The sequence below is a fragment of the Lissotriton vulgaris genome, chromosome 9 (assembly GCF_964263255.1).
Source record: "Lissotriton vulgaris chromosome 9, aLisVul1.2, whole genome shotgun sequence".
NCBI classification, from domain to species: Eukaryota; Metazoa; Chordata; class Amphibia; order Caudata; family Salamandridae; genus Lissotriton; species Lissotriton vulgaris.
This window is the reverse complement of record NC_141697.1, coordinates 1,029,135,961-1,029,208,049: the sequence shown is the minus strand read 5'-3', so window position 1 is coordinate 1,029,208,049 and position 72,089 is coordinate 1,029,135,961. Positions and strand designations below refer to the sequence as shown.

Sequence of the window (72,089 nt, the reverse complement as noted above, 5' to 3'; positions counted from 1 at the left end):
AAATGTGAATAACAAAGTAAAACGAATCTTTAATGTGTAAGAGACAAAGTCATTAAAAGTACTTGAAGAGGTGGAAAAATTTCAAAAGCGCGCTGTGCGCTCAGTAGGGTCGTGATATCTTTATCACGTACCACTTCTCTTTGATAAGTGTCTAAAGCAGACCAGACCCACTGAGGTGCAAGGGAATCTCTTCCCAATTCTTTAAATGCAGCCCAGGTCTATTGAGCCCAGCCCAGACTCATCCAGGAACAGCAGGACACACCTTGACTCCCCAGTAGCTGTCTGAAGAGAATGCACATCCCCAGCAACTGTCGTTCCAAAGCCAGACAGTCAATTCACTAACACAGCAGAGGCACTAAGCTAAGCAAGAAAATACCTACTTTTCTAAAAGTGGTATTTTCAAACACAGAACATAAAAATCTTTACTAAAAGATGTGTTTTTAGGGGCGTGGTCAAGATGGCAACCTAAGAGTATGCTGATTCCAGTGGCTCCCCGTTCCGTGCTCCCTTTGCCGGCCACATTCTACTTCAAACTCCCCCATCAGCACACAGGGTTAGCGGGGAGACAAGCACATACCTGGCACCTGGTCTGCTGGTGCTTTTAAAGGTCGGGAGCGGCGGTGGCGATCTTGAAAGGTTCAACTCCAGACATCACAAAATGGCACCCTGACCGGGAGAGCGCCGGTGCACTCGAGAGTGGGGTCAGAGAAGGAGCCTCTGAACTTGTGGAGTCTGGGGAGCCAGCCAGCGTAGGGTTGCCCCCACAGGAGAGCTGCTTGATCACAGCTGTAGAGACCTCGTGGAGCAGCGAGTACCCGATTGCTGCCCCTGCGACAGCGAGCGGGAGGAGGGCCGCGAAAATTGAGACATTGTCAGAGGGGCCTACACCTCAGGCGCTGCCCCTGCAGTTCACCCGCGGCACACCATCATCCCGTGTGCTGGAGGGGAGCGGCGCCTGTAGCCGGAGTGAGCAGAGAGGAAGCAATTTGGGCACCCGATCTTCAGGTGATCTGGGGGCTCAGGATCAACAGCGGCGGCCCTAAAGAGCCCGACCCCATGCAAGCAAACTCAAGGCACGGGTTCAGAGGTCTAAGATCACTACTATCCAGGACAACTAAGGGCGGGAGCTCCAAGAGGACGTTAAAATTGCGGAAGCCTTTCGGGCCTTCTATGCCGAGTTATACAGCGTACAGCGCAGATCTCTCTCTAGATAAAGGCGAGGCAGATTATTTGAACGAGGCAGCGGTAACAGCGCTCAATGAAGCCGGTGCTACTTCATTAGATGCACCTATCAGGACGGAGGAAGTGATAGCAGCGATTTTACGCCTACAGCCTCTGAAGGCGCCGGGGCCAGACGGCTTCACAGCCAGCTTCTATGAAGCATTTTGTCCCCTACCTCGTGCCCCTCTTGAATATGTTATTTAATACCTTCCAAGGGCTGGGCTCCTACCCCCCAGACATGCTTGCGGCCGATGTCCTAGTACTGCCGAAGCCGGGCAAAGCTGCTATTCAATGCACCAATCTCCAGGCCCATATATCTGCTCAATCTCAATCTCAAACTCTTTACGGGGATCTTAGTAGCTAGATTAGGACCATGCTTACCTGGCATCATAGAGCCAGACCAATCGGGATTTATCCCAAATAGGCAATGCAGCGACAACACCAAACAACTTCTACATGTCATAGACAAAGCCCACTACAATGACTCTGATGCGGTGCTCCTCTCTGTCGACGCTGAGAAAGCGTTTGACAGAGTGGACTGGGGCTTCCTGGACAAGACGCTCATACGATTCGGTATAGGTGATCGCATCAGAGCCTGGGTTGCCAGCTGCTATGATGCGCCCCGGGCATCTGTCTGATTCAACGGTTCACAACCGTTTGACATCAGACTGGGCACTAGGCAGGGGTGCCCCCTCTCGCCTTTACTGTTTGCGCTATACATAGAGCCGCTTGCACAAAGAATCAGGGACCACCCGGATATAACTGGCATCACATTCGGGGGCGTACTGCAAACCATAAGCCTTTACGCCGATGACATCTTGGTGCCCCTGGATAACCCTAAACAGTCCGTGTCAGCCTTCCTGAAAGAAATGGAGGTTTTTGGGAAGGTATCGGGGTTCAAAATGAATGTGGGTAAGTCCACAATCCTTTCTTTGGACCGCAATGCTCGCAGGTCCACTAGCGGAACATTGACGTACGGGGGATTGGCTTCTCGCACCTCAATCACTTACCTGGGAATCACCCTGACACCAAGTACAACGTAGACTGTTGACCGAAACTACTCAGATCTCTACTCCCAAATCCAGGGAGACCTAAGAAAATGGATACAAAACAGCTCTGACTGCTGGGTCGCGTAGGGGACAAACGAAATACACTGTAATCCACCACCAGGACATGTCACACACACCAGTACATGTCCGACCTTTAACATACACAGCACCCTGCTAACAGGGGTACCTTGAGCCTACCTTAGGGGGTGACATACATGTATGAAAAGGGAAGATTAGGGCCTGGCAAGTGGGTGCACTTGCCATGTCGACATGGCAGTTGAAAACAGCGCACAGACACTTGAGCAGCAGGTCTGAGACCCCCTTTCAGGGCTGCTTCGGTGGGTGGCACAATCAGTGCTGCAGACCCACTAGCAGCATTTGATATACAGGCCCTGGCACTCTTAGTACACTTTACTACGGACATACTAGTAAACAAAATGTGCCAATCATGGAAACACCAATATATAACACAATTTACAACAGGAGCACTTGCACTTTAACACTGAACAGAAGGGAGAAAGTGCACAGAGACATAAAACCAGAAAAAACAGAGTCACAACCGGGAGGTCAGAAAGCAAAAAGTCAGGGGAAACACGCCAAAAGATGCAAGGTCTAACAAAGTGACTTTTTGGATCTCTAGTTACCACAGCATCCAACCACAGTACGATATAAATATTAACCTACAGTGCACATTGCAAACTGAAGAATAGACTATCGACTGGTGTCTATGGACCTGATATCCTAGATTAGGCACCCTTGCATTCTACTCAGATCCTTATCAGACAACTCCCCAATAGCTCTGGTACAGGACTGTATGCAAGGTACCTGACATACTGGAACTTGGAGATCTAAACCAGAATTCTAATTAGATGTCTCTTCCAGGAATGAGCAGTGTAAAGCAATCACTGAACACTCAACCTCAACCTGGTCTCTGTGCTGCGGATAACTACATTTTGGCTGGCCTTTAAAGTGTATGTTGTAGGTAAGGGCATAACAAAGGAAGCAAAGCCATTGACATTGCTGTGATAATGATTAACATGACTTAAAAATTATCGTAGGTAGCTGGAAAAAACTAAACGCAAGATCATAATTATGCCACACTTTCCTGAATGACTGAACCATTAAGCAATTACATGGAGTTGCAGAGCACGAAAGGAGATTCTTGGCAAAGTAAGCTGAGGATTTGTGTATTAATAAATAATTGTGCTTTATTAACAATCTGCATAATCTTAATCTGCACTCAAATTGACACATTTATACTGACCTGATGCTATTTCATTTGAAACAATTTGATATGACCTATTAAAATGTGGTATCCTGGCTAACTAGGCCTCAATTGATTTTCAATACCATCTTGTAGAAAATGTATGTCACATTCACTATTTATTTCTGCTGAACATCGTCAAGCAAGTCATGTTTGTTTATTTCTGAATGACACTGTTCGTGAATAAGACTCTTTGGCATGGACTTAGAATGTAACATTTTTCCAAGGGTCTCACATGAGGTATTGCATTTATTCACAATGGTTTACTGTTGTTTCTGTAACTAGTTTGTTCTGACACCTCCGGATGACATTAGGCAGGGCTAGGGAGTATTCATTATTCACATAGTAGGTTAGTGCTTAGGTAGTAAGGCTGCACAATGTTTTTAAAGTCTGTATTCTGATTTGTTGAACTTGTATTGTCTTCCTCGCACCATGATTCAGCAGTTTATATACTGTTCCATGAGGTGATTTCATACATAAATGAACAATTTTGTGGGTGAGTTCTTACTGACTTTTTAGCATATTTGGAATTTGTTCTTTTATGGATTTTGCCTATTAATATGTATTGTGCTATTAAAGAAACGTTAGGCTTATAAATGAGATTAGCTGCATTTGAACAGCATTTCCAATCCACGCAACCAGTGGGAGTGTTTTTGTAGTGTAAGGTGTTAGGATACTGCACACTCCCAAAACTCAGGGCAATAGACTGGAGAAAGTTAGAACACCCAGTTGAGTGCTGTCCAGTACACTTTGAAATATTGCATGCGTTCACACCACAGTGGAATCGGTCTACAGTGCAGTAGAGACCATCTTATTGATATCACACATGGGCCATACTCCGATCCCCATCCTATTATATGTGGACAACGCAGTTCAAATAGACCAAACTACAAATAGTCTCCGGAACCTCTTAGACTTGTTTTGTAATGTAAATGGAGGACCTATACACCAAAGTAAATTTTTCAAAGTCCTACATCATAACCAATGGTAGCCCTAGCACCAAATTAAAGTCTTTTAAGATGGGCAAATCGGCCTTATCAACGGTTAAAAATGTTAGTTATCTAGGGATTTTGTTTAAGCAACTTTAAGCTGGTCATCACTCATAACATTGAGAGGCCAGATTTTTAGAGGACATATTGAATCCATTTTTAGATTTGCCAGCAAGCTTCAAAATAAACTAATTGAGGCAATGCTGAATATTTGCAAGAGTAAGTGTATGTCAGCGTGAGTTTAAGGTACTTGCCTCTGGGGGCATAATAGCATAGAAACATTATAACGCATAGAGAATCAGATTATGCGTAGACTTTTATGAGTCCTGGGAAGCACTCCCTCTCTAATTTGTCACAAAGAGCTTGGCATGCTGTCTCTGAAAGATGATATGGCTAGCAACCTATTACTCTGGACAAAAATGTGGCCACCACAAGAGGCTGGAATAGTAAGATCTTGTATCTGCGCTTGCCTTCTATTAGATAGGGCAGAACCAATACCACCACTTAAGTACGTGAGGTTTCTTTTGCATGCTTATGTCTGTCCAATTTTTACAGGTCCCCCTTTTTAATTGGCCCAAATTTTAAGCAACGTGTTAAGAAAGCATACTTTGAGCACTGCAAAAATACTTCTTAGATACACTCCAAAACATGCAAAGTATTTTAAGTTAAGCTCAAGTAACAACAACCTCTGGTCTGGAGCCTTATCTGGGATGAATTATATACCCTACTTATCGTTTTGGCTTACCCTTTTTAAATTAAGGACTTTGCACTTTAAATTTGACTCTTTCACAATGGGCCCCTGGCATCAAGACCTACTCACCTGCAGGTGCGACAATATTGCAACTCGAACTATCAGCCACTTATTTTTGTTTTTCCACTTGTACCAGGAGCCAATACTTTGATCCTTGGCATCCTTTTTACAGAAATCCAATGTGAAACAGTACTAGGAAGTGCTACTGATTATGCAGGCACTAGGCTCTTCAAAGTTTGGTGTGCGGGACTCAATTCTATCAAATCAGCATTACACATTAGGAGGGCTTATGAACCTTAAAAGATGCAGTTTCTGTATGAATCAGTTATAGTCAACGCTTTTTAATCTTATGAAATGTTATAAATTGTACTGAATATCCTTGATTTTATGTGACTCAGTGATATGTTTTTATTTACCATATTTTTATAACTATGTGATCTGCCTTTTGTGTGCTTTTATGGCCTCTCGCCGAATACCATTTATCTTGACTTGACTTGATATCGCAGTTTTATGATTGGAAAGGTTCACATGTGTGCCTTGAGGATTTACTAGAGGTAATAAAGTAGCTGCAGAGTGGTAAGGTATCTGGGCCTGATGGGATTTTAATTAGATTTTATGAAACTTATGCTGATTTAAAAAGCCCCCTCCTACTTAAGGAGTATGAAGAAGCCATTCTGGAAGGGTGACTTCCCACATTGACATTAGAGGACATATGGACAGCACTTCTAAAACCCGACAGATCAGAAGAACGCTGGGCATCATAAAGACTACTGTAATTGCTTTACATTAACAATATGTTATTTGCAAAAGTCCTAGTTAGTAGGTTAAAACCACTTATGTGTGGCCTGGTACTTCCAGACCAGACTGATTTTATACCCAGCCACCCAACATTGTTACATTAAATATTCTCCTAGCAGTGGTACATCATTTAGACCCTCAATTACTGGCATAGTCACTTCTTCTTGGCATTAAAAAAGTATTTGGCTCTCTGGAATAGCCATATATGGTTTAGGTATTAACTAAAATGGGCATGGTTAGGCATTTTATTAAAATTAATGTGTTCCGTAAGAACCCCTTGGCCAGAGTGTTTATCAATGGGCAGTGGCACCAGACAGTGTTGCCCTCTATCACCACTCTTATTTGCCATTTCTCTGGAACCCTTGACCTTTGTTTACAGACAGATGCATGCACATAGAGGAATTTATATAGGTGGCAGACCATTGGTTGTATACCTGTACATGGACAATGTCCTTCTCTATATACAGAACATAACCTGAAACATGATTCCAATTGTTCAAGAAACTGACTGATTCAGTGTTATCTCTGGACTAAAAATTAATTGTGCAAACCGAAGTTGCCAGAGGGTCATATTTTCTTCATTTGGCATGGACATGTCCATACAAAGCTACTTTTTGGGGGGGAAATTGATGACTGCACTGTATAAGATGAGATAAATCCTTGCACTGTTGTTCCTATTATTGCCATTGTTAGGCTTGAGGATTTGTAGCCATTGCTCTACTTTTGGCTAAGTGTGAAACTGCAGTGTGACGGATGAAAGGGCCAACACCTTTGCCTACACCTAAAAAACGGAAAGAAAACTTAAGTTATTGAAGTGATTTTGTGGTCCAATATCGTGGGACTTCAAGGACTCACTGAGAACATATACCTTTTTTTTGTTTTTACAAATTTCTTTATTGGTTTTAGCACAAGTAGAAAAATAAACAAAAAACCATAATAGTGACAATTCCGAAGTGCCACTCACAATCGATATCACATCAAACAAAATTAACAAATGTGAACGGTTGAGTCACAATAGCCTAAAGCAAACATAAGGAGATGATAGACTGAGCGCTGAACCTTTTTAGACACTCACCCCCATCAACAGATCTGGGTTGAATCTATCATCGTTCTTTAGCTAACTTCGCCTCCCCAGTTCATACCACAAAACCAGTCCCAGGATGCTTGTTTCTGGTCCAGGGAAGACCCGGCTTGGCAGTTCGGGGTGGACTGTTCCCAGGAGGAATGGGGTCATGACTGATTTGCACATGGCTGGGTCTGAACTGAGGTGGGAAATTGAGCTAAAGAACGATGATGGATTAAACCCAGATCTGTGACTGGGAGTGAGTGTCTGAAAAGTTTCTGTGCTCGGTCAGTCATCTCCTTGTTTTTGTCATAATAGTCTAGACATGTCACTCCTCCATTCTCAGGTGTGGTAGCATGTCATAATGAAGAAGGCCCCTGCATTGACATGGGTGGCAGTATGGTGTATCGTGCCAATAGTCCCTGGGGGTACAACATGATTTGGAAGGACACCCAGGATGGCGTACGCGCCAGTACAGGCTAATCCACACATGGAGATATAAGAAGATCCTGCAGGCCAGTGCCAGTGGTCACTCCAAGCCAGGACAACAATTCTGGGGTGCCTGAGATCCACACCCACAGTTGTAAGGGACAGTGTTGGTGTGGCTGTATTACCTATGTGGAGTCCTCATAGGGCCTCTATCTCATGTGCTGGCATGGCTCATCGCATGAGTTGTAGGATGGGACAGAAGGACCTAGAGTAGTGATCAGGGTGGACGTGCATACTTTTTTCCCTCTAAGTTTCTGATATAGGTATCCCAGCACCCGTCACTAGCATTCCCCCCTCCATATCTACGTGTCACTGCGAGGACATCCAGTTCAGCTTTTGCCCATCTGAGCAATGTGGAGAGCCAACAGGGTGTATCGGTGGCTGTATGAGCCTTCCAGTACATGATGGTTTGCTGTTTGAAGAATATTATGGCTAGGTCAAGGAATCCATGAAAGTACTTATCTCTCTCAGTCTTCGGTCTAAGACCAAGAAGGCATGATTCCAGGATCGGCAGGACCAAGCGCTCTAGCAAAGTGGAAGTTATTCTGCGACTTCTCCCCAGGGCTGCTCCATCACCCGGTGCTCCCAGACCATGTGGTTAAAAACCTTCCTCATCTGCTCTACATCTGGGGCATGCAGAGGATGCTGTAGAAAACAGGTGCTTGATGCGCTCCAGTGTGAGATGTCCCTGATGCAAGTAGTTAAATTGTGTGTAATATAAGTGTGGATTACGTGAAACCTCCTTTACATGTTGTAACACCTGGGTCCAGAGACTGTCTGTGAATTGCATCTCGAGGTCCGCCATTCATCGGTCTTTAGCCCTGTCATACGACTCACAATGGGACGAGTGCAATGTAACATTAAGGGCCACAATATTTTTCTTTGGGATTGCGTGCAGTGGTGGTGTAGTGTAGTGATTGCATACTGTCCGGCATGATATATCAGTAAATGGCCTGCCAAAATGCCATACGTGTCCATAATCTCAAAAAGGGGATTTGTGCAGCCACCATGAAAAAGTCGCCCATTTGGTCAATCTCTGCCTCTCTCCAAGGCAACATGTTATGGTGTGGTTTGGTCACCTCCTGGAGTGCCAGCAACGGTCAAACTGGGATCAATGGGGAGTATGGAGGATGGGACCCGTTGCCTTGCTCGTATACATGCCAGAACACATGTCCTATCATTATTTGATGCGTCTCATGTGCAGGACGAGCCCTGGGGTCCAACAGCTGCATATATATGTGCCCACCTAAGGAGCCTGTGAATGGTTGCTCTCTCCGGTCAAGGGGCTGTGCCCAACCAGTGCATCGGCCACTGCAGCTGAGCTGCTGCATAGTACAACTCATAATTTGAACCACCCTCATGAAGCAAGCACTAGAGTATGAAGAGGACCACCCAGCTCTTGCCTGAGCCCCATATCAGCTGTAGCAGGGGACCATGGAGGTCCGAAATGAAGCTCTTGATGAGGGAAAGTGGTAACGCTGCAAAGTATACAGGAGTCATGTCAAGATAAGCATTTTGAAGATTACCCGCCAGCCCAGCGAGGACAGCTGCAAGGACAACCATAAGGGAGGGATTTACAGATGTAGTTCGGGGCCCTGCCCATGTTAACGTTGCACTCCACAAGTCCTTGTCCGAGTGGTGGATCTGTACACCCAAGTACTTCAGCATGTCAAGGTGCTATTCCAGCCCAAACCGTGGCAGGGCCCTCCTATTATGCTCATGAACTGGAGACAGGGGGAACAGGCAAGACTTAAACCAATGCAATCTGAAGCCTGATACTATTCCAAATTCCTCCAGTGTCTCCATCAAGGCTGGAAGTGTGGCAGTGGCATCATACAGATAGATAGGGTAATTGTGTGCTTATAAAGAGATGATATGGCGCTTGTCATGTACTTGCAGACCCCAAAGCTGCACTTGCAAGCTCTGGCAGCAGGCCAGGGGCTCCATGGTCAGGATACAAATCAATCAACAGGGATAGGGTGCAACCCTCACTGGTGCATCTATGTATGTCAAAGGTGTCGGTTATCAACTGTACCATCCTGACTCTTGCTTTTGAGTTCTTATAGAGGGTGCATATCTAATTAAGGTACCCTGGCCTGAAGCCAATTTCCTCCAGAGTTGCCAGAAGGTAATCCCACCCCAGTATGTCATACTCCTTATCTAAGTCAAGCAACACCACCAACTATTCCCCAGTCTCACTCAAGGCAGGTTTCATCAGATGAAGTGGCCGTCGAATGTTGAGAAAAGAATTGCATTCTGGAATAAACCCACATTGATCTACTTGTGCTGGGGTGTTAGAAACAGCCAATTAGCCAGGGCCTTCCCTAATATCTTATTGTCTACATTTAATAGGGAGAATGGCCAATATGAGGGGACTTTGGGTGGATCCCAGCCTGGTTTTGACACCTCTATCAGCACCTCACGGAGCGAGTCTGGGATCTGTACCTTTTTTCTTGCTTACTTAAAAACTTCTAAGAGAATCTGGGAAGGGTGTGCGCTGAAGGTGACATAATATTCTAGCGTGACTCCATCCATACAAAGAGTTTTATTTCATGCAATTTGGGTGATAGCCACCCGTATCACATCAATTTGAAGGGGTTCATCCAGTTCAGCTCATTAGAGTGGAATCAATCAGGGTAACAGTAGCCCGTGAAGAAAGCCTTTGATTCAGTTAATGGGGGCTGTCTACAGCTGCATACCGGGAGTGATAGTACTTTGCAAAAGCGGCAATAATGGCCACTTGTGTATTAACCACCATGCCATCCCCCAACTCTCTTACTGATGGGTATGCCTGGCACTCTTTAACAAGCCATGCCAATAGCCTGTCCGAACGCTCCCCTCCGCATGGAGATGGGCAAGGCAGTGACTATTGTCATGTTTCCCCTACAACGCATCTAGATCCCTGTGACTCTTTCTCAGCTGCTTGTTTTTTTCTGTCCCATCGGCCCACTATGACACCTTGGTCTCAAGTAGTGTCAACTCCCGCTCTATGTCCAGCAGCTTCATGTTCAGGGCCTTACGTACCCCCTGACGTAGTGGCAATGCATTGCCTTCTGATGACCACCTTGTGGAAATCCCACTTCAGCACCCTGGAGGGGGTGGTGCCTGTGTTAAGTTCGAAATATTGAGTCATTTGTATTGAAAGGGCCTCCCTGAAGGGGGCTTCTGAAGTACCTTGGTCTGGAACCTCCAGGGCTGTAATGTCATCAGCAGTGGGCAGTGATCCGAGAGGGTGCGCACCAAGGACTCTGTCACAGTTACCCATGTGCCCAACGGTTCATTGCAGAGAAAAAGATCAAGTTTAGCTTGGAGGTCATGGACCAGGCAATAAAACAAGCCACTGGTGTCCAGATGGTGCAAGCGCCACATATCGAACACACTCTTGTTAACCATTGAGTCCTGAAAGTATTGTGATACCCTGACACACATAGCGTCGTTCAGCGGAGGGGTGGAGCAGCCCTGGGCAACATCTGAAACACAATTAAAGTTGCTGCCTGAGATGCTTGGATTGTGTGGGTCCCAGAAAATAGCTGGGGTGAAGAGCCCTAAAAAAGTAGAGTGAATAGTGTTGGGGGCATAAACAACCACCAGCATGAGGGGAGCACCATCCATTTGTCCTTCCACCACCTACTACCTATCCTCAGTGTCAACTCTGTGCATGTCTTTTACAATTGGTACCCCTGGGGCAATCTATCTCATGACCCCCTTTGCATATGGGATGCCATAGTGCTATACACCTGTCCCCTCCATTTTGCATGCACTTTTTGTAAGTCTGCCTGTGTCAAATGCATTTCCGGCAAAATGCTATGTGTGTGCAACGCCGCTTAAGATAAGTATGAACCCAGTACATCTCTGTGGTAGTGGCCATGCCCTTCACATTCCAGGTCAGCAAGTTATAGTGTGGGGTCATATGGACTGTTGGTGTGCCCATCGGTTTTGGTGGTAAGTAATGATGCATCACATTCCACAATTGCCATTCCCCAAATCTCCAGTGTGAAGGCAACCCCAAACGTCCAATCAATGATAAAGAGATTAGTGGAGTACAGAGCCATGTCACAGAATTATATGTAGAAAACTTCTACATATAATTATAGCCATACTAGTCATAACAATCCAACAAATGTACAACAACCAAAGAAAAATGTGTAATAAAATACATGTCCTGTTTGGAGAGGTCAGGGCTCATGGATACAGGGGTCGTCTTCGATGATCTGGGCGTCCAATCCTCTCTCATGAGGTTCCAAGGTGTCTCTAAAAGTTACTGGTGAGCAGTCCACACCACTTCTCACACAGCAAAGACCAAACCCCCACGCTTCATAGCAGATTATCCACCATTCATGGTGTCAACTCCTGCCCCTGGGAGTACTCCCAAGCAGGGCCATTGTTGTGTAGTTCCTACAAACCTATATAGGATCTGTGCATTTAGATAACATAAACTAAGGGACTGGTGTCCAGACTGATTCTGGGAACCCCCAAAGGAAATGTTAGTCAGTAGACCAGCTAGCTCACAGTGCCACTATGAGCCCCTCTTACCAAGGATTAAATAGTTTCTGTCAACTATTGAACATGACAACCTTGACCCCTCAGGGATCGTGGAAACAGTACAATACTTTTCACTCAGCCACTCGTGCTTACTTTGTTTCAGAGAGATACACAGAATAAACAGTGGGGACGGTTTCAATAGGTATTTATTGAACCAGCATATTATTCTTGTATAGAATACGTGTGCTGCAACAACCATGAGACAGAAACCTATATATACGATTATGAGCACCAGTAGAGTAAAGAAAATGTAGAATTCTACCATAATGCTAAAACATAGACTATATGCAGGCATATAGATACATAACAGTAAAAATGTGTTCTCCTACAATGTAGACCCTAACTAGATGTACCTAAGTTTATCTAGCATGTATGTAGGTGTATAGCCAAGAACCCCCTTAGGGTAGAGCCAACCTCATTACCTGATGTGGGAGAGTGAAGTACCCCATCTTGGTCTCGAGATGGACACCCCGCAAGGGATGTCAGACCAGTGCGTGCTGCAGTGTCTGCATGCAGGGACCTCAGCGTCTCATGTCAGTATGTCAGAATGGGAGTCTTTCTCCTCGGTTTGCCCAGTGAAGATGTAGTGATTATATACCTGAAAGGTACCCTCAGGGGTTCTACCTAGAAAAATACAATGGGCATGTCGGGCAATGATGACGATAGAGATGGGCCTTATATAGACTTATTATACAGAAGATGGTAATCCTGAGTTGATACTGAGAATCCTCATGCATAATACATGAGGCTAGTTTTCAGAGAAAACCACACAACAGACATGTAGCACCTAACTAGGTAAATGGTTAGCGCCAGACCCGTTATGTAGAACAGTGGTAGGAAAGATGTAGGTAAAAGGTCATGTAACTACTTAGGCCTATATCGGGGTACATTGGGGTTCATAACAACCTTGGAGCCATTAGTATCTGACTGTCAGAGGCATGGTTTGACAGCAACGCCTCAAAAGAGTTCTGGTCATATTTCAGCACCACTTGCCCTACCTCTGTTCGCTCCCTGGCCGTCTGTGCCATGAAGGGGCAGCTATGGGTCTCCCCCGCTCCTCCTACCCCTCAGTTGCAATGTCAGCCATTTACTAACATTCCAGTCATCTGATGTGGGCTTCGCAATTCTCTTGGCATGAAACCAGACTTATGCGTCTCCAGGAGTCAAGAAAGAATGGGTTCACTCACCATCCATCACCTCACGTTTAGCAGGATAGAGAAGAGCATACTTCAGGCCTAGCTAATGGCAGATTTGCTTGACCACAGTATGCAACTTGAGAAGATGCTGCATGTCCACAGTAAAATCTGCCCTCTAAGTGCCAAGGACCTTTCATCCGGAACAACTGCAGAATCAAGGCTTTGTCTCTATCATAAAGTTGTATCGCACTTACAGGACACGTATGGGCCCCTGATGGTGGTGACCTCCCTGGTAGACAATGTGCTTTTGTGTTTGTATAGAAAGGGGTACCCCTGACGCTAATTCCTAAATCAGGGTGTATCAACAATTTGTGTATAAAACAATTTAGGAACATGAAAATATCATATTGGGACTAAAAAGCATACTAAGAAGTAACATGCATGTACCTTTCAATTTCAAAAATATAAATTTAAATTTTATAAATTAGACATTTTCAAATACATATAAAATAGCAATAACTCAAGTGTCAATTATTGCAGAAATGATTTACAAGAATAGTTCTTTAGATAATTTCATTTCACAGGATACAACATTTTGTTTCTATTCTAGAGTTCATTAGACATTCATTAAATCAATTGTTAGATATAAAATGCTTATCAAAATCAGAACAACAAAATGGTTTAGGCATGGCTTTTCTATATAATAATTCCTATGCGCGTTTCGGCTGAAGCCTTCGTCAGGATTCCATGTACATATATAATTTGAAAACCTGAAAAAGGGTACATGCAGAAATAAACACAGATCAGTGATGCAATTGGGTCCTATTTACATCATTTCATTTACAGTTAAGCAGTTGAACAATATACTTTTTTATATATAAGCTCCCTAGAAAAAAACCACTAGTCACTTCAAAGTCATTATTACCAAAAACTGATATTGGATAATATCTAAGAAAAACCTATTTATCAACACTGTAGTGTAAATTCATTGGAAAGGAGGGATGGAGGTGGGGGTTTGGGTTTGGGAAAAAAGGGGGGAGGGGAGAAAGGGGAGGGGAAAAAAGGGAGAGAAAGGGGGAGAGAAGGGGAAAGAAAGGGGGAGAGGGTGGGGTGTTCTTGTTTGTCGAGGAAAAGGGGGCAAAGGAATGTTAAAAAAGGTTATATACTGGGAGGTCACCCTCAAATATCACCGTTTTGTAACCTGATACCTTACGCAATGCTCATTTAAAACAATAAGTACCTTGAAGCCTTGTATTGAGTTATTGGACTTCCTGATTGTTTCTAAAGGGAATGGTATTATTCTTTCAACTGTGAAAAGTGATAAAATAACATTATGGTAATTCTATTTTATACTGCAGAGTTGTTTTTGTATATATGAATAAACGCATCTGACAGTTACCTCTTGAATAAGCTCGAATGGATCAGACGTTGATATACAAAAATCACTATAAAACGATTCGAAGTTTCCTGCTTATATTGGTTGCCACCTCTTTGTCTATCTAAATGAAATATAACCTGCATTAAAATTTAAAAAGGCCAAATGGGAAAAATTGAGCTTCTCTAAACTGTTATTCATTACATAGCCATAGCGTACAGTAAAGTTCATGATATAGATGGACCGAGCTGATAGGGGAAAAAGGAGATAATAGCGTGGAACCGTGCTAACTATATGATACCGAACCGTGACTTTATAACAAAAATCTTTTCAGGCATCTCTGCTTAAAGAATAATGATTCCTATTTAATCTCTTTGTTTCCAAACGACCCACTTCATTTGAATTATCATGGAATTCCTTGTACCTGAAAGATCCAGATTAAGGCCTCACCGGACCGATAACTCGGAGGCAGATCTAGTGTGTTTTTTACGCTGAAAATATATTAAAGATGGAATACTCGTATAATTAGACAATGTCCTAAATAATCTTTCAAGATCAAAAAGTATATCGGCTAAAATATAATATATATATATATATCTGTTAAAGACACGGTGAACAGCGACACTATGTTTATAATGAAGATTGCTAATGTCTCAGAGTACGATCAACGGCTTCCGGTCGACATTCTATCCAGGTTTCAGCGTTCCTAAAAGGTTATCTAGAAATTCGAAACAGAGAGTGATAAAATAACCGTATGTTCTCTGCCATACTACTCTAATATACTAACTGAATAGAGGCTAGATGTCATTACCTGTTTGAATTCTCTAGTCCCTTAACCGTTAATGTTCGGTGGGTCGGTCCGGCGTTGTCTAGGATCCCGAACTGAGGATGTCTCACCAACAGGGCACCATGGTTTGTAAAACTCCGTATGTCGTGTACGGCTGCTCCCGTGATTCTTAAATAGTCCAATCATGCTGGAGATGCGCCTTTGGCTACCCGGAACTATTGGAAAAATACCCGGAAGTAGAACAGATGTCTTGGATTGAAATAAACAACTTCCGTGGCGGCCAGCTTATAATGTGTTCTGCCTAATTTTAGGGATACAACTATTAAGCGTTGGTGTACTTCTTAACTATATTTAGTGATTTTGTCCATAAATATTTAGCAATAAGGCCCGACTTTACACTTTATCGCTCGATAACTTCAAGTTGGTATGTGTTGTGCGTGATGACCTGGAATGCTTATTGAGCATATAAGCTTCCAAACCAAAAATCATAATCCAATTTTACAGGTAATGAAACTGAAAAATTAGAAAATTACCTCAAGGAATAGATGTAGAAGAATCCAAATTGGTTCTCCACAGCTATTCATGCATTTCTGCAGTGCCCTGCTGATAATGCATGATAATTTAATTACAGTTGTATTTCAATACTTGGTCCCATGGAATTTCGTTATTCATACCAACAATGTGCTTTCTCCACAGCAAAGAATTTAGGTACATTGCCTGTCAGTACTGTGGGCATCAGCCACTGTTTGAGGAAGAGCTGCGTACTCAGGCCCCCCAAGTATTCCAGAAAGCTCGAAAAATGGACATTATTATGCTTTGAGAATCCCTCTGCATCCTCCAATGTGGAGAGGTCATCTCAGCCCTCATGTCCTTCAGATAGGTTTGGAGTTTCTGCAATGTGGGTCGCATCGTGGTTAATGTAGATTCAACATTGTCCATACAGTCCATCAGTTTACTGTGGTCCGTTCAAAGCAGGTGTACATCCAGGGAGTCTGCCTTGATCTTGGACTTCAGCGTGGCTTTTGTGTCCAGAATTGCCTGCCATATCTTTTCAAACTGTAAATAGTGACTGCGGAAAGTGGCCCAGAGTGCCGACTCCATTATTGGGCGGGGCGGAAGGCCTGCTACATCCCTAATGCCTGAGGTAGAGTTCTTAGCAGATTTTGGCTTTCGGCTTCACCATCAAACCCACATTGGTATCAACCCAAGTGGATGCTCAAGCAGGTTCTATACAATGGGCCATCCCCCGGACGCTCCACCAGGTTTGAGTCGTGGGTAAGTGCAGTGCAATTCTGGAGCTGCACGTGTGTTAGAATAGAAATATGGATGTTTGCGCATTGCCCAATCGAAGCGACTATTTGAGGCACCATTTTCTATCCAGGCACCATTTTGAATCATGATCAAAACTAATCCTTTGCTACTTCTGAGAAAAGGCCTCTTTTAGGTTTTCTTTCTGCAGTTTTGGGGTTTAGCTTTACTAATGAATAGACTGTTCATATGAGTGCATACCTTGCTTACTAGATAGAGGCTTCTCCCACTTGTCTGGGGGCGGGCGCAGGATGAAACAACCTTGGGTTATATTAGGTGGTGTGGAGTGGTGTGGCTCACTGGTTAGAGGCGGCAGACCAGGAAGCAGAGGAAGGCCCGGGACCAGGGTTCAATTCCCGACGCGGCAGGGTTGTGGACCAGGGTCAGCGGACTCGATTTCTCGCCTCGGTGCCTACTCTAACCAGGGATCACACTCGGCAACTCTGGGCATTAGCTTGCCTCATCTCCACAACGGCCCCCCACATACGCCGGGGATGCCTGGTTTCACCCTGGAGATACCCAGTAGGGTCCATCTCACAGGGAAAGCCAGGACGGGTTCCCCAGCGGTCTACAGCGCTGAGATACCCCATGTGGGGTGATTCATGCGCTTTACAAGACATCATTACATTACATTACATATGAGAACCAAAACTTATTTTTTGTATTTCACTGTCCAACTGCACCCGCCTGGAAAATTTCATTGTGGACGTACCTTCGCCCAGTCATGAAACTTATATAATGTATCTTTATGCTTGTTGATTTCAGTCCCTCTGCAGCACTCCTAGTGACTGGGCAGACTGGGCTCCACTCTGGGTGTATATGAATAAACAGTTATTGGTTTGTGTTCTCTACTGTCTGACAGACTCTTCATTTAGTATGGAAGGCTGAGAGGTTGACATTCGTGACCCGGGTGACCCTAATTGGGCCACTTCCTTCACGTGGTGTCTGTCACACCCCCTCATAGGAACTGAATGTAAAAGCTTGAGGAATATTATCAAAAATGCAAACAAATAATATAATATGCTATCATTTAAAAGGCAACTATAGGTGGTCAATAGCTAAAGGGTAACCCATGAAAAGTAGGGGATTCAAGCTACTACACCTCATGCAACACCTTAATGTTTGGTATCCCCATAGTAAGGGATTAGATAAACTCACAAAGGGTGCCAGTTGGCAGAAAAATACTGTGCTCACCAATCCAACATAAGGCCATGTCCAGTTGAACCCAGGTAATTTATAAACCTTAATGGTACAAAATATTATAGTCGGTATTGGCCATTAAGTCTGCTATTCCCCAAAGGAACCAGATGTGAAAGTTTGCGGAATAAAATAATAATGTGAAAAGAGACTGCAATCTGGTATCAAGCCAAAAGGCATCTACAGTTGGTCAATGATTAAAAGGTAACCCTTGAAAAGTAGGGGATCCAAGATATTACAGCAATGCATGAGCCATAATATGTGGTTTCCCCATGGTAAAAGTTGTTGCAAAACTTACGAAGGGTGCCAAATTAAATCCTAGTAAGTTCTGACCCAAGAAACACTTGGATACCAAATATTATAGACTACTATATTTGATATTCCCTAAAGGAACCGGATGTAAAACTTTGTGGAATGTTGTGAAAAATGAGAAAAAATACTGTAGTCTGCTATCAAATAAAAGACAATTTCAAGCGGTCAATAAGTGTGGGCGTAAAATCTGTTTAGCGGGCGAATTTGCGGATTTTTGACGATTTCACGAATCGAAGCTGCGAATTATTTTGCTTGGTCGCGCTTGAAAAATACAATATCGCGCGCGCGGTGTTGACTCTGAGCCTGCCATGTTGTTTTCTCACGGTTTTGCGTGTGCTGCGCCATTTTCGATCTTGCTGCGTGATCGCGCAAGAGTTTTTCGAACGCAATTACGTCATCGCGGCTTGCCATCTTGCACGACGAGAGTTTGACAATGGGAGTACGTCATAAACACCCGCGACGGCGCGCAGCTGACTTCCGGCGAGAAGTTTGAACAGATCGCGTTCCCGAAATTGCAAAAATTGCAATTCTGCACAAGAAATCCACCGCAAGAAGCATAAACCTTGTGAAAATGATGATTTTGATCAGAATAACTCCTGAGATTGACATTTGGCTGCACGTTTTGGTGCAGGAGTTCATTTTTGGGGGGGGGGGTGGGAGGAAGGAAGTGCCCCAGAGTCTCCAACTTCCTGTTCCTGTCCAGCAGGCTCTTCCCAGTGCTTTGTCCATGTTCTGATCACCTCTCATTTGGCTGTTGAGCTGGAAGGATTACTTTTTCTGGCTGATGGTGGATATTTGTAATTGAGGACTTTTTGGACTTTTGTTATGTTATGTTATGTTATGTTAAGTGACATTTGTAGAGCGCACTGACACCGTGGGTTTCCTGGCGCTGTGAGGCAGAGGTGAATGAGGGGTCTGAGGAAGCGGAATTTAGCCAGATGGGGGAAAAAGGAAGGTTTTGAGCAGTTTTCTGAAATGAAGGAGGGAACTACTGGATTTGATGGACAGGGGAAGAGGATTCCAGAATTTGGGGGCTAGGTGGGCAAACCGATGGCCACCAAATTTGTTAGTTTTGGTTTTGGGGGCGGCAAGCAGGTTGAGGTGAGCTGAACGGAGGTTGCGCGTTGGACGGTGTGGGTTAATGAGTGTTGTCAGGAAGGCGGGGCTGGTGCAGTGGAGGGATTTGAACGTGAGGCAGCCCAGCTTGAAGGCCGCCCTTTGTTCTATAGGTAGCCAGTGCAGTTTGTGTAGCAGAGGTTTGGCCGACTGCCATTTGGGAGTTTTGTAGATGAGACGGGCTGCTTGGTTCTGCACGACCAGGAGGCAACGCAACAGTGATTTTGGGAGTCCGTAGTACAGGGAGTTGGAAAAGTCCAAGCGGGATAGTACCAGGGAGATGATAACCTGGATCAAAGCGGCTGGTGGTAGTAAGTGGCTGACTTTACGGATTTTACGAAGCTGGAACGTGCATGAGGAGATCACAGCGCCCACTTGAGATCTGAGGGAGAGTTCGGCATCGATGGTCACACCAAGACTTTTTACTGATTTCACAGGGGCCGGGGGGGCTAATTCATTAGGCCAGAACTGCGGACCCCAGTGGGAGGGGCTGGAGCCGGGGAGGAGAAGCTCAGTTTTTCCAGGATTTAGGGATCCCTGTGTCAGCGTTCCTCCTCAGCGTGTCCAAGACTGCTAGGATGACAGCCTCGGTGGAATCGGCTGGCCTGTAGCCAGCCTGGTTAGGCTCCAGGTACCGGGAGGTCTCGATGAAGTTGGAAAGACACCGGGTGACATGGGCCTCCATTAGATTAGAGAAGTAGGGCAAGAGCGATATGGGACGATAGTTAGAGAGTTCTGCCGGGTCCGTACCAGGTTTCTTCAGGAGAGGCACTAAAATGGCCTCCTTGAAGGTGTTGGGGACAGTGCCGGTGCTGAGAGAGACATTCAGCAGGTGTAAGATGCAGTCGGGTAGTTTGAGACAGACGTCCCGTAGGACCGAGGGAGGGCAGCAGTCGTTCAAAGAGCCTGATTTTACCCGAGTCGCAATTTCAGCTAGTGAGTTTGGACTTTGGAGTTTGGATCAGTTTTGGACTTGAGATTTTACAAGCAAGTTGCTGTTGTTTGTTTGGGGCATTGCAGTTGAGGCAACTCCAGTTCTAAAACTTTTTTCACAACTTTAAGAAAATATATATTGTGGTGGGTAGCTAGCCACAGTATCCAGTAAGCCCAGGGTTAGTCATGGGTGCATGATACAACTGTTTCTGTGATTTTTTAAAAATCTTAATTCTTATTTATGTCATGGAATATAGCTCACTGTTATATGTTGTTTTTTGTTTTAATTTTGGGGTGCCTGTAAAGCCTCACTAGCCAGTAGGCACAGGGGTACTCAGTGGCGCGTGGGCCTAGTGTTTCTGTGGGGTGTCTTGAATTTAAACATCATTGAGGGCATGGATGGCATGGGATTGTGGTGATTTTTGAGTGTTTTTCGACTTTTTGGGGTGGTGTTGGGGCCTGGCCATGTGGGTGGGGGCCATCTTGAGGCCTGGTACAGGCAGGGCCTGGCCACGTGGTGGGGGTCAAGGGGCCATTTTGAAGGCAGGCAGTGTGCTCAGGCCTGCACCCACTTTGCCTTGCTTTCAACCATTATGCCCAGGGCTACTCAGTGGTGCATGGGCCTAGTATTTCTCTGGGGTGTCTTGAATTTAAACATCATTGAGGGCATGGATGGCATGGGATTGTGGTGATTTTTGAGTGTTTTCCGACTTTTTGGGGTGTATAACTGATGTTCCTCTGGCTTCCATTGCTTTTAGGTGCACAAGAGAACCACCAGTGCCAGGAAGAAGTCCTGCAGCGGTGTGTGCAGCACAACGTCACAAGACGTCACATGTGGCCACAGACAAGACAACTCTGCAACTCGTGCAACTGCGGCCTGCTGTTCTGATATCTCAAGAAGATGGCCCCAAAGAAAGTTGGTCGTAGCGCCTTAGCGAAAAAATTTGCCAGTGCCACTGCCAGTAAGAAGGAGCAGAAGAAGCAAGTGGCACCACCTACCAAGGAGACTGGTGTGCCCACCCACACCTTTTTTGGGAAAAAAAACTACGCCTGCAGCAGCAGCGGGGTCCACCGGGGACCAAGCTGGAAGCAGCACCTTCGCTACTTTGGGCTCAGTGCCACCACGCCAAGCTAGATCCAAGACCATGAGTGCTGCTGAGGGAAAGACACTTTACTTTCTCAGTCACCATCGACCAGTGATGTTGGCTCATCACAAGAAAGTACCATCCAATCAACGCTGGGTGTAACTCAGCTGACGAGTGTTCAACAACCACAGGTGCAAGTAGTACAAGCGCAAGTACATGGGCAAGGAGAGGCGCAAGTACAGCCGCAAGGAGAGGCGCAAGTAGAGGCGCAAGTACAGCCGCAAGGAGAGGCGCATGGAGAGGTGCGACTAGAGGTTCATGGAACGGCACAACTGCCTACAACGCTCCAGAAGTAGGGGTACATCAGGAAATTGCTGTTCAAGAGGAGGTATTCGACGAAGCCACTCCTCCTGATGATGATTATCCATTGTCTTCCAGATCCCCAGCAAGAAAAAGGTCAAGGAGGGATACTAGAAGTTGTTCTTCAAGCCCCCTTCCTTCTGATGATGGTGATGTTGATTGGAACCCACCAATGCGGTCTGAGAGTGAGTCACCCCATGATGAGGCGACAAAGATAGCTAAGCCTAAAAGGAAGGCTCCAGCAAAGCTTCCACTTATGGGTGATGACGACGAACAAGAAGTGGTATGTTCTGCTGCTCATGAACAGTCTGACGATGACCCAGTCATCACAGTCGTCACTCCAGCCCCAGCAGGCATGCAGCAGACAGACATTTTAACCCTAGCCCGGATGGCTGCTGAGCGGGATATGGGCGGCGTGGCACTGGTACCACCAGCGTTAACTACAACACCAACACGACCTACAGCTTCCATCTTTTTTAGTCAGAAGGGCCAGCAGGGACCTCCATCCAGCTCGACCTCAAGTAGTGGTGCTGTAAGTGAACAACAGAAACAAATTCAGCCATGCCTATCCTCCACTTCATCTGGCATTGAAAGTCAAAGTAGCAGTAGCACCTCCACCACCAGCAGACATCACCAGTCCGCAGTTTGGGACGGCGGAAGACGTGGTCATTTGTTCGCTTTGTAAAGCATCAGTTAGTCGGGGTAAGCTTGGTACCAACTATGGTACTGGAGGCCAGAGAGGTCATCTCAAGTTACACCACCCTATCCAGTGGGAAGCACGCATGAGGAAGATCAAGGAAGTCAAAAGCAAATAAAATCCAAATGTATCCCTTGATATTGAATCTGATGATGACGAGAATCTGATTGTGCAGGGGGGAAGTGAAGAAGCGACAGACATTTTATCTGGTACACCCAGTACCCCTGGCAGCAGCACTGCAGTGGTATCGCCCACACCCTCTACCCCTGCAACATCTATGAAGCACACTAAGAGTGTTGGAGAGACACCAATGCAAAAAACTACATCAATGGGCCTAACTGGTTTGAAGAGGTCATCATCATCACGTAAAATGATCCAGCCCACCATTAGCAGAATGTTCTGGTCGGAGGCGCCATTTGAACGCAACCACCCAACAGTACGTCTGTATAACGCGAAGCTGGCTAAAATGCTAGCGCTGGACCTTCTCCCTTTTTCTTTCGTGGAAGGGGTAAAGTTTCGAGAATTAGCGGCAACAGTCTGCCCTAAATGGAAGGTTCCTTGCCGGTCCTATTTTTCCAGAGTTGCGGTTCCAGCACTAAATCAAGATGTGCTGGAGGTGATTGGGGCAGCTTTGCAGAAGAGTGCTGTTCACACTATACACTTGACAACAGACATGTGGACCAGTTGCCAAGCCCTTGATTACATGTGCATCACTGCACACTGGGTCTCTTTTGCAGGGTCTTTTGCAGGGGTTAGAGACAAGTATAGTGCAGTTGCTGACCTGGACACAGTTTTTCAAGTTTCTCGGAAACATGCAACATTAGCCATGTTTGCCATGAAGAAAAGTCATAATGCAAAGAACATTTTGGATGAGTTTAAAAGTAAGGTCTCTGAATGGCGGCAACCAAGAAATCGCATAGTTGGTTATGTTTCCACGGATAATGGCAGTAATATAGTTAGGGCCATGCAGGACGTTGACTATTTCAGAGTGCCGTGTTTGGCGCACTGTATAAACCTGGTTGTTCAAGATTTCTTGAAAAATGAAAACCAGGTCAAGAAGTTACTGACCACCTGCCGAAGAATCTGCACACATTTCAGCCATTCTTTTAAGGCCCGGAAGGAGCTGAGGACAATTCAACATAAACGTAAAGTGCCAGTCAAAGGACTCATCCAGGAGGTGGCAACACTTTGGAACTCAACCTTTTACATGCTTGAGCATCTGTTTGAGCAGTGCATGGTACTCAATGACTATATCTTTACAGTAGGTTCTACTATTAATGACTTGAGGCTAGAGTCGGAGGAATGGCAGCTAGTTAAAAGCCTGACAGACATGCTTCGTCCTTTTGAGGTCTTCACACGTGAAGTCAGCAGGGAGGACTGTTGTTTGAGCAAAGCTATCTCATTGTTGCGCATGCTAGAGCACCAACTGAAGGCGGTGTCATCAACGTTGAGAGATGATGGTGGAAAGCAAGCTGCATATCTGTTGGCGGAGAACTTATTAAGGCGCCTAGTTGCCAATGAAAGGCTTCAAAAGATACATACAGAACAACATTACATTTGTGCCACTATTCTGGATCCACGGTACAAAAAGGCAGTGGCCAGCAAAGCATTCATTCCTTTTGATGAAGCAGATGTTTCAAAGTACAAACATTGGATAGCTGTGTCAGCCAGACGGTTCGAAAAAGATCGGCAGAGAATTCAAGGAGCCGTCAGAAGTCCAACTGAATCAGTAGGCGATCCAGCGTCAAGTTCCACTTCTGAATCTGTGGCCGAAGGGAGTCACTTTCCCTCACAGCCATTAACGACACCAGCAGCAACCCTATCCTAATCCTCACCTGCACCAGGCCCAGCCATAATATTGTCGGAAGCGGATTGGTTAACTCATCAAGGGTTTGTTCGATCCAGTGCTGAGAAGGCCACAGATGGCACACAAAGTGGAGCAACCGTGGAGAACCTTGAGTTGATGGTGCAGGCCTATCTGGATGAGCTGACACATGTCTTTGTTCATACAAACCCATTGCTGTATTGGTACAGGAAAATGGCTCTATGGCCACTGATTGCCAACCTGGCTCTAAATTATTTGTCTTGCCCACTCGCAAGCGTGTCTTCTGAACGTGCTTTCAGTGCTGCTGGTGCCATTGTAACTTAAAAAAGGTGCCGGCTCTCTGCCAAAAATGTGGAAAGGTTAACACTGATCAAGATGAATCAGCACTTGATACCACCAGATTACAAAGTACGTGAATGCACGCAGGAAGAAGAGGACACCGACTTAGGTGACAGAAGTTCTTCTCTGTTGCCTGACCTACTCCAGTCTCAAATCATGGAGTTGGAGGACGAGCTCTACTTCCCTGACACCGAGCCCTGAACATGACTTCCTTTTTTTCTTCCTTATTCACTTTTATTCCTGTGTGTCTTTGTTTTGCAACTTTTACCACAACAAAACTATAATCACCTAATCACAACAAGTCCATCAGCAGCACTGTCTTCATCTTATATTCCTTATTGATTTGAAGGTGCCTCAGTCTGCATTCCTGAGGTTCACAAGTTCACAACTCAATCATGCTCCTTTATACTCCTCCTCCAGACTCCCCCTATCCATTTCCCTCCGCGTTTAGGCCCTGTTCTGTCCCTGTCCTCAGATGCCCAGCAAGTAGTGGCCAGCTGCTACGTTTAGGTTTTGGTGCAGTGGCGCAACCTGGACTTTGATGTAAGTTCTGTGCTAAGGTAATTTCTGCGAATTCTCCTGTGCTGCACCTCTGAATGTGTTGATGCAACATGTGTCTTTTTCTTACACCTCTGAATGTGTTGTTTATGCATCATGTGTTCTCCTGTGCTGCACCTCTGAATGTGTTTTATGCATCATGTGCCTTGTTCTTACACTGCTGAATGTATGTTTATGCATCATGTGTTTTCGTTCCCAGGCCTATACCCCTAAATGTACGGTCATAATTAGTTGGTTGTTTTCTCCTACTACAGGTGTTCCCTGTGAGGTCCTGGTTCCCTGCGTAATATTCTCCTAAGGATGGTTAGGGTTGCGCAGGTGGTACTTACCGGTTACCAGTAGTTACTGGTTGTGTGCTAAAGTGATTTATACTCTATGTTATAAGTGCTAATTCTAACAGTCTTTCTAGTTATAAAAGTGCTGATTCGTGACAGTGGTACAGGTGGCCCTGTCTTATACATATCCCCTGTAAATTCTGCCCGTACCTGTTGGCACATTGTGAAGTGTGTGTTTTTATCTAATGTGTTTTGGTGTAATACAAAGGCTATTTTTTTTAATACATAACCTTGTGTGGAGTTTCCTTTGTGGTGGGCCTTGGGTGTTGTTGCTGGGGGTGCAGGCACAAACACTTAACTCACATCGCCTTCGAGTTTAGCCTTACTGCTCGTGCTACGTTACCTAGGGGGTGAGCAGGGGTTATCTTGGCACGAAACTCCCTTGTCCTGACGTGGAAGTGGTGGTCTCTGACTGACTTTGGCGCAAGCCCTGGCCGGCCAGGGATCCCATTTCTAACATTGGCTCGTTCATAATGATGTTGGCAATGTTTTAGGGGGGTTTGGTCTGCTTTGGTCCAGAATTGGCAGAATTTTGGCCTTTTTGGGTGTTTTGCAGGCGCGTGTGTTTGGGTTAAAACTAAGTGAAAACTAGTCGTAGACCTTCCTTCTTCTTCTTCTTCTTCAAAGAGCGCAGTGGTTCGATTTTGTTCTGCCTTGCTGAGATTCTTGTGAATCGCTGGAGCAAGTGACTGTCCAAGTGAGTTTCAAGAGGATCAAAGTAGTGGAAGTGCTGAAAACAGCAACGTTTTGTGAACAGCGTAATTTGCCATCTTTTGAATATACCAGTATTGCATGTTTTTGGGGGGCTGTTTGGGGGGCTTCTAGGTTTCTGTGGGTGGGTTTTGGGGTCTGGGAGCACTGCTGGCACAGTCTAATGTTGATTGCATTTGTTTTTCAGGAAATCCATGGTGGAAAAGTTGAGTTATGACCTAGCTGCACAGCGTATTTGGACTGAATTGAAGGTAGACCCATTTTTGCTTTTTGCCTGTTCGGGGGTGTTCTGCTTTTGGGCGGGTGGCTGCAGGGGTCTGGGGGCATAGCTCGGAAGGTCTAATATCGGAATGAAATTTTGGACCAAATCGGAGGTAAAAAAGTTTTTTCGTTTTTGCTCACTTGCCTGTCTTTGGGGTGCTGTTTGGGGGGGCTTCTAGGTTTTTGTGGGTGGGTTTTGAGGTCTGGCAGCACTGCTGGCACAGTCTAATGTTGATTGCATTTGTTTTTCAGGAAATCCATGGTGGAAAAGTGGAGTTATGACCTAGCTGCACAGTGTATTTGGACTGAATTGAAGGTAGGCCCATTTTTGCTTTTTGCCTGTTTGGGGGTGTTCTGCTTTTGGGCGGGTGGCTGCAGGGGTCTGGGGGCATAGCTCGGAAGGTCTAATATCGGAATGAAATTTTGGACCAAATCGGAGGTGAAAAAGTGTTTTTGCTTTTGCTGCTTTGCCTGTCTTTGGGGTGCTGTTTGGGGGGCTTCTAGGTTTTTGTAGGTGGGTTTTGAGGTCTGGCAGCACTGCTGGCACAGTCTACTGTTGATTTCATTTGTTTTTCAGGAAATCCATGGTGGAAAAGTGGAGTTATGACCTAGCTGCCCAGTGTATTTGGATTGAATTGAAGGTAGGCCCATTTTTGCTTTTTGCGTTTGGGGGTGTTCTGCTTTTGGGCGGGTGGCTGCAGGGGTCTGGGGGCATAGCTCGGAAGGTCTAATATCGGAATGAAATTTTGGACCAAATCGGAGGTGAAAAAGTTTTTTTGTTTTTGCTCACTTGCCTGGCTTTGGGGTGCTGTTTGGGGGGCTTCTAGGTTTTTGTGGGTGGGTTTGAGGTCTGTCAATACTGCTGGCACAGTCTAATGTTGATTGCATTTGTTTTTCAGGAAATCCATGGTGGAAAAGTGGAGTTATGACCTAGCTGCACAGTGTATTTGGACTGAATTGAAGGTAGGCCCATTTTTGCTTTTTGCCTGTTTGGGGGTGTTCTGCTTTTGGGCGGGTGGCTGCAGGAGTCTGGGGGCATAGCTCGGAAGGTCTGATATCGGAATGAAATTTTAGACCAAATCGGAGGTGAAAACGTGTTTTCGTTTTTGCTGCTTTGACTGTCTTTGGGGAGCTGTTTCGGGGGCTTCTAGGTTTTTGTGGGTGGGTTTTGAGGTCTGGCAGCACTGCTGGCACAGTCTAATGTTGATTGCATTTGTTTTTCAGGAAATCCATGGTGGAAAAGTTGAGTTATGACCTAGCTGCAGAGCGTATTTGGACTGAATTGAAGGTAGGCCCATTTTTGCTTTTTGCCTGTTTGGGGGTGTTCTGCTTTTGGGCCGGTGGCTGCAGGGGTCTGGGGGCATAGCTCGGAAGGTCTAATATCGGAATCAAGTGTTTAGGACCAAATCGGAAATGAAGAAGTTTTTCAATTTTCAGGCATTTCGCTCACTTTAGCGTTTTCGGGGGCCTGTTCGGGGGGCTTCCTGGTGTTTGTGGGTGGGTTTTGGGGTCTTGGAGCAACGCTGGGTATGTGTAGTTTTGATTGCAAGTGGTTTGAAGAAAATCCATGGTGGCAAAGGGGAGTTAGGGCCTAGCTGCAGAGCGCGCGTGGAGTGATTTTGGAAATTTGCCTGAAAATTTCTAAGTCCCCATTTTTGTAGTTTTGCTTTTTAGCTGTTTGGGGGTCTTCTACTTGTTTCTGCCTGGGTTGACGATTCTGGGGGCATTGCTGGGAAGGTCTAATATCGGATAAAAGTGTTTTGAATAAAATACATGGTGAAAAAGTTTTTCACTTTTTAGAGTTTTCGCTCACTTTCGTGTTTTTGAGGGCCTATTTGGGGGGTTCCTGGTGTTTGGGGGTGGGTTTTGGGGTCTTGGAGCAACGCTGGGTATGGGTAGTTTTGATTGCAAATGGTTTGAAGAAAATCCATGGTGGCAAAGGGGAGTCAGGGCCTAGCTGCAGAGCGTGCGTGGAGTGATTTTGGAAATTTGCCTGAAAATCTCAAAGTCCCCATTTTTGTAGTTTCGCTTTTTAGCTGTTTGGGGGTCTTCTACTTGTTTCTGCCTGGGTTGACGGCTCTGGGGGCATTGCTGGGAAGGTCTAATACCGGATAGAAGTGGTTTGGACAAAATCGGAGATGAAATTTGTTTTGCGTTTTTGCTCACTTGCTTGTCTTTGGGGTGCTGTTTGAGGGGGTTCCGGGTGTTTGGGGGTGGGATTTGGGGTCTGGGAGCACTGCTGGCATAGTCTAATGTTGATTGCATTTGTTTTTCAGGAAATCCATGGTGGAAAAGTGGAGTTATGACCTAGCTGCACAGCGTGTTTGGACAGAATTGAAAGAAGGCCGAAAATATTCTAAGTATGAGATTTTCCATTTTTGCCTTTTGCCTGTTTGGGGGTGTTCTGCTTTTTTGTGGGTGGGTTGGCAGGTCTTGGGGCATTGCTGGGAATGTCTAATACCAGATAAAAGTGGTTTGGAGAACATCCATGCTGAAAAGCGTTTTGGCACTTTTTTAACTTAGGGCTCGTTAGGGTTAGCACTAGCAGCAGGATTGCATGTGTTTGGGGGTGTTCTAGATTTTTGCAATAGCGTTCTGGGGTCTTAGAGCACTCGTGGGAATGTGTATTTTGGTTGCAAGTGGTTTGAAGAAAATCCATGGTGGGAAAGGGGGGATTTGGCCTAGTTAAAGAAAGCGTTTGCCACTATTCTTAACTTAGGGCTCGTTAGGGTTAGCAGTATTGTATTGCATGTTTTTGGGCGGGGGTTCTAGATTTTTACGACTGGGTGGGGTCTTGGAACACTTGTTGGAATGCCTAATTTTTATTTCAAGTGGTTTGAAGATAATCCATGGTGGGAAAGGGGGGTTTTGGGCATACTTTCTGAGTGCGTTTTGGCACGATTTGAAATTAGGCCTCTGCGAGGTAGCAGCAGTATTCTCTACGTTTTTGGGAGGGTAATGTGGGGTGTTCTAGATTTTGGGGATTGTCATCTCTGAAAGTGACAGTATAATTTTTGCACTACACAGCGTGCCTTATATATTTTTTCTCCGAGGTGCCTTTAACACTTACTGTTGTGTTTTTCCATCATCAATTACAGGCAGGCTTTTACCCTGTGCCATCGATGTACAACTCAGGCTTACAATTAGCGATCCGCAAATCCGCATCAGGCAGGCAGTGGACAGTGTGTCTGGTCACCAAGATTGATCGACGGAGCATCCGTTGGAATGAAGGAGTACCGCGAATAAGAGGAATGGCTGGATGCATCAACTTCACAAATTCAACGGGACAACTACAAAAAACAGTAACAGTATCCAAAATTCTCCTTATCTTTTAAATGATATTCTTGTGAACTTGAACTTACTTCTACGAGTGTGACTCTGTGCGTTTGTTTGATCTCTGCTTCAAATTCATCCCTCCAGCTATTTGATACGTCTTTGCTATGTTTAAAACTAATTTAATGTTCTAAGTGTTTATTCTCTCTGAGGGCAGAGAGGCAAGTGAAATTGCGTAATGACTGCAGCCCTGTACTGTCAACTTGTTTCTTCGTAGTTACTAGTAAGTTGCAGTAAGTAGTAGTACTACTTTTCAGTAAGCTAACCATCCATTTAGTAAACAACTTCTGGCATGCAGTAGTGCACTTCCTTTATGTCCCTTTAAAGATTTATCAATATCTTCAAATCCAAAGATTTGTTTCTCTTCATTTGTTGTTTGACTGTCCATGCTGTGTTTTTTTTCCTCTCTACCAAACTTTCCCAAAAAACCCCATTTCCATCCAATTTTCAAACCCTAACCCTATTCCCCCAGGCTGTGTGGTATTTCATTGAGGTGTGACTGACAACAACAATAAATTCCACACACTTGCTGGGGAGGATAAGGTCAAAGCAACCAGAAGTTCATGTGCGCCATCGTGGATTGATAAGAACATCCTCCTCCTTTACGACGTGAACAATCAAATGCTTAATGCTTAACTTTCGTTGGCACTGCTTAGGCTACAATTTAGGGCACTGTTCTGTACTGTACTATCTATTGTACTGTTTCTAATGCTACGCTTAGGCCACTCAATGTTTAATTTCCTCTTTTTTTCATATGGTGATACTGCCAGTGTGTACCACTACTGCTACCAGCACAACAATGATGTTGCATCCGTCGAGGATTCAAGTCAACAACCAACCATTTGCAATGCAGCCAGCCCTGGGACTACCCCGATTCTCAAACACAAATCACAGGTAAGATGAGCATATTGGAGAGGTAGTAGAATAATGGGCTAGGAGGACTAAGTTGGGAGGAGAGCAGAGACTGACTGTACTACTAGTAAAGTACAGTAGTAGGGCTACTAAATTTACTAACTCGGTTACTTGCATTTTGGTATATTTCAGGACTAGATGTTTCATTCATGCTGATAAGTTTGAAGAAAACAAACGTCCAGTAACCACCGCCAACCCCCACACAAAATAATATATGAACGCGTATACTGTGTTTTTGAAAGAAAAGTAATTATTAAAAAATATATATTCGTGTTGTTTTCAGCACAACAATAATAAAATTAATTACCCAAACTCACCCCCCCTCCCGAACCCAACCAATGTCAAAAAGTCCAAAAGTCCCCTTTCCCAAACACCCAATTCCCACCCTCCAACAGCCTTTAAAAAGGGGCAAGGGACAGTCACTATCTGGTGGCATAGTTTGGCAAGCTGTTGCTGCATGTCCTGCTGCTCTTTGCGGAGGTCCCGGAGCTGGCGCTGATGTTTTTCGGCCAACCGCTCCGGGTGGTCCACTCTTCTGCGTAGCCAGCGCACACAAACCATCCAGGATCTGGGGGGGGGGGGGGGGCGCTGATGTTGTTGCTGCTGTGCGGCGGCGGCGGGAGGCTGTCGGGCCACGGCTCTGTTTTGTTGGAGGCTTCTGGCTGGTGGACCCGGGGGCAGTGGAGGAGGATGTAGATGTTGATGTCTCCTCATGCTCCCGAGCCCACAACCGCCGATATTCGGCACAAATAGCCTCCAGCTTACGGACCCTGGCCCGGACAGCCATCTCCTTACGGGTGAGCTTTTTGGGAGTAGCATCTATGAAAAATGAAAGAAAAATACTGTAGCCAATAGTCTTTAACATAAAGTCAAAATAATTCAACGGAAGGTTGACACTCAGTAACACCAGCAAGTAGCAAATACAGTATACCATTTTGGCATGTATCTTTCCGCCGTCTTTGTAAGCCTGTGACACTGTGAGTTTCAGGAATTCCACTAGCAGCACTATAGGTGGACTCACTACTACATACATAGTCAGAGAGTACTAAAAAAAGGCCTTTTTTACTTGTTTTCTCTCGTTTTGCAAAATAAATTACTGGTACGTGAACTTGTGGTAGCCGCCATAATGGCAGCTCACTCAGCTTTCACCCAAGAAATACAGACACAGGCCAAGATGATGCAGACTCGCAGTACTTTAAGCAGTACATGCAGGTGGGGATAGGAATGTCTTACTTTTCTATAGGGGTGGCACTACCACTGGCCATACTTCATCCACTCAGCGTCTGCTCTTCTACATCATACACCTCTGCTATCGACGAGGAGGATAAGAAGATAACATCCAGGCTTCCAAAGTACGTCTATGATTCTTCTTAATGTCTCAAATGTACCAATATTTCTTTTTGTCAACAACCAACTAACACCCTTTTCATTATATTTTGGAAACCGCCGTCTTCTTTCTTATGTTGAATTGCATTCAACAAAACCATTCTTTACAGTCATAAATATTAAGACTCGCTCGTCTTTCGTTTCACCCTTCTTAAACTTTTCGTTCTTCACATCCCTAAACTACATCTGATATGACTTGGCTTCACAATAAAAATTTGCCAGCTGAGTTGAAGTGAAATAGAGGGGGCCATTGGTTACCAGAGAAGTACCGCCGCTAATGCTATTAAAAGTCAAGGTTGACTGTCTTCTCCGTGATAGCCCAAAAAGCAGTTCTAAATTAGTAAATGTTCTTGACAGTACAGTGTACTTATACTAGTGTACTGTGTACTACTGTACAGTACATCATACACTCATTTGCGAGCCTACTAAAAAAATGTCAATAAGTAAGGAATATAATAACTTACCACCGTCCGCCGCCGCTGAGTCTTCCCCCCCAGCTCCTCCTGTTGGCGCCGCCGCATCCAGAGTGGACTCCTCCGCACTGCTGGCCCCGGCACTGGTGGTCATCTGTGCCGCATCAGATGTTGTGACGTCTAGGAAAAACATGTAATATTTTCAGATGCCATACACAACCCCCTATTTTGTCTCGTAATGGAAGAAAATGTTACATAACACATTTTTTATTACTGGGATTGAAAAAAAGTTACGGTTTTATATGCTTATTCCATTAAATGCTACACTTCTTCTTATGACAACTGATGAATGCTTGCTTAACGTGCACCATTTTTCTCATTACAGAAAGAAGATTCCATTGCCCTTGTGCCAGACGATTCACCAACTACTACTAAGTCATCACCAGCAGTACTTTAAGTACTTTAAAGAAGGTGGGGGCTCCCGCACAGTTATTCTGATAATTTCATGTGTCTGTTAACTATTATTAAGTTTGAGTCATACTAATTTAATTCATGGGAATGTTGTTTAAACTTTAACGTCATCTTCATCCATCAGAATACTATGCTATTAAAAATAAAGAAATAATGTTTTCATTTCTTAATTGAAAATAAAACTTTAAAACTACCAAACACGGTGTGGTTTTTGTTTACGAGTGAGTGAGTGAGCGGAAAGGTTTGAACTACTGCACTTGGCAGTCATGTTTCAGTGACTCAGATAGGCCGGGACTCTGAGGTAGTCTTCTTCTGTTCTTCTGGGTCGTAAAATCATTGGTCAGTCATTCTAGATAGTCGGTCAGGGGATTGGGGGTTCAACTTCTGTTCGGACTGAGGTATGTCGAAAGTCGAACTGCACCTATCATCAACAATATCTTATTTATCCTGTCCATACTTCTTTGTGTGCAGAATAGTCCCTGAAACACTAGCGGTATGGGATGCGCTCCTCTCAAATCAAAAAGGCAACTGCTACCTTTTACTTGGTGTAAACAATGACATTTTGTTGTTGGAAATTGTCAAAGCACTTACATTAACAAGACTGGAATAGACAGCAAGGGCAACCCAGAGGACTGCACTCATTGCCTAGAGCTATTGCTGTATCAGAGTTTTGTTTCACACCGTTTGCCGAATGGGCAAGCTTAGCTACCTACACAGACCAACTCATAATTGTAAATAGTAGTAGCACAGAGAGTGATGGTAGAGGCAGGATAAGAATGTAGAAAGTAGTCTACATTAGAAGAAGATCAAAGACTATTTTGTAAAACATAGAATTATTAGGAACCAGTTTGTAATGAATAGGAGCTGTAAATGTTAGGGAAGTATAAGTATTAATATAACAATAGAACAACTTACTGGGGCCAGCAGAAGAGCCTGCAAGGGACTGCTCCTGTCCACCTTCTGCCACCGGAGTCTCTGTCGCCGCCGGCGCCTTGCCCCTGGGAGTTGCTGGTGACCATGAAATAAAGAAATACAACATGGATGATTGTTTTTTGGGAAATATTTGATTTCTTTGTACTCAATCTAAAATTATGTCGGGGAAACAAATTAACATTAATTGCATCTGATCTGGTCAACTAGGAGGATAGTAGTACAGTATTGCAGGATTCGCAGACCGTCTAATAGGAAAGTTATGTAATTCACTAACTACATCAACAACAAAAAGGTTCTACTACGACTGCCATCACTCAGCAGCACGAGACGTCGCGTGACAGACACAGTCCGTCATCATGATTGCAAACCACTAACAAATGTCCTATAACAAGTAATAAATAATATACTCAACGTATCAATCCACCACTATCTCTTCAAAGTGGCAGCAGCAGGAGTACAAAGAAGGACTAGACTTGAGTCTACTGTCTCTAGCATTACGTAGTAATGCTCTCAAATGACTAAAAAGTTGCAAACAAGTAAGCATAGTAGCAACGCCAATAACCAGGCGAGCACCTGCAATGACAGAAACTATTTAAACATTCATTTACCTGCACTGTAATCTAATCAGCAGCATTCGTACTCTTCAGGAAAAAAATAGATTAGCAATATAACAGAGCAGAAGGAAAAAAAGTAGTTATGAAATAGCTACTTACCAAGGCCAGGGATCTCCACACCGAGCAGGTCGAGCATGTCAGGCTCCCGGTCCAAGATGTCACTCCACCGGTGCGTCACTTGGTGGTAGGTGCGCGGGACCCCAGACTCTTTATACATGCACCGGCACACCTTCTCCCATAGCTGGCGACGCTCCCGGAGGATGTAACCGGAAGCAATCCGCCCACCTGCTGCCACGGTCTTAGGGAGGTGGACTTGGACAAAAACCATCAAGGTGGCCACCTCCACCGGAGAGAAGATCTCCCTGGCCTAGACTTCCTCCCCCCTCAAACGCCCGCAAGGGAGCTGGGTACGGGGTGCTGGGCCCTTCCCCTTGCCCTTGTCGCCTCACTTAGCCATGGTCCTGGGCAAAAGAAGAAGGAAAGGAAAGAAGAATAGGTGTGAAAAAAAATAAGAGAGAGAGCGAAAGAAATAAAGTAGGTAATAAAGTAACAAAAAGTTAAAAAAAAACACAAAATATAGTAGGAAATTGAAGAGAGAGATAATAAGCCAAAAAAAACAAAAAAAGTTCAGAAAAACATAGGATTACAAAGATGTAAGGTGGCTAGAAAGGTAGCATGCCCAAAACCATAGCAGTCAATGAAAAACAAGATGGCCGCGCCCATAGAGGACCGCGTGGGTAAGTTTGCGCGATATTTCCCCCGCGAGCACGCAAAAACGCCCACGAACACGTAATCGCGCGCCGCATACGACGCAAGCATGCAACGAGTGCCCGGAAATGAAAACACGTCACGCAAACAAGATGGCCGCGCCCATACACGACGCATGGGGAACCTCGGGGTCGGTGCGCTGCAAGCGGTCCGCGAATAAGCAAAAAACCACCCGAACACGCAAAAAAAAAGAAATCAGCAAATTCGCCCGAATTTGCAGATTGCAAGTTCGATTTCGCATGATTTCGCGTCCCGCGAATCTCGCGAAATGGCAGAAAAACTAATTTTGGAAAACTGAAAGCACTTAGCAGGTGCAAAAGTTCAAGCTAATTTGTAACCATTCCCTGTAGTGCTTCCTGAGGGGCCCGTCCAGAGTTCAGTTGCCTACTTGCAACTATTCTCTGACCCTGCTCTGACCCTCAAAGCAGGGTCAGAGAATAGTTACAAGTATGGCACAATGCTCCTGAAAAAAAAGTAACTGCAACAGGAAGCACTTACAGCTAAGGTGGCAGACTTGAAGCACAAAATCAGTGACACATTAACCAGCCCCAAATTAATTCATCTCAGTTGAGGCTGGGCAGGTGTGCTTTCCCCCCATAATCTACAGTGGTGAACAAGAGGGTGGTAGTGGTGAAGCAGAGGGTGCTGTGATAAACCAGAGGGGGACAGTGAGGATCCAGAGGGTGGCAGTGGCAAACCAGAGGGTGGCTGGCAGTGATGAACCAGAGGGTGGCAGGGATGAACCAGAGGATGGCAGTGATCAACCAGAGGGTGGCAGCCTTGAACCAGAGGGTGGCAGTGATCAACCAGAGGGTGGCACTGGTGAAGCAGAGGGTGGCAGTGATGACCCAGAGGGTGGCAGTGATGATCCAGAGGGTGGCAGTGGCAAACCAGAGGGTGGCAGTGATGAACCAGAGGGTGGCAGGGATGAACCAGAGGATGGCAGTGATCAACCAGAGGGTGGCAGTGATGAACCAGAGGTTGCTGTGATAAACCAGAGGGGGACAGTGATGAACCAGAGGGTGGCAGTGATGATTCAGAGGGTGGCAGTGGCGAACCAGAGGGTGCTGTGTGTGAGAAGTTGGCCTAGTATATGATGATCACTATTCTAGTGAGCACCTTGCACCAGTCCAAACGACCCTTATGGTGATTGGTTGTAAGTCAACCTTATAGACCAGCTATCCTAGTGGTAGCATGGACAAAAACAGTCTTAGGCTAAACTCAAGAGGGCATGGGAAGCCAGCTGTTTTACCATATGCAATCCTTTAAATACCAAATGAAAGGACACCACACAAGTTATATATTATAACATATATGTATTTATTTCTAGAATAATCCCCTTGACTCTTTATAAGCACATGAGCACAAGTGTTAAACAAAGAACACAGTATAACATACAATAAGATGCACAATTATGGATAGGCCGGGTGGCCACTCAAACCATATATTAAGAAAGTGGTATAAGTACCATGTCAAGCACAATGAACAGGCCTAGGGCCTAGGGAATCGCTGGGCCTACACTGGACTAACGAAGGTTAGGACATAGGAGGCCCACAGGATGCGGGTGCAGTGTCTATAGGCAACCGCGTTTACCATACAAGTCAATGGTACGTAAAAATCAGAAAGTTATAGGTTTAGGAGTCTTCCGACTGGACTAGAACTTAGCCACTAAAAACTAGGACACTAGAGGTCTAAACCACTATAGGAGCACCGAAGTAATCTCGTTACCTCACCCACAGGAAGCGGGTGCATAGGTGCCAAAGTGCGTCGGGTTTCTTTGTGGAGTTCTATGGAGCCTGGAGGTAAAGATGCTGCAGGCGGCCAGGAGAGAAGAGTCAGGTTGGATCCAAGGGTGGATCGAAGATGTAGAGTACCTGAAAGCAGAGGGGACAGAGTCAAGGTCACTAGCCAGTGACCAGGATGGAACCAGGACGGAACCAGGCAGTGTCGGGTTGCGATCAGGTGCTGTCGAGTAGTTTGTCTCCGCTGCCACGTGGACCAGGAAGGATCGAAGATAACTAGCTGGTGGACACAAGCTGTCACACAAAGGCTCTTGCTGTCAGCGGTATCGGTTCTCGAATTGGAGTCACCAAACCTTGGCAAATGCAACCCAAGCAGAACTCGAATATGTCTTCTGGATCGGACCGGGAAGGTCAGATCGAAGGCTCCTTTTCAGGGGAGCTAGGGCCTGTCTGGAGCAACCAGACCAGCAGTGTAGTTTTGATGGATCGTTGTCACAGAGGCCACTAGCCAACGGGCAAGCGACCGGACAACGCGTCAAGCAGGAAAAGTGCAAAAGGGCCCGACGCAGCACTCGGTGAGTGTGGAGGGGTGATATTTGAAGCACAGGCTGCTCGGGGTTGGAGCTTCTCAAACCCCAAAGCACAGCATCGAGGGTGCCTCGGGAGCTGCACAGGAAGCACTTCGTCGACTTTTCAAGATGGCCGGTTCCATGTCTCTCGTCGCCTCCACGGGTCTCAGCTTTGCCAGGACTGTGGATCGGGCTGTTGGATGTCTAGGAGTCTGGGTCTTGTCGATCTCTGTTGTTTGAGCTCCGGCGGGAGCAACACCAAAGAAAGTCTCGATGCACTGATGGTGCCTGCTTGCACAGGGTGGCCACTCCTTGACCACAAAGGAGATTCTTCAGTCTTCCACGTCGAGTGGGATGTCGAAGGGTCCAGAGTTTTGTTTCAAAGTTTCAGTCAGGATGATCTGGTTTGCATTGGCACAGCTCCTACCTTTATTACAAATCTAGGGGCTGGATCTCCTGCTTGGTCCCTCCTATGGGTGGGACCCAGGAAGGGGGTGGTTACACCCCTTTCCCTTTGTCCAGTTTCGCGCCAGAGCTGGGGCTGGAGAGCCCCAGCACCGGTTTGAACTGGACTTTGCATGGGACACCTTGTGTGCCCCAGGCAGTGTCTAGTTTCATTCAGCCCTCCCAGCCCCAATCCACTATCTCCTGTCTGGGGAGGTGTAACTCCTCCCTGCAGTACAAGAGGGGGTGGTCAAGGACGGAGCATCTGAATCAATCAAACATTCACACCCAGTCAAAAGATCTGGGTTTAATCCATTACCGTTCTTTAGCCCACTCTGCCACCCCAGTTCAGACATGGCTATATGCAAATCAGTCTGACCCTGTGCCTCATGGGAACAGTCCAGCCCGAACTGCCAAGCCATGTCTTCCCTGGACCGGAAACACGCTTCAGAGGACCGGTTTCTGGCATTCCAGCCGTCTTCAGCCCGACTTGCTTGAATCCAGTGGCAAAGTGAGCAAGGGACTCACGTCTGAGCATACCCTACCAAACCTATGGTGGCCAAAAGCAGTACAAAAGGGGGTGGTGATGGACGGAGCATCTGAATCAAACAGTCACACCCAGTCAAAAGATCTGGGTTTAATCCATCACCGTTCTTTAGCCCACTCTGCCACCCCAGTTCAAACATGGCTATATGCAAATCTGTCTGACCCTGTGCCTCAGGGGAATAGTCCAGCCCAAACTGCCAAGCCATGTCTTCCCTGGACCGGAAACAAGCTTCAGAGGACCGGTTTCTGGCATTCCAGCCGTCTTCAGCCCGGCTTGCTTGAATCCAGTGGCAAAGTGAGCAAGGGACTCATGTCTGAGCATACCCTGCCACACTTATGGCGGCCAAAAGCAGTACAAAAGGGGGTGGTGATGGACGGAGCATCTGAATCAATCAAATACTCACACCCAGTCAAACGATCTGGGTTTAATCCATCACCGTTCTTCAGCCCACTCTGCCACCCCAGTTCAGACATGGCTATATGCAAATCAGTCTGACCCTGTGCCTCATGGGAACAGTCCAGCCCGAACTGCCAAGCCATGTCTTCCCTGGACCGGAAACAAGCTTCCGAGGACCGGTTTCTGGCATTCCAGCCGTCTTCAGCCCGGCTTGCTTGAATCCAGTGACAAAGTGAGCAAGGGACTCACGTCTGAGCATACCCTGCCACACTTATGGCGGCCAAAAGCAGTACAAAAGGGGGTGGTGATGGACGGAGCATCTGAATCAATCAAACACTCATACCCAGTCAAAAGATCTGGGTTTAATCCATCACCGTTCTTTAGCCCACTCTGCCACCCCAGTTCAGACATGGCTATAAAAAAAAAGAAATCAGCAAATTCGCCCGAATTTGCGGATTGCAAGTTCGATTTCGCATGATTTCGCGTCCCGCGAATCTCGCGAAATGGCAGAAAAACTAATTTTGGAAAACTGAAAGCACTTAGCAGGTGCAAAAGTTCAAGCTAATTTGTAACCATTCCCTGTAGTGCTTCCTGAGGGGCCCCTCCAGAGTTCAGTTGCCTACTTGCAACTATTCTCTGACCCTGCTCTGACCCTCAAAGCAGGGTCAGAGAATAGTTACAAGTATGGCACAATGCTCCTGAAAAAAAAGTAACTGCAACAGGAAGCACTTACAGCTAAGGTGGCAGACTTGAAGCACAAAATCAGTGACACATTAACCAGCCCCAAATTAATTCATCTCAGTTGAGGCTGGGCAGGTGTGCTTTCCCCCCATAATCTACAGTGGTGAACAAGAGGGTGGTAGTGGTGAAGCAGAGGGTGCTGTGATAAACCAGAGGGGGACAGTGAGGATCCAGAGGGTGGCAGTGGCAAACCAGAGGGTGGCTGGCAGTGATGAACCAGAGGGTGGCAGGGATGAACCAGAGGATGGCAGTGATCAACCAGAGGGTGGCAGCCTTGAACCAGAGGGTGGCAGTGATCAACCAGAGGGTGGCAGTGATCAACCAGAGGGTGGCACTGGTGAAGCAGAGGGTGGCAGTGATGATCCAGAGGGTGGCAGTGATGATCCAGAGGGTGGCAGTGGCAAACCAGAGGGTGGCAGTGATGAACCAGAGGGTGGCAGGGATGAACCAGAGGATGGCAGTGATCAACCAGAGGGTGGCAGTTATGAACCAGAGGTTGCTGTGATAAACCAGAGGGGGACAGTGATGATCCAGAGGGTGGCAGTGGCAAACCAGAGGGTGGCAGTGATGAACCAGAGGGTGGCAGTGATGATTCAGAGGGTGGCAGTGGCGAACCAGAGGGTGCTGTGTGTGAGAAGTTGGCCTAGTATATGATGATCACTATTCTAGTGAGCACCTTGCACCAGTCCAAACGACCCTTATGGTGATTGGTTGTAAGTCAACCATATAGACCAGCTATCCTAGTGGTAGCATGGACAAAAACAGTCTTAGGCTAAACTCAAGAGGGCATGGGAAGCCAGCTGTTTTACCATATGCAATCCTTTAAATACCAAATGAAAGGACACCACACAAGTTATATATTATAACATATATGTATTTATTTCTAGAATAATCCCCTTGACTCTTTATAAGCACATGAGCACAAGTGTTAAACAAAGAACACAGTATAACATACAATAAGATGCACAATTATGGATAGGCCGGGTGGCCACTCAAACCATATATTAAGAAAGTGGTATAAGTACCATGTCAAGCACAATGAACAGGCCTAGGGCCTAGGGAATCGCTGGGCCTACACTGGACTAACGAAGGTTAGGACATAGGAGGCCCACAGGATGCGGGTGCAGTGTCTATAGGCAACCGCGTTTACCATACAAGTCAATGGTGCGTAAAAATCAGAAAATTATAGGTTTAGGAGTCTTCCGACTGGACTAGAACTTAGCCACTAAAAACTAGGACACTAGAGGTCTAAACCACTATAGGAGCACCGAAGTAATCTCGTTGCCTCACCCACAGGAAGCGGGTGCATAGGTGCCAAAGTGCGTCGGGTTTCTTTGTGGAGTTCTATGGAGCCTGGAGGTAAAGATGCTGCAGGCGGCCAGGAGAGAAGAGTCAGGTTGGATCCAAGGGTGGATCGAAGATGTAGAGTACCTGAAAGCAGAGGGGACAGAGTCAAGGTCACTAGCCAGTGACCAGGATGGAACCAGGACGGAACCAGGCAGTGTCGGGTTGCGATCAGGTGCTGTCGAGTAGTTTGTCTCCGCTGCCACGTGGACCAGGAAGGATCGAAGATGACTAGCTGGTGGACACAAGCTGTCACACAAAGGCTCTTGCTGTCGGCGGTATCGGTTCTCGAATTGGAGTCACCAAACCTTGGCAAATGCAACCCAAGCAGAACTCGAATATGTCTTCTGGATCGGACCGGGAAGGTCAGATCGAAGGCTCCTTTTCAGGGGAGCTAGGGCCTGTCTGGAGCAACCAGACCAGCAGTGTAGTTTTGATGGATCGTTGTCACAGAGGCCACTAGCCAACGGGCAAGCGACCGAACAACGCGTCAAGCAGGAAAAGTGCAAAAGGGCCTGACGCAGCACTCAGTGAGTGTGGAGGGGTGATATTTGAAGCACAGGCTGCTCGGGGTTGGAGCTTCTCAAACCCCAAAGCACAGCATCGAGGGTGCCTCGGGAGCTGCACAGGAAGCACTTCGTCGACTTTTCAAGATGGCCGGTTCCATGTCTCTCGTCGCCTCCACGGGTCTCAGCTTTGCCAGGACTGTGGATCGGGCTGTTGGATGTCTAGGAGTCTGGGTCTTGTCGATCTCTGTTGTTCGAGCTCCGGCGGGAGCAACACCAAAGAAAGTCTTGATGCACTGATGGTGCCTGCTTGCACAGGGTGGCCACTCCTTGACCACAAAGGAGATTCTTCAGTCTTCCACGTCGAGTGGGATGTCGAAGGGTCCAGAGTTTTGTTTCAAAGTTTCAGTCAGGATGATCTGGTTTGCATTGGCACAGCTCCTACCTTTATTCCAAATCTAGGGGCTGGATCTCCTGCTTGGTCCCTCCTATGGGTGGGACCCAGGAAGGGGGTGGTTACACCCCTTTCCCTTTGTCCAGTTTCGCGCCAGAGCTGGGGCTGGAGAGCCCCAGCACCGGTTTGAACTGGACTTTGCATGGGACACCTTGTGTGCCCCAGGCAGTGTCTAGTTTCATTCAGCCCTCCCAGCCCCAATCCACTATCTCCTGTCTGGGGAGGTGTAACTCCTCCCTGCAGTACAAGAGGGGGTGGTCAAGGACGGAGCATCTGAATCAATCAAACACTCACACCCAGTCAAAAGATCTGGGTTTAATCCATTACCGTTCTTTAGCCCACTCTGCCACCCCAGTTCAGACATGGCTATATGCAAATCAGTCTGGCCCTGTGCCTCATGGGAACAGTCCAGCCCGAACTGCCAAGCCATGTCTTCCCTGGACCGGAAACACGCTTCAGAGGACCGGTTCCTGGCATCCCAGCCGTCTTCAGCCCGGCTTGCTTGAATCCAGTGGCAAAGTGAGCAAGGGACTCACGTCTGAGCATACCCTACCAAACTTATGGTGGCCAAAAGCAGTACAAAAGGGGGTGGTGATGGACGGAGCATCTGAATCAATCAAACAGTCACACCCAGTCAAAAGATCTGGGTTTAATCCATCACCGTTCTTTAGCCCACTCTGCCACCCCAGTTCAAACATGGCTATATGCAAATCAGTCTGACCCTGTGCCTCAGGGGAATAGTCCAGCCCAAACTGCCAAGCCATGTCTTCCCTGGACCGGAAACACGCTTCAGAGGACCGGTTTCTGGCATTCCAGCCGTCTTCAGCCCGACTTGCTTGAATCCAGTGGCAAAGTGAGCAAGGGACTCACGTCTGAGCATACCCTACCAAACTTATGGTGGCCAAAAGCAGTACAAAAGGGGGTGGTGATGGACGGAGCATCTGAATCAAACAGTCACACCCAGTCAAAAGATCTGGGTTTAATCCATCACCGTTCTTTAGCCCACTCTGCCACCCCAGTTCAAACATGGCTATATGCAAATCTGTCTGACCCTGTGCCTCAGGGGAATAGTCCAGCCCAAACTGCCAAGCCATGTCTTCCCTGGACCGGAAACAAGCTTCAGAGGACCGGTTTCTGGCATTCCAGCCGTCTTCAGCCCGGCTTGCTTGAATCCAGTGGCAAAGTGAGCAAGGGACTCATGTCTGAGCATACCCTGCCACACTTATGGCGGCCAAAAGCAGTACAAAAGGGGGTGGTGATGGACGGAGCATCTGAATCAATCAAACACTCACACCCAGTCAAACGATCTGGGTTTAATCCATCACCGTTCTTTAGCCCACTCTGCCACCCCAGTTCAGACATGGCTATATGCAAATCAGTCTGACCCTGTGCCTCATGGGAACAGTCCAGCCCGAACTGCCAAGCCATGTCTTCCCTGGACCGGAAACAAGCTTCCGAGGACCGGTTTCTGGCATTCCAGCCGTCTTCAGCCCGGCTTGCTTGAATCCAGTGGCAAAGTGAGCAAGGGACTCACGTCTGAGCATACCCTGCCACACTTATGGCGGCCAAAAGCAGTACAAAAGGGGGTGGTGATGGACGGAGCATCTGAATCAATCAAACACTCATACCCAGTCAAAAGATCTGGGTTTAATCCATCACCGTTCTTTAGCCCACTCTGCCACCCCAGTTCAGACATGGCTATAAAAAAAAAGAAATCAGCAAATTCGCCCGAATTTGCGGATTGCAAGTTCGATTTCGCATGATTTCGCGTCCCGCGAATCTCGCGAAATGGCAGAAAAACTAATTTTGGAAAACTGAAAGCACTTAGCAGGTGCAAAAGTTCAAGCTAATTTGTAACCATTCCCTGTAGTGCTTCCTGAGGGGCCCCTCCAGAGTTCAGTTGCCTACTTGCAACTATTCTCTGACCCTGCTCTGACCCTCAAAGCAGGGTCAGAGAATAGTTACAAGTATGGCACAATGCTCCTGAAAAAAAAGTAACTGCAACAGGAAGCACTTACAGCTAAGGTGGCAGACTTGAAGCACAAAATCAGTGACACATTAACCAGCCCCAAATTAATTCATCTCAGTTGAGGCTGGGCAGGTGTGCTTTCCCCCCATAATCTACAGTGGTGAACAAGAGGGTGGTAGTGGTGAAGCAGAGGGTGCTGTGATAAACCAGAGGGGGACAGTGAGGATCCAGAGGGTGGCAGTGGCAAACCAGAGGGTGGCTGGCAGTGATGAACCAGAGGGTGGCAGGGATGAACCAGAGGATGGCAGTGATCAACCAGAGGGTGGCAACCTTGAACCAGAGGGTGGCAGTGATCAACCAGAGGGTGGCAGTGATGAACCAGAGGGTGGCACTGGTGAAGCAGAGGGTGGCAGTGATGATCCAGAGGGTGGCAGTGATGATCCAGAGGGTGGCAGTGGCAAACCAGAGGGTGGCAGTGATGAACCAGAGGGTGGCAGGGATGAACCAGAGGATGGCAGTGATCAACCAGAGGGTGGCAGTGATGAACCAGAGGTTGCTGTGATAAACCAGAGGGGGACAGTGATGATCCAGAGGGTGGCAGTGGCAAACCAGAGGGTGGCAGTGATGAACCAGAGGGTGGCAGTGATGATTCAGAGGGTGGCAGTGGCGAACCAGAGGGTGCTGTGTGTGAGAAGTTGGCCTAGTATATGATGATCACTATTCTAGTGAGCACCTTGCACCAGTCCAAACGACCCTTATGGTGATTGGTTGTAAGTCAACCTTATAGACCAGCTATCCTAGTGGTAGCATGGACAAAAACAGTCTTAGGCTAAACTCAAGAGGGCATGGGAAGCCAGCTGTTTTACCATATGCAATCCTTTAAATACCAAATGAAAGGACACCACACAAGTTATATATTATAACATATATGTATTTATTTCTAGAATAATCCCCTTGACTCTTTATAAGCACATGAGCACAAGTGTTAAACAAAGAACACAGTATAACATACAATAAGATGCACAATTATGGATAGGCCGGGTGGCCACTCAAACCATATATTAAGAAAGTGGTATAAGTACCATGTCAAGCACAATGAACAGGCCTAGGGCCTAGGGAATCGCTGGGCCTACACTGGACTAACGAAGGTTAGGACATAGGAGGCCCACAGGATGCGGGTGCAGTGTCTATAGGCAACCGCGTTTACCATACAAGTCAATGGTGCGTAAAAATCAGAAAATTATAGGTTTAGGAGTCTTCCGACTGGACTAGAACTTAGCCACTAAAAACTAGGACACTAGAGGTCTAAACCACTATAGGAGCACCGAAGTAATCTCGTTGCCTCACCCACAGGAAGCGGGTGCATAGGTGCCAAAGTGCGTCGGGTTTCTTTGTGGAGTTCTATGGAGCCTGGAGGTAAAGATGCTGCAGGCGGCCAGGAGAGAAGAGTCAGGTTGGATCCAAGGGTGGATCGAAGATGTAGAGTACCTGAAAGCAGAGGGGACAGAGTCAAGGTCACTAGCCAGTGACCAGGATGGAACCAGGACGGAACCAGGCAGTGTCGGGTTGCGATCAGGTGCTGTCGAGTAGTTTGTCTCCGCTGCCACGTGGACCAGGAAGGATCGAAGATGACTAGCTGGTGGACACAAGCTGTCACACAAAGGCTCTTGCTGTCGGCGGTATCGGTTCTCGAATTGGAGTCACCAAACCTTGGCAAATGCAACCCAAGCAGAACTCGAATATGTCTTCTGGATCGGACCGGGAAGGTCAGATCGAAGGCTCCTTTTCAGGGGAGCTAGGGCCTGTCTGGAGCAACCAGACCAGCAGTGTAGTTTTGATGGATCATTGTCACAGAGGCCACTAGCCAACGGGCAAGCGACCGAACAACGCGTCAAGCAGGAAAAGTGCAAAAGGGCCCGACGCAGCACTCAGTGAGTGTGGAGGGGTGATATTTGAAGCACAGGCTGCTCGGGGTTGGAGCTTCTCAAACCCCAAAGCACAGCATCGAGGGTGCCTTGGGAGCTGCACAGGAAGCCCTTCGTCGACTTTTCAAGATGGCCGGTTCCATGTCTCTCGTCGCCTCCACGGGTCTCAGCTTTGCCAGGACTGTGGATCGGGCTGTTGGATGTCTAGGAGTCTGGGTCTTGTCGATCTCTGTTGTTCGAGCTCCGGCGGGAGCAACACCAAAGAAAGTCTCGATGCACTGATGGTGCCTGCTTGCACAGGGTGGCCACTCCTTGACCACAAAGGAGATTCTTCAGTCTTCCACGTCGAGTGGGATGTCGAAGGGTCCAGAGTTTTGTTTCAAAGTTTCAGTCAGGATGATCTGGTTTGCATTGGCACAGCTCCTACCTTTATTCCAAATCTAGGGGCTGGATCTCCTGCTTGGTCCCTCCTATGGGTGGGACCCAGGAAGGGGGTGGTTACACCCCTTTCCCTTTGTCCAGTTTCGCGCCAGAGCTGGGGCTGGAGAGCCCCAGCACCGGTTTGAACTGGACTTTGCATGGGACACCTTGTGTGCCCTAGGCAGTGTCTAGTTTCATTCAGCCCTCCCAGCCCCAATCCACTATCTCCTGTCTGGGGAGGTGTAACTCCTCCCTGCAGTACAAGAGGGGGTGGTCAAGGACGGAGCATCTGAATCAATCAAACACTCACACCCAGTCAAAAGATCTGGGTTTAATCCATTACCGTTCTTTAGCCCACTCTGCCACCCCAGTTCAGACATGGCTATATGCAAATCAGTCTGGCCCTGTGCCTCATGGGAACAGTCCAGCCCGAACTGCCAAGCCATGTCTTCCCTGGACCGGAAACACGCTTCAGAGGACCGGTTTCTGGCATCCCAGCCGTCTTCAGCCCGGCTTGCTTGAATCCAGTGGCAAAGTGAGCAAGGGACTCACGTCTGAGCATACCCTACCAAACTTATGGTGGCCAAAAGCAGTACAAAAGGGGGTGGTGATGGACGGAGCATCTGAATCAATCAAACAGTCACACCCAGTCAAAAGATCTGGGTTTAATCCATCACCGTTCTTTAGCCCACTCTGCCACCCCAGTTCAAACATGGCTATATGCAAATCAGTCTGACCCTGTGCCTCAGGGGAATAGTCCAGCCCAAACTGCCAAGCCATGTCTTCCCTGGACCGGAAACAAGCTTCAGAGGACCGGTTTCTGGCATTCCAGCCGTCTTCAGCCCGGCTTGCTTGAATCCAGTGGCAAAGTGAGCAAGGGACTCACGTCTGAGCATACCCTGCCACACTTATGGCGGCCAAAAGCAGTACAAAAGGGGGTGGTGATGGACGGAGCATCTGAATCAATCAAACACTCACACCCAGTCAAACGATCTGGGTTTAATCCATCACCGTTCTTTAGCCCACTCTGCCACCCCAGTTCAGACATGGCTATATGCAAATCAGTCTGACCCTGTGCCTCATGGGAACAGTCCAGCCCGAACTGCCAAGCCATGTCTTCCCTGGACCGGAAACAAGCTTCCGAGGACAGGTTTCTGGCATTCCAGCCGTATTCAGCCCGGCTTGTTCGAACCCACTGGCAAAGTGAGCAAGGGACTCACGTCTGAGCATACCCTGCCACACTTATGGCGGCCAAAAGCAGTACAAAAGGGGGTGGTGATGGACGGAGCATCTGAATCAATCAAACACTCACACCCAGTCAAACGATCTGGGTTTAATCCATCACCGTTCTTTAGCCCACTCTGCCACCCCAGTTCAGACATGGCTATATGCAAATCAGTCTGACCCTGTGCCTCATGGGAACAGTCCAGCCCGAACTGCCAAGCCATGTCTTCCCTGGACCGGAAACAAGCTTCCGAGGACCGGTTTCTGGCATTCCAGCCGCCTTCAGCCCGGCTTGCTTGAATCCAGTGGCAAAGTGAGCAAGGGACTCACGTCTGAGCATACCCTGCCACACTTATGGCGGCCAAAAGCAGTACAAAAGGGGGTGGTGATGGACGGAGCATCTGAATCAATCAAACACTCATACCCAGTCAAAAGATCTGGGTTTAATCCATCACCGTTCTTTAGCCCACTCTGCCACCCCAGTTCAGACATGGCTATAAAAAAAAAGAAATCAGCAAATTCGCCCGAATTTGCGGATTGCAAGTTCGATTTCGCATGATTTCGCGTCCCGCGAATCTCGCGAAATGGCAGAAAAACTAATTTTGGAAAACTGAAAGCACTTAGCAGGTGCAAAAGTTCAAGCTAATTTGTAACCATTCCCTGTAGTGCTTCCTGAGGGGCCCCTCCAGAGTTCAGTTGCCTACTTGCAACTATTCTCTGACCCTGCTCTGACCCTCAAAGCAGGGTCAGAGAATAGTTACAAGTATGGCACAATGCTCCTGAAAAAAAAGTAACTGCAACAGGAAGCACTTACAGCTAAGGTGGCAGACTTGAAGCACAAAATCAGTGACACATTAACCAGCCCCAAATTAATTAATCTCAGTTGAGGCTGGGCAGGTGTGCTTTCCCCCCATAATCTACAGTGGTGAACAAGAGGGTGGTAGTGGTGAAGCAGAGGGTGCTGTGATAAACCAGAGGGGGACAGTGAGGATCCAGAGGGTGGCAGTGGCAAACCAGAGGGTGGCTGGCAGTGATGAACCAGAGGGTGGCAGGGATGAACCAGAGGATGGCAGTGATCAACCAGAGGGTGGCAGCCTTGAACCAGAGGGTGGCAGTGATCAACCAGAGGGTGGCAGTGATGAACCAGAGGGTGGCACTGGTGAAGCAGAGGGTGGCAGTGATGATCCAGAGGGTGGCAGTGATGATCCAGAGGGTGGCAGTGGCAAACCAGAGGGTGGCAGTGATGAACCAGAGGGTGGCAGGGATGAACCAGAGGATGGCAGTGATCAACCAGAGGGTGGCAGTGATGAACCAGAGGTTGCTGTGATAAACCAGAGGGGGACAGTGATGATCCAGAGGGTGGCAGTGGCAAACCAGAGGGTGGCAGTGATGAACCAGAGGGTGGCAGTGATGATTCAGAGGGTGGCAGTGGCGAACCAGAGGGTGCTGTGTGTGAGAAGTTGGCCTAGTATATGATGATCACTATTCTAGTGAGCACCTTGCACCAGTCCAAACGACCCTTATGGTGATTGGTTGTAAGTCAACCTTATAGACCAGCTATCCTAGTGGTAGCATGGACAAAAACAGTCTTAGGCTAAACTCAAGAGGGCATGGGAAGCCAGCTGTTTTACCATATGCAATCCTTTAAATACCAAATGAAAGGACACCACACAAGTTATATATTATAACATATATGTATTTATTTCTAGAATAATCCCCTTGACTCTTTATAAGCACATGAGCACAAGTGTTAAACAAAGAACACAGTATAACATACAATAAGATGCACAATTATGGATAGGCCGGGTGGCCACTCAAACCATATATTAAGAAAGTGGTATAAGTACCATGTCAAGCACAATGAACAGGCCTAGGGCCTAGGGAATCGCTGGGCCTACACTGGACTAACGAAGGTTAGGACATAGGAGGCCCACAGGATGCGGGTGCAGTGTCTATAGGCAACCGCGTTTACCATACAAGTCAATGGTGCGTACAAATCAGAAAATTATAGGTTTAGGAGTCTTCCGACTGGACTAGAACTTAGCCACTAAAAACTAGGACACTAGAGGTCTAAACCACTATAGGAGCACCGAAGTAATCTCGTTGCCTCACCCACAGGAAGCGGGTGCATAGGTGCCAAAGTGCGTCGGGTTTCTTTGTGGAGTTCTATGGAGCCTGGAGGTAAAGATGCTGCAGGCGGCCAGGAGAGAAGAGTCAGGTTGGATCCAAGGGTGGATCGAAGATGTAGAGTACCTGAAAGCAGAGGGGACAGAGTCAAGGTCACTAGCCAGTGACCAGGATGGAACCAGGACGGAACCAGGCAGTGTCGGGTTGCGATCAGGTGCTGTTGAGTAGTTTGTCTCCGCTGCCACGTGGACCAGGAAGGATCGAAGATGACTAGCTGGTGGACACAAGCTGTCACACAAAGGCTCTTGCTGTCGGCGGTATCGGTTCTCGAATTGGAGTCACCAAACCTTGGCAAATGCAACCCAAGCAGAACTCGAATATGTCTTCTGGATCGGACCGGGAAGGTCAGATCGAAGGCTCCTTTTCAGGGGAGCTAGGGCCTGTCTGGAGCAACCAGACCAGCAGTGTAGTTTTGATGGATCATTGTCACAGAGGCCACTAGCCAACGGGCAAGCGACCGAACAACGCGTCAAGCAGGAAAAGTGCAAAAGGGCCCGACGCAGCACTCAGTGAGTGTGGAGGGGTGATATTTGAAGCACAGGCTGCTCGGGGTTGGAGCTTCTCAAACCCCAAAGCACAGCATCGAGGGTGCCTTGGGAGCTGCACAGGAAGCACTTTGTCGACTTTTCAAGATGGCCGGTTCCATGTCTCTCGTCGCCTCCACGGGTCTCAGCTTTGCCAGGACTGTGGATCGGGCTGTTGGATGTCTAGGAGTCTGGGTCTTGTCGATCTCTGTTGTTCGAGCTCCGGCGGGAGCAACACCAAAGAAAGTCTCGATGCACTGATGGTGCCTGCTTGCACAGGGTGGCCACTCCTTGACCACAAAGGAGATTCTTCAGTCTTCCACGTCGAGTGGGATGTCGAAGGGTCCAGAGTTTTGTTTCAAAGTTTCAGTCAGGATGATCTGGTTTGCATTGGCACAGCTCCTACCTTTATTCCAAATCTAGGGGCTGGATCTCCTGCTTGGTCCCTCCTATGGGTGGGACCCAGGAAGGGGGTGGTTACACCCCTTTCCCTTTGTCCAGTTTCGCGCCAGAGCTGGGGCTGGAGAGCCCCAGCACCGGTTTGAACTGGACTTTGCATGGGACACCTTGTGTGCCCCAGGCAGTGTCTAGTTTCATTCAGCCCTCCCAGCCCCAATCCACTATCTCCTGTCTGGGGAGGTGTAACTCCTCCCTGCAGTACAAGAGGGGGTGGTCAAGGACGGAGCATCTGAATCAATCAAACACTCACACCCAGTCAAAAGATCTGGGTTTAATCCATTACCGTTCTTTAGCCCACTCTGCCACCCCAGTTCAGACATGGCTATATGCAAATCAGTCTGGCCCTGTGCCTCATGGGAACAGTCCAGCCCGAACTGCCAAGCCATGTCTTCCCTGGACCGGAAACACGCTTCAGAGGACCGGTTTCTGGCATCCCAGCCGTCTTCAGCCCGGCTTGCTTGAATCCAGTGGCAAAGTGAGCAAGGGACTCACGTCTGAGCATACCCTACCAAACTTATGGTGGCCAAAAGCAGTACAAAAGGGGGTGGTGATGGACGGAGCATCTGAATCAATCAAACAGTCACACCCAGTCAAAAGATCTGGGTTTAATCCATCACCGTTCTTTAGCCCACTCTGCCACCCCAGTTCAAACATGGCTATATGCAAATCAGTCTGACCCTGTGCCTCAGGGGAATAGTCCAGCCCAAACTGCCAAGCTATGTCTTCCCTGGACCGGAAACAAGCTTCAGAGGACCGGTTTCTGGCATTCCAGCCGTCTTCAGCCCGGCTTGCTTGAATCCAGTGGCAAAGTGAGCAAGGGACTCACGTCTGAGCATACCCTGCCACACTTATGGCGGCCAAAAGCAGTACAAAAGGGGGTGGTGATGGACGGAGCATCTGAATCAATCAAACTGTGGTAAATAAAATTACCTAGTACTTAATTTCTATGCGGTAAAATTCAATAAAATAGCTCAATCAAAATAAGAGACACAGAGTCCGTGGCATCTGAGTTTTAAGGGGTTTTATTCCATAAAATGGAATTGTATGGTCCGGACCAGGATATCATGTTCCTTTCACCACTGGGGTTCAGGAAGGGACAGAGCAATGCTTTATTAACAAGGTACAATATTTATAGTTCATTCATGCAGAAGGCGTAACAGCTGAGAGAAGCGAGATAGGAAACATGTGCGTAGCAATACGTAATCAGAAGGCGTGCACTAGGGCGTACACGGAGGTGGGTGCCAGACAACGTCACATGAAATGTCATAAGTGGGTGGAGACATAATGAAATCTTGCAGTGTCAGCAGGAATCTGTAGCAAGGATGCGTGCGCAGCAGCATGACGTGTGACTGACGTAAACAGGAGGGTGCAGGGGACTTGACATTTAGCCTTAGAGGGGAGAGACAGAAGTCTGGTGGGTCAGATCAACTTGTTCCTAAATCATATCTAGTATCTTGTGTTTGGAGTACATGTTGCTGGAAACTAAAGGCTATCGGGACAGAGGTTACTTGTCACTAAGGCTAGGAGATGCATATATTTCTTTAAGTAACTGGAGTTTTCTATGGAAATTGGTACAGTAATACACTTGCATGGAGACGGAAAGACTGGACTGTATCTATTGCAGGCAGGATATGTTTATCCTACTCGTTAGCTAGGAATGTGGATTCACGGAGCAGAACTGATAACATAAAGGCAAAATACCATCTTGGCAGGCAGGCCGGACTGAGCCGAGCACTGCGTTGCTTGGCAAGAAGTAAGGCAGAGTTCAGAGATGCAGGTGGGGGCTGCCGTTTTCAGAGGCAGAAAACAGAAATGAGCTTGATGGCAGAAATCAGGAAAAGGCTCGATGGCAGGCCTTCGCCAGAGCCATGAAAACATGAAAGTGCACCATGTAAAGACGGTGGCACGGCATACTTAGGAACTGAATTAGTGATCCATTCATGGCGGATCTGAAAGAAGACATGTTAACGGTGGACGCAAATGTATTTGCGTCTTCATAGCTGGCACAGGAGGGAAGTTACATGCACTTTAACTCGTACATGGAGACGTTGGGGTCTAAGATAGGGAACATAACTTGACCATAAAATTTATATTTCCTCATTCCCTCCTTGTTCCCTACGGGACCCTTCATGATATATCAATCTTCATTAATCCATCTATTTGTTCGTGTAACATCATTTGTTCTTCTTTCTTGAACCGGGAACTAGAACGTGAACTTGGACTAGAACGTGGAATACAGGATGTGGCGCATAATCCGCAAATCGATGGCCCACATTGTAAACATAGGCAACTACTGAATACTATGAGCAATATGATACCTAGAAATGACAGTACTTTCCATCCCCATGCAGAGATTACATTCCAGAACCAACCGGACCATGTCCAGGAGCCTGGATTCTGATGTATCAGATGAACTATTTCGTGAAGCCTAGTGATGGCTTTGTAAACCGATGGTGCGTTGTCTGGAATGAAAATGCAACAGCTCGAATGGATGACGGTACAAGCCCCGCCCCTATCGGCCAGGATGACTTCAAGGATAAGACCATTTTGAAGAACTACGAGTCTCATAGCAGACTGTTCTTCTGTTACGTTACCTAGGGCAGAGGTAGTTTCATTCACTACTGCTTCGAGAGTTCTGGTCAATCTACGAATGAGTTTACTATTCTGGATAGGACCTATGAAGAAGAAGAATCCTCTATTAAAGTCTGTGTATTGCTCCCATGCTGTTTCAGTCTGGTCAACAATCGGGAGTTCTCTCTTGGGTCGAGTCTGTATGAGTCGGGAATTTCTATGGTAATCAGGTGGAGCTAGAAATACTGGTGGCAGAAGGAATGCAATGTAACAAGTTCCATCCCAATCTAGAGGTAAACGTACATATGCGACATGACCGCAAACAAAGTAGGAATGCTTGGAAGCTTTGAAAGTAGACTTGCCATTATCACTGAATTCGATTACAGTGGTACATTCGCTATGACCTAGGTGTATTGAACCATTCTTTCTGACACATAATTCACCCTTAACTGGTAATACTGACATAAAGGGCAGGACTGATTCGGCTTTGGACTGAACATTCAGAATCATGAGGTTAAGTGTAAAGTTACCTAATCCTTATACTTCGTTTTCTAGACCGGTCCCTGTCCTTTTGGGAAGACCCTCCTTGTCAGGGAAACATACTTTGTGCAGAACAGTGTTCAGATTTCCCTATACCCAATTGCCTTGGTAAACTATGGAGTCAGGATCTACGGAATTAATTAGACTAAACCATGCACCACAGGTGCCATTGTGTGTGAACGGGTACAGAAAGAGGGGCAGAACTCCCTTGTACTTCTGATAGGGAGGGAGTCGGCCACATATCCAACAATTGGTAGCATTGCTGGTCTGATGGGAATGGTGTAACATACTAATGAAAGTGTTGTTGCGCAGCGCAAGTCTGTAAGATAATTCGTGAGGGGGTAATTTACTAAAAGAATGTTCAGCAGTGACGTTGTAAGCAGATTGTACATGCTTGAAAATAGGGTAGTAGATGTGCAGCAAGATACTAGCAGCAATAATCAGAAGACTTAGGAAAAACATAATCAGTAACGAAGTAATTTACAATATGCACGCTTCTTTTGTTGTCTTTGTCTATCTCTCTCTCTATCTCGATCTAGGGGATACATGTCAGAAACTAATTTAACCGATTCACCTAGGGGAGGACTTAAACAATTAAACTGTCTGACTTGCTAGATCGTAATTTGGATTAATACTCCTGATGCAGAGTTTTTCTCGAAAAGGGGGTTTTGAGTCACTGGTTTCAAGGCAGTCTTTTGGGTGTTATCAAAGATTTGGGCAAAGAGAAAGTTCCAAATTGTCCATAGCAGTCCTTGTGATGTGTAGCACAGGCTTCGGCGTCCTCCAATGCGGCTTAAGGGGGCTTGATCGGTCCAAAGTTCCGCTCATAGATAACATCTCCAGGGACTATGGCAGGCTCCTGGACTTGGGTGTTGTCAGGGAAGGCGGAGGCAACCTGTGAATGAAGAGAGAGTAGTGCAGATATCAAGGAAGCTAGGTAATCTGTCAGCATGTTATTGTCAACATCAGATATTTTATTTTAAGCATAGGCGTACCCCTAATTTCGTTTTAAGTGTCTGATTATGGCTTTCTACAAGGCTTGCTGTAGTATAATCTGGGACTGGGTACGCTTCTGTTACATCTGGTTAGTGCACATACTACTAAAACATACTTATAACCTTTACATCTGTCCATTTGGATATAATCCATCTGGAGGACTTCAAAAGGATGGTCAGGAGGATGAAATCCACCTTGCTCTACGGGAATGCCTTTACCTGGGTTGAACTGACAACAGATCAGGCAAGTACGCACTTTCTGTTTTGCTGCTGCTCGTAAATGTTTATTGAACCAAAGGTTTTGAATACTGTCTAACATGCCTTTTTCTCCTAAATGTGCAGGACTATGTGCTGTGGTAATAATAACTTGAACCATAGAGTCGGGGAGAAACCATGTGGCTTTTCCCTTCGTCATCCATCCCTATTCTGTCTGGATCCCTCCTAGTTCAGTCCATTTCTTGATTTCGTCTGGGGTAGCATGTGTCTGTATGTCAATTACATCTAGGGCGGGATCCTTAACTGTCATGCAATGAGTTGGCGTCGGCACTATTGTCTTTGTCAAGTCAGGTGTGTGAGTCTGTGCTGTAAGCTTGGCTGTTCGGTCTGCCAGGTCGTTGCCCTGGGAAATGTTGTCAGTGACTTTAATATGTGCTTTACACTTCATAATGGCTATTGCTGTAGGCAAATGTATTGCTTCTAACAGAGCTAAAATACAGGCTTGGGTCAGAGCAATGAGCTCTGCTGCTTGGGCTGACAGGGTGTCAATATGATGTGTTTCTATGACATCAGTTTCTGTTGTTACTGCATATGCAGCCACTAACTCTCCTGTACTTGTTCTCATACATGAACCATCCACATAAAGTGTCAGGTCTGGATCTGGTAATGCGGTGTCTGTCAAGTCTTGTCTGGGTTTCGTCGTGATGGTAATGACTTCGACACAATCATGTGCCAAAGGGTCTGTCATATTTCATGGCAAAAGTGTAGCTGGATTCAATGTGTTACAGCGTCTGATTTCTATGTGTGGCTGAAATAATGTCAATTCATAACCTGTCAGTCGTGCTATAGTCAAGTGCTGGAAAAATAGGCACACGGTTTGTGTGACCCTGCTTGGTCTTGAGTGAGGACTGACAATGCAGTACCTTCACGTTCTGTGACAAAAAGTGTAAAAGGTTTGCTGTAACATGGTGTCGCTAAAACTGGTGCTTGACATAAGGCTTTCTTCAAGTCGTCAAAAGCCTGTGTATGTTCCTGAGTCCAAGGGAGGACAGTCGATGACGCTGCCTCCTGTGTTGTCAACTGTATAAGTGGCTTAGCTAGAAATGCATACTGACGGATCCATTGTCTGCAGTAAGAAGTGAGGCCAATAAAAGCTTGTACCTCCTTTTGTGTTCTGGGCTGTGACAGGCTAGTAATGAGCTGTATGATTCTTGTGTTAGCTGTCTACTGTGTTAGCTGTATACCCTCCTTGGAAAGCAAGTGTTGTACACCACTTGCTTTACACAGAAAGTGCAAGACTGTCAGAGATGCAATGTCACAGTCTGGTTCTGATCCTGCTGTAATTAGAATGACGTTTATGTTGGTAGGCATGTAAACACCGTCTAGCTGTCTGTAGTGTCTGACTGTAAATGCTAGGGATCACTGTCATAAATCCAGCAAAAATAATTATGTTAACATAAATAAATAAATAAAAATGACTTCTCAATTCAAAAGCACTATTTTATATTGGGGAACCTCTTTCCAAAACCTCTGCAAATTTACAATAAATCCTACTCTAGATCTTGGGAACAGTATGACCATACTACCTACAATACGCTCTCTAAATGTATTTGAATAAACCCAAACTAAATTTGTCATAGACAGAAGGCTGGAGCCTCGATACTCCTTTGAGAAACAGCCCCTCCCTCTAGAATTATGTTCGCGCTCGGAGCTTGAATCTGATCCAAGCATAATCAAGTAGCAGCCGAGCTTCATTGCGATCTAAAATTGAATGACTGCCAAATGTTGATCTCATCGCAGGAGCAAAGCTTCCTGACAATTATCCTGTTTACACTACTGAGGGAAAAACTATTCATTTGCAAGCATGCTCTTATCTGAAGTCAATGAAGCTTTTAGTACTGACTGTGAGGAAGAGCAACTTGACCCCTCCCTTACATAAACATAGAGAAAAAATGCTGCCTGGCTCAGCTGGAGAACAGCCAATAATTGTCCGCGGAAAAGAATCGGAGGATGGCTCCAAGAGGCAGTAGCCCTCCCTTTATATAAACATAATTTACTGGGAACCAGGCCATCTCGATCTCGGACGGACTGTCTCAAGGTTAAAAAACACATTCCTTGTACGTCATAACATATCTCTTCCCAGGCCAGAGCTTTTCTAACTTTAACTGAAGCAAACCTTTAAAACATTAATTAATAAAGACATATATTTTTCTGTAACTGAGTGACATGCTAGCATTTTAAAAATAATTCTGTACTGCTACTAGCTGCAAGGGAAACAAAACATTCATGGCATGGAAACACACCATATTTTACTCTCTTTTTTTTTTTTTTTTGAAAATAACATGTCGAACTCCTTAATTCTGCATTGCGTAACCAATATTTTCATAAGTAAGTGTGCAAACTTTTCTATTCTACCTATTGGGGGGCCAGGATTCATACTTTTTCAAAAGGCCATGTTTTCTAATTTTAGTGGGGACTGTTCTCTGCACACATCAATTAAAGCAGCCTGTCAAAGTACATAGGTCAGTCTTAAAACTAAATGCAATTTAAACTAATGTAGGGGACACATTGGGAAAAAAAATATTCTGTAGAAACATTCCTATTTAAAAAACACACTGTTCATTTACACTAATAAAAACGCATTCTATGAAGGGTCTGATTTATATTTTCTTGTCAACCCTAAAAACATCTAAGCACTCTCTGTGCAAAACCCTTATCTCAATTCGACTGGTCTATTTACAACTTTACCGTCTTCTGAGCTAAACACATTAAATCAAGTATTCCAAGACAAAACCCTTCACAAAAACACTCCTTTACCCTCCATGCAACATTTTACCATTCAATCTGCAAACTGAATACGCCCATTGGATAACATGGCAAATCGCACCCCCGCACAAAACATGCTTTTTCCACCACTTCCACAGCTCGGATCCTTTTCAAATTTTGCATCACAGTAGTCCAAGCTATTCCCTAAATCCTCACCAAAAAGCAACCAAATCCCTCAACTGGAACGGGTACGAATTTCCGCTCAAAAACACGCCCCCCCCCAAACACCAAAAAACGCTAAAATTCCTCAACACCTTGTCAAAACAAATACTGCCTTCTCAATCCAAGAAATTAACCCTTATTCAAAACATTTTCTCCAAGCACTTGAAAGAGATCCAGCTCTCTCCTGACTAACGCAATGATAACATGCTCTGTACAAGCCATATCCACATGGCGCTATTCACAAGCCATATTTACAAGAAAGTCAACAAGTCCAAAAATGACATGCTCTTCACAAGGCATATTTCCAAGGCGAAATTGCACAAGGAACACAACAAGTCTAAATGAGAATATGCTCCTCACAAGCCATATTTACAAGGAGCTATTTACAAGAAACTACACAAATCTTCCTAGTCTTAGTGAAATCACGAGCATTGAACCCTTTCCTGGTTCTGGATCATATATACAGTGGGGAATTGCTACATCTTCCACATACTCTAAAGGGTACAGGTGGTGGCGCTCGTGACCTACGGGGTGTTTCTGAGGGGGTCACTTTAGCTAGTTCTTCTGAGAGGACCAGTAACAACGGCATTTTTCTCTATCAGCCTATTCTGCCTTGACCTTGGCTAGTTCTCTCTGTTTGATGAATTTCTTTCTCTGTTCTCCTATGTGACTCTTTGCGCCATAACTCAATGGCATCTTTCTGTGAGGGTCTTCATTTCTTTTTCCATAGAGCTTCTTCTACTCTCATGATGCACTCGGCATCCCATGTTCCTGAAACAGGCCAGCTATATTTCTCTTCTAACTCCTTGGTGTAGTCCACCCACAAGTCTAAGTACAGTATGGCATCTAAGCCATGTTTGTGGTACATAAAGTGCCCTGGAGTGTCCCTAGGTGGAACAGGCACTGCTTCTTCTAGAATCCCTTTTCTAGTTCCTATCTGTCTTAATTTACTGAACAGTGGCATCGTAATATTTTTGACTAGACTTTTACTTGAATTTTGAACACAATTATTACATAAAAGAACACAGTAACATATATCAAACAGTCACTCATACCACGACATTAATCACAAAAATCCTATACATATATTGACTATACTTGATTTCTATAACGAAAATACTCACTAAAATACTTCTTGATATACTGCTAAACAGTACAGATACACCGCTAAACAGTGCAGATACACTGCTAAAACAGTGCAGACTGGAATTCTTGATGCACTGCTAAACAGTACAGATACACTGCTAAACAGTGCAGACTGGATCTGTGTACCCAAACCCATCTTTACCGGATGCATAGTAACACACCCGTCTAGATACTCCCCCAGCAACGGTACTCACCGGGAAGCACAGAAAACGGAAGGCCTCAGAAACTGGACTGGACTGGACTGAACCCTGGACTGGACTCGACTCGCGACGTAGATACTTCGGAACTTCGGAACTGGTGGGCCTCAAGACACCTCGGACCTTGCACTCTCGGCTGGACTCGGGTTGGGATCCTCCGCACTCCTCACCGCCTCGTCTGGGTGTCGATCGCAGTCTCAGTCACCTCCGTTGGCCTGAGGGAGATACAGGAAATCCTGCGGATGCGCATGAGTGTCCGTCCGGCTGTGGCAGGGAACTAGGCCTGCAACGCACCGCCGGCGAGTAAGGTGGGGGAGGGTCCCATCTGGGGTGCCAATTTCTGTGGTAAATAAAATTACCTAGTACTTAATTTCTATGCGGTAAAATTCAATAAAATAGCTCAATCAAAATAAGAGACACAGAGTCCGTGGCATCTGAGTTTTAAGGGGTTTTATTCCATAAAATGGAATTGTATGGTCCGGACCAGGATATCATGTTCCTTTCACCACTGGGGTTCAGGAAGGGACAGAGCAATGCTTTATTAACAAGGTACAATATTTATAGTTCATTCATGCAGAAGGCGTAACAGCTGAGAGAAGCGAGATAGGAAACATGTGCGTAGCAATACGTAATCAGAAGGCGTGCACTAGGGCGTACACGGAGGTGGGTGCCAGACAACGTCACATGAAATGTCATAAGTGGGTGGAGACATAATGAAATCTTGCAGTGTCAGCAGGAATCTGTAGCAAGGATGCGTGCGCAGCAGCATGACGTGTGACTGACGTAAACAGGAGGGTGCAGGGGACTTGACATTTAGCCTTAGAGGGGAGAGACAGAAGTCTGGTGGGTCAGATCAACTTGTTCCTAAATCATATCTAGTATCTTGTGTTTGGAGTACATGTTGCTGGAAACTAAAGGCTATCGGGACAGAGGTTACTTGTCACTAAGGCTAGGAGATGCATATATTTCTTTAAGTAACTGGAGTTTTCTATGGAAATTGGTACAGTAATACACTTGCATGGAGACGGAAAGACTGGACTGTATCTATTGCAGGCAGGATATGTTTATCCTACTCGTTAGCTAGGAATGTGGATTCACGGAGCAGAACTGATAACATAAAGGCAAAATACCATCTTGGCAGGCAGGCCGGACTGAGCCGAGCACTGCGTTGCTTGGCAAGAAGTAAGGCAGAGTTCAGAGATGCAGGTGGGGGCTGCCGTTTTCAGAGGCAGAAAACAGAAATGAGCTTGATGGCAGAAATCAGGAAAAGGCTCGATGGCAGGCCTTCGCCAGAGCCATGAAAACATGAAAGTGCACCATGTAAAGACGGTGGCACGGCATACTTAGGAACTGAATTAGTGATCCATTCATGGCGGATCTGAAAGAAGACATGTTAACGGTGGACGCAAATGTATTTGCGTCTTCATAGCTGGCACAGGAGGGAAGTTACATGCACTTTAACTCGTACATGGAGACGTTGGGGTCTAAGATAGGGAACATAACTTGACCATAAAATTTATATTTCCTCAAAACACTCACACCCAGTCAAACGATCTGGGTTTAATCCATCACCGTTCTTTAGCCCACTCTGCCACCCCAGTTCAGACATGGCTATATGCAAATCAGTCTGACCCTGTGCCTCATGGGAACAGTCCAGCCCGAACTGCCAAGCCATGTCTTCCCTGGACCGGAAACAAGCTTCCGAGGACAGGTTTCTGGCATTCCAGCCGTATTCAGCCCGGCTTGTTCGAACCCACTGGCAAAGTGAGCAAGGGACTCACGTCTGAGCATACCCTGCCACACTTATGGTGGCCAAAAGCAGTACAAAAGGGGGTGGTGATGGATGGAGCATTTGAATCAATCAAACACTCACACCCAGTCAAACGATCTGGGTTTAATCCATCACCGTTCTTTAGCCCACTCTGCCACCCCAGTTCAGACATGGCTATATGCAAATCAGTCTGACCCTGTGCCTCATGGGAACAGTCCAGCCCGAACTGCCAAGCCATGTCTTCCCTGGACCGGAAACAAGCTTCCGAGGACCGGTTTCTGGCATTCCAGCCGTCTTCAGCCCGGCTTGCTTGAATCCAGTGGCAAAGTGAGCAAGGGACTCACGTCTGAGCATACCCTGCCACACTTATGGCGACCAAAAGCAGTACAAAAGGGGGTGGTGATGGACGGAGCATCTGAATCAATCAAACACTCACACCCAGTCAAACGATCTGGGTTTAATCCATCACCGTTCTTTAGCCCACTCTGCCACCCCAGTTCAGACATGGCTATATGCAAATCAGTCTGACCCTGTGCCTCATGGGAACAGTCCAGCCCGAACTGCCAAGCCATGTCTTCCCTGGACCGGAAACAAGCTTCCGAGGACCGGTTTCTGGCATTCCAGCCGTCTTCAGCCCGGCTTGCTTGAATCCAGTGGCAAAGTGAGCAAGGGACTCACGTCTGAGCATACCCTGCCACACTTATGGCGACCAAAAGCAGTACAAAAGGGGGTGGTGATGGACGGAGCATCTGAATCAATCAAACACTCACACCCAGTCAAAAGATCTGAGTTTAATCCATCACCGTTCTTTAGCCCACTATGACACCCCAGTTCAGACATGGCTATATGGAAATCAGTCAGACCCTGTGCCTCATGGGAACAGTCCAGCCCGAACTGCCAAGCCATGTCTTCCCTGGACCGGAAACAAGCTTCCGAGGACTGGTTTCTGGCATTCCAGCCGTCTTCAGCCCGGCTTGCCTGAATCCAGTGGCAAAGTGAGCAAGGGATTGCCTGAAACCGGTCCTCGGAAGCTTGTTTCCGGTCCAGGGAAGACATGGCTTGGCAGTTCGGGCTGGACGGTTCCCATGAGGCACAGGGTCAGACTGATTTGCATTTAGCCATGTCTGAACTGGGGTGGCAGAGTGGGCTAAAGAACGGTGATGGATTAAACCCAGATCGTTTGAATCACGCACCTTATTGCCGCCACCGCCACGAGTCAGTCAGCTGCAGAGAAGGCTCCAGGGGACGCCGCCGCCACCGCCTAGAGTCCAAGGACACCGGACTCCGCGCCGCCGCTCCGGGAGACCACAAATCCCAGCAGGCCTCGCGGCGGCGCGTACACAGTGACGCGGGTCGCGCTCCTGAGAGCGCCAGAGGAGTACAAAGGCAGGAGAGCCCCCGCGTCGCGGGACGCGAGCGGGACGCCTGGGGCGAAGCCCGGGCAAAGGGCGGGCCCTCTTAGGCCCTCAGAGGCCCGAGGAGCCTGGCCTGTGCCAGACACCCTGCTCGATTGCGAGTAGCCAAAGGACACCGAGACTTCATAACTGTAAGTTGGCTAAATATTGCAGTAATTCACCATTGTGAGCCCGTAAGATCTTGATATACTGAGATTGGTATCGGTAACTGGCCGCAACCTCCACCTGCTTTACATTTGGATATTTATTGGGCCTGCCATGAACTGCCCAGAGACCAGAAGCATGGCAGCTGCTGGAGTAAAGAAACTGACTGGTACCTTAGATGAGTTTATTGTGCGCACTCATGCCCTCATTGATGAAGGGATTATACTGATGGACAGAAGGGTGTCCCAAGATTTAGCCATGGCAAAGCGTTCCTCTTTGGGCCATATTGCACAAGCTTGCACTCCTAATAGTCTATCCGCTCCAAACACACTTGTAATGGTACACAAGGATGGGGGCTGTGACATACCAGCCTCCCATGAAGGCCTGGAGGCAACCTCTAATCTTTCCTTATTTGTGGAAAATGGCCCGGCTGTAAACGAGACTGAAACTACAGCTAGTATCTTACATGAAAGGGGCAGGAAAGAGGGGGCATCCCTAAACAAAAGAGTAATAAACAAAAGCCCATTAAAACTACCACTCGAAAAGGGAAAAAAGCCCAGATTGGTAAAAACCATGATCCAATCCAGTTGGACCCGATTTCTTTGAATGTGAGCACCAACTTAGATGCTCATACTCATATCAAGGACAACACGGGTGGGCCTCAGGCAAGTGTGGGCATAACACTAAGTCTGCCAGACGAAACTGTCTTAGATAGTAGCTTGGAGGGGATTTTGGAACTAAGTGGGGAAGTTGCTAACCAAGCCGGAGGGAGCGAGGACAGTAGTAGCCTAATCATGGTTAATAATAACATCTTTGAAATGCTAAAAATTCTCTTAGAACCGATTGAGGTTAGGCTACGATGTTTGGAAACAATGCTGAATAATATCCATAAAGATATTAGTGCCCCTAGCTTTAATTTGAACAATAAAGTTCCACAAAAAAAACCGATTACAAATAGACCACCCACAGCTGCTAAAAGCGTTGCTACCACTAATCTACCTCCAAAACCCACCACTAATCTACCTCCAAAACCCATACCAACACCTAAAAACCCAACCACAACTGACAAAGTAGCGCCACTCACACAAACTCCCAAATTACAACAGGATAAAGATAACTTAGAAAAGAGGGAGTCGCGCAGAAACATACACCTACCCCCAGAAGCTGCACCATATGTTGTGGTTCTTACCGGAGTCCCTCAACCGGATGCCAAATCAAATGAAAATAACGGGGGACTTGTAAATAAAACAATACATTGGCTGAATGATAACTACCCTCTCCCCCCAGCCTTCAAAAGCAACATCCTGATGGTTGAAAGGGCTCCTTGGGTGGGGTACAATAAAAAAAGGACACACGGTGACTGCGTGGTGATAACATTTGAGAACCCACGCACTGCTGAATTTATCACAACGAGGCCCCCAAGAAATTATGGTCTGTCCATTGTGGCTAGGGCATTATCCTACTTCTACCCTGAGGGTGAACACCCGGATAATAGGTGGAGTTGGACCAGGGATAATCGACACCAAGGTGGTAATAATGGTCAGGCTTTTGATAATAACTACCACAACACACAGTGGAATGGGAGGTATGATGATGGCTGGAACATTGTGAAACATAGAGGGAGGCCTCCTTACTTTCGCCCACAAGGTTATGACCCAGGATGGGCAGGCAATCTGCAATTTCCTCCGATTTTTACGTGTTACAACCGGTTTGATTGTTTGGAAGCGGTGGATTGACTCCCCAAGATCAAGGAAGATGCCCTGATGTCTAATAAACCTGTGGACTTGGGTCTTACAAGCCGTTCGGGGTGTGAGGAAACCCCAGAAACACAAGTGGGGGATGAGATTATACAAGGGAGCGAGGTCAGACAACTTGGTGACACTGTAGACATTTTACCCGCAGAAAAAGATTATTGCAAGGTGGTCTTTTGGAACGTGGCAGGGTTAAAACAGAAGATTACCAATCCAACCTGGGACGATGCCATTACTGACGTGGGAATATTAGCCCTTCAAGAAACTTGGGCCACCACGCCGATACATCTTAATGGCTACAAAACTTACTTTACCCCCGCGGTGGGTGGAGTACACGGAAGACCCAAGGGAGGGTTGACTGTATATATATCCAATCTCCTAGTTTATGATAAAATTTCCTTTTCCCCTGGATCCAGTTACTATCAAAAAATAGTGATAGACACAAGGAAGGGTCCAAAGATGGTTCTTTTTAACTTTTACAATAACTGCTCAGGTAGCATGATTAAGGATGTACTTGCTACACTAACCTCAGATATGCAATACGAACTTGATATGAGTAAAAGGGGCGAAGTTATGTTATTATGGGGGGGTGATTTTAATTGCACTCTTTGTAAAAAGTGCCAGAAGGGTATTTGCGGTTTAATGCTGGAACAAGATATCAACCTGACGCATTTTGAACATACCCTACTAGGTGACTTATTAAACAAGATGATTTTTAATTTCAATTTTGGGTTTTCAAATGAGTTAGCACATCACACAACGACATTTGCTCCAACCTTTGTTGGGCGGGGTGCCTCATCTATTATTGATTTTAGTTTATGTACGCAAAGCTCTGCGAGCAGATTGATTAGCGCGAACATCATGGACTTACCACTGAGTGACCACCTGCCACAGGTATTAAAAATGGAGAACCTATTTGTTGTAACCGATACTAGAGAATGTCCCAACCAAATGGTCCAGGACGTGAAGCTGGGTACCCAAAATGGTTATAACCTTAAATGGAGTAGAGTGGTTCCGGATGATTTTCTGCTTAAAATATTGAGTAAGTGCATGAGTAGTTTTTCGATCTGTTTAGATGAATATGCAGAGAGTAGCGAAATAATAACCCATTTTAATATCATCTCTAGCACAATTAAGGAAGCACTGTGGGTTGCCAGGAAAAATTCCCTAAAGTCCAATAGGAAATGGTTTGATAAAAAGTGCACTAAAGCCTTAACAAAGCTTAGACATGCAATTCATAAAAGACCACGGGATGTAATCCTAATTAGAATTGCAAGGAGGGATTATAATGTAGCATTGAAGGACAGGAAGGCCTCGATAAAAAGGGAAGCATGGGACAACTTATGTGCGGCGTCAACATCAAAGGATCCGGCTGCTTTCTGGAGGGTCATTAACACCCCCCTACTACATGAACAAAAAGCACGCATGGAAATCGCCGTTTCAGAAGATGAGTGGGTGACTCACGTTTCCTCCCTTTATAAGGTTGTGGAACTAACCCCTGACACAGGCCAGGACGCAGTGTTGCTAAATTTAGATACATCTAGAACCCTGGTTGTAACCCTTCCTGAAGTTATTGCGAGCTTGAAGGCGACTAAGGGGGGTAAGGCGGCTGGACCAGACGGCATACCAGCTGACCTCTATAAGGCTAACATCGAACTATGGGGGCCACTGCTGGTTCAGCTCTTCAATGCCGCTTTGGCAAATAGTCCAATTCCTACTTGGTTCACATCGGTAATAGTCCCAATTTTTAAGAAAGGGGATAGGCTAAGTTGTACTTGCTATAGGCCAATTTCCCTATTGGACTCTTCCATAAAAATTTTGGGGAGAGTTATTTTAGCTAAATTGCAAAGCTGGGCTGAGGATAATGGGGTGTTAAGCGATTTTCAATTTGGGTTCCAAAAGGGTCTAGGGACCATAGAGCAAGGATTGAATCTTTTCACCTTGCAACAGAAGTATATAAAGGTAAAAAAACAACGTCTATACCTCACATTTGTTGATTTATCATCAGCTTTTGACTGTGTGTCACACATTAAATTATGGTCAATCATGGCCGAATTGGGGGTAGACAATGCCATTATATGCTTTCTGAGAGATCAATATTCCAGGGCCACCGCAAGTGTCAGATATGGGAAAAATGGTGAATGTAGCAGACAATTCGGGATTGGTCGGGGTGTGCGCCAAGGGTGCGTTCTAGCCCCCTTTTTATTTTTGTTATATATAAATGGAATGGAGAAGCACCTCGTGCAGGAGGGCAGGGACATGCCTATGGTGGGAGGTAGGCCTGTCCCTGCCCTGATGTACGCTGATGATGCTGTTTTGATGGCACGCACCCCAATGGCTTTACAAACTTTGGTCACATCCTTTAACAGTTTCATGCTTGGTTTAGATCTGAAAATCAATTGTTCTAAAACTCTTTCCATGTACTGTGGGTCAGGAACAAGCAAGCATCTGAAGCCAATTTTTATAAATTCCAATCCCTTAGAAAGGACCCCCACCTTCCCATATCTGGGGATATTGTTTCATGAAAGTGGCTCATGGACTACTGCAATCCATGCTAGATCTTTGTTATTTTCTAAAACTATTATGGCCCTAAAATGCTTTATGAAAAAACTAGGGAAAAAACCCATAAAGGAGATTTTAACTGTTTATAATGCGACTTGTATATCTGTAGTCACCTACGGTGCAGGATTATGGGGTTACTCAAATATTAGCTCAATTCAAACCATGGAAAATAAGTTTTTATGCCACATTCTGTCCGTGCCCGAAAGTACTGCAATGATGATATGCCATGCTGAATTGGGAATACCTTACGTTACTGATACTATTAAAATTCAGCCAATCCTCCTTTGGCATAGGGTTTGGACAAATGATGAATGTGTTGTTAACCGGGCTATTTTAAAGGATATTTTAGCATTGGACAATATCAATGACTTTAAATGGATATGCTACGTCAGAAACTTTCTTGAAAAATTAAGTTGCCCCCAATACTTTGAGGACCCACAATCAATGGAATACATATCTAGAAGAGATCTGAAAAATCTGTGTATGGCGTACCTCAGGGAAAAAAGACATATAGAGGAGGCGAGAAAAAAGACTGTTTCTGCCCACCAGGACATTTTATGCGGAGAGAAATTGCAGCCATATTTATCATTGTACATGTCCAATCATGAACGCTTCCTTTTGACCCGATTTAGATTTAATATTGTTTTTAGGACATTATCGTTCCCCGTGATGAACTGTTGGTCGAAGGATTTATGTCTTTGTCCATGTGATGATGTATCCCAACAATCCGATATACACATATTATTTTTCTGTAAATTTTATACTTTCTTCCGAAGGAAACTTATCATCCCTATCCTCAAAGATTTAAATGTATATAGATGTCGCCTAGCGTTTTTAGAGTGCCAGAAAATGGAAACTGTTTTTATGGTAGCCTCAATTGCTGAATTTTTAAAATCAGTTTTTAAGTGTCGTAAATCAATTCAAATGGATTAATTTTCTATATTGTACACATGAATTTAATTTTGTTGTTTTCTTTTTTCTGTGATTTTTAAAAAATGTTTACTTGACCCCTTGTAAATTGTACCTTTCATGCTACTTTTATGGTTATTTTGCTTTTATAACCGAATAAAGTACTTTTGAATCTTGAATCTTGAGTGGGCTAAAGAACGGTGATGGATTAAACCCAGATCTTTTGACTGGGTGTGAGTGTTTGATTGATTCAAATGCTCCGTCCATCACCACCCTGTTGTATTCCTATATGATGTCACCTCTGGAATCATTGCATGTCATGTAGAATGCATTTGTGTCAGGGATCATTTTCAGTTGGATCCTGTCTGGTGAAACTACTGCCTGCCTCCTGTGGATGTCTAAGTTGTCTTCCTTCTACAATAAAACTACTTGCTGCAACTCCAGGTGTGGATTCCTCACTACATAATTTTTGGCGACGTTTGGGAACTAAAAACTACAAACAAGAAGGACTTTTAGACAACGTTCACATTTTTATTTTGTACATCATTTGCGGGATATCGTTGTAAATTTTTACTCTTCTTGTGGATAAAATTTACTGTTTTATCCTTTCGTGGAAGTTCGATATTACCCGACTTTGTTTGAAACACTTTTGCAGCGCCTGAAGTATCGAAACACCCTTGCAGCATCTTAAGCATCGGGACACCCTTGCAGCGCTTGGAGCACCGATACAACCTTGCACTCCGAAGAACCACGTCTCGAAAACCACATTCGTGAGTTCTCTGTGTCTATTTTTTTTTGTAAAGAAAACCTTCTTCCTACGTTTTCTTTTCTTACCGTTGGACGCTGCATTCTTTAAATCCTTCAGAACTTTGCACTCGCTGTTTCTGTGCACCCGCGGCCCCACGCCTTAGCAACGCCGAAGAGCCTCCATTCTGCAGCCGTGTGTCCCGCGTCTGTGATGACTCTTCACTTCATTTCCTGATTAGCGGTGCACTTTGGGTCCTAACCTTTCACCTTTCTGACGCCATGACGTCAGCAACGTGCCGCCATTTTGTTTGTTTTTCTTCGTGATTCCCAGAAAAGAAGTTTTTCACGAAGTATTGTTTCTTCTTATTATAACTTCGTTATTTTCTGTTATTTTTCCAGCGGATTCATTGTTTTACGCTCTACCATCATTTACCAACTAATAGTAAGGTACTGAAATTTATTTATCAATTTATTTATTCATTCTTTTTACGTCTGTTTTTTTTTAAAAAAGGAAAAAGAATGTCTAACATTGCTGCTCCACCTCACTTTCTCCAAACTGCTGGTGAGCCAAACATTGAATGGGATTTATGGTACCCAATGTTTTTAGCCTATGTTGACGTCCTAGAAAAGGATGGATGCTCAGCCAAACGCAAGTTAGCTCTTCTTAGGCATTGTCTTGGTGGAGCAGGTATTAAGGAATTTGACAATCTCCCACCTATTGATGATGCTGGAGATATTGACGTTTTTGAAAAAGCTTCTAGACAGATGAAAATTCGTTTTGGGAGAAAAATAAATACTGTAATGGAACGTTTCAAGTTTTATTCCCGCGTCCAGAAACAAGATGAATCAATTGAAGATTATGTTTCTGCCTTACGATCTTTAGCTTGTTCGTGTGCTTTCGAAACCATTTCTTACGAACAAGTCCTGAGAGATCAGATAATGATGCGTACAAAGAGTAAGAAAATTCAAGAAAGACTTTGGTTGGGTACTGAATCTTCTTTGAGCGCTTTCATCAACATTGCGAAAGGAATTGAACAATCTGAATTGTTTGTTTCTGAGATTAGAGGTCAAACACCGAAATCACAAGCTCCTGAGACTGAAGTCTTGTTAGTAAAGAGTCAAACTACTTCATTTAGTTCTAATAGAGTACCTTCTAAAAAAGACGATGACAAGAAATTTTCTGAAAATAAGAATGTTGTTGATAATAAGTTTTCTTACAGGAAAAATGCTTCTGGTTATAGATGTGGTAGTTCCAGCCATTTGGGGAACTACAGGGGATGTCCAGCTTGGGATAGAGTATGTGTCAAATGTAAAAGGAAAGGTCATTTTGCTAATGTTTGTCGTTTTTCCCAAAGGGTTAACTACATTTCCCAAGAAGAAGAAGAAGTTTTACATAGTTTTAATTGCATTTTATCTGTAGATGATTCGGAACAAAAAGAATTTCCCTCCTACACAATTTTGATAACCAACCTATTCTTTTAATGATGGATTCATGCTCGTGGTATTCCATTATTGGTCTAAATTTGTTTAAAAGTTTTTGGGGGGACAGGAAATTGTTATCTCCTGACATTTCTCCCGGTGGATATACTGGGCAGAAAATAAACATTGAAGGTTTCTTTTGGGCTGACATTCAGGTAGAAGACAGATATACCAAAGGGAAAGTATATGTGGCCACTAAAGGTGTAGCTATTCTGGGATGGCCACATCAACGATTGCTTGGAATTAAGCTTGACCCTAATGCCGATCCTCCAGTTTATTTAGGTGATCCTTGTGTATTGAGTGTATGTGATTTGGGAGATAATACTCTGTTCGTGGAGAACACTAAAAAAAATTTTCCTGATGTGTTTAAAGATACTTTAGGGAAATTTGCAGATTTTAAACACAGGATCATTCTTAATGACAATGCCATCCCAGTCAGGCACAGAGTCAGGAATGTTCCGTTGGCTTATCGCGAGAAACTTAAAGAAATTCTTGGAGATCTTGTAGCTAAACAAATTATAGAACCAATTGAATCTTCCCCCTGTGTTTCTCCCATCGTTTTATCACTCAAAAGTTCTGGCGAGCTCCGTCTGTGTGTGGATCTCTGCAGTTTAAATAAAGAGATTTGGGTTGATAAACATCCTCTCCCTAATATCCACGAATTGATTTCCTCACTTACGGGCGCCACTGTTTTTTCCACGATTGATTTAGCTAGTGCCTATCATCAGGTTGAGCTACATGAGGAATCAAGGAGATTGACGGCGTTTGTGACTCCAGAGGGCATGTTCCAATACTTAAGAATGCCTTTTGGACTCGCCAGTGCTGCGTCTGTTTTCCAACGCCTGATGAAGGAAGTTCTTTTTGACTGTAAAGGAGCCATTGCGTTTCAAGATGATATCCTAATTTTTGGGGAAGATTTTAAAGAACATGATCACAATTTACATTGTGTATTGTCTAACGTTCAAAAGAAAGGGCTTACTTTAAAATTCAATAAGTGCAAGTTTAGACAACCTAAAGTTGAGTATCTAGGACACGAAATTTCTAAAGATGGCATAAAACCCAAACTCAATCACGTAAAGAGTATTACGGATGCTCCTGTTCCTTCCTCCAAAGAACAGTTGTTGTCCTTTTTAGGACTCACTGAATTTTATGGTAAATTTGTTAAAGACTACTCTACCATTCTGCACCCTTTGCGGTCTTTGTTAAAAAAACAAACAAAATTTATTTGGGGTAAAGAACAACAAGTTTCTTTTGACACTTTAAAAAGTAAAATCATCAATGCTCCTTTTCTTAAACCTTTTTCTGTTCATAAAGAGTGTATCGTTTGTGTTGATGCGAGTAATGTTGGCCTAGGTGTCGTTTTGATGCAAAAGGATGGTTTGGGAGAACATGTAGTGTCTTATGCATCTAGGACACTACGGGATGCTGAGTTTAATTATTCCACAATAGAGAAGGAGCTTCTCGCTTGCACTTGGGCGACTCAACACTTTCGTCAATTTCTGTGGGGGACGAAATTTACTTTGAGGACGGATCATAAACCTCTTGTCAACATGTTGTCAGCTGGTGGTGGTAGAACTCTCACTGCTCGTCTTGCACGTCTTGCTGCTAAGTTGCAGGAATACCGTTGTGAAGTTGTCTATGTTCCTGGAGGTTTTAATGTGCATGCGGACTGCATGTCACGTTTTCCTATTAGTGATTGTTCGAACAAGGATCAGTGTGACGAGTGTGATGTGGCTTTTACTTTATGTGATGTTAACTTAATTGCTGGTAAAGATCAGGAAAATTCCATTACCGAAAGTGTTTGGTCAAAAGCTATGCTTCACGATGATGTTCTTGGGAAAGTTAAGGTTTTCTTGAGAAATGTTTGGCCTGAAGA

At 45.8% G+C, this 72,089-nt stretch overlaps 1 long non-coding RNA gene across 1 annotated transcript; it reads right to left on the bottom strand.

Moving 5' to 3' along the window:
- Positions 1–51,788: 51,788 nt before the first annotated feature.
- Positions 51,789–59,967, bottom strand: LOC147692744 (uncharacterized). Its single transcript, XR_015300068.1, has 2 exons — positions 59,433–59,967; positions 51,789–54,788 (listed from the first exon to the last, which is right to left on the bottom strand). It is a non-coding gene; the product is annotated as an uncharacterized LOC147692744 (long non-coding RNA).
- Positions 59,968–72,089: the final 12,122 nt, after the last annotated feature.